This window comes from Bubalus kerabau, chromosome 7 (assembly GCF_029407905.1).
Source record: "Bubalus kerabau isolate K-KA32 ecotype Philippines breed swamp buffalo chromosome 7, PCC_UOA_SB_1v2, whole genome shotgun sequence".
Taxonomy (NCBI): Eukaryota; Metazoa; Chordata; class Mammalia; order Artiodactyla; family Bovidae; genus Bubalus; species Bubalus kerabau.
In genome coordinates, this window is record NC_073630.1 from 32,571,530 (window position 1) to 32,643,618 (window position 72,089).

At 37.5% G+C, this 72,089-nt stretch overlaps 1 long non-coding RNA gene across 5 annotated transcripts; it reads right to left on the reverse strand.

Annotated features, from left to right (window-relative positions):
• Positions 1–7,116: 7,116 nt before the first annotated feature.
• LOC129657620 (uncharacterized) lies at positions 7,117–47,039 on the reverse strand. 5 transcript variants are annotated; one of them, XR_008716908.1, is made up of 7 exons: positions 32,351–32,532; positions 29,208–29,415; positions 28,630–28,680; positions 11,915–12,038; positions 8,918–9,021; positions 7,633–7,704; positions 7,117–7,404 (listed from the first exon to the last, which is right to left on the reverse strand). It is a non-coding gene; the product is annotated as an uncharacterized LOC129657620 (long non-coding RNA). The 5 variants fall into 5 exon arrangements; XR_008716909.1 differs by lacking the exon at positions 29,208–29,415; XR_008716910.1 differs by lacking the exons at positions 28,630–28,680; positions 29,208–29,415; positions 32,351–32,532 and adding an exon at positions 46,836–47,039.
• Positions 47,040–72,089: the final 25,050 nt, after the last annotated feature.

A 72,089-nucleotide genomic window follows, 5' to 3' on the forward strand; every position in this document is an offset into this window, starting at 1 on the left:
ATCCATGTCTTCTGCTTGGCAGGCGAACTCTTTTACCACTGTGCCACTTGGGGCTTTTTGTTAAATAATGTTAAGATATTGGTCCAAGAAATCAATTAAGGAAATAAAGGAATATTTAACCAACTGCTGTTCTCTGACTTTCTATGACTATTTCTTCAGTAACTGATTAAAACAGATTTTATTGTCCTATGTAACTTCTCCACTGTGACCTTCTTTTTCCTATTGTCTAATAGAAGTGTGCTTCAATTGAATATTTGAGCTACCTGAGAAATAAAAATCACATTTTCCCTCTCATTCTTTTTCTAATTAATGTGTGAATCCCATCTACCTCTAAGTCACTAGATGGTACTCAACATTAAACCTGGAAAAAGAGGGTCATAGACGTAAATTCAATTACACATGGGAAGCTAGCTGCTGTTTTTGTTGTTCAGTTGCTTAGTCGTGTTCAACTCTGCAACCCCATGGACTGCAGCACTCCAGGCTTCCCTGTCCTCCACTATCTCCCGGAGTTTGCTCAAACTCACGTCCATTAAGTATTCCATCCAAACAACTCATCCTCTGTCGTCCCCTTCTCCTCCTGCCTTCAATCTTTCTCAGCATCAGTGCTTTTCTAATGAGTCAGCTCTTCACATCGGGTGGCCAAAGGACTGGAGCTTCAGCTTCAGCATCTGTCATTCCAATGAATATTCAGGGTTGATTTCCTTTAGGATTGACTGGTTTGATCTCCTTGCAGTCCAAGGGACTCTCAAGAGTCTTCTCCAACACCACAGTTCAAAAGCATCAATTCTTCAGTGCTCAGCCGTCTTTATGGTCCAACTCTCACATCTGTACGTGCCTACTGGAGAAACCATAGCTTTGATGATACGGACCTTGGTCAGCATAAGTAATGTCTCTGCTTTTTATACGCTGTCTAGGTTGGTCATAACTTTCCTTCTAAAGAGTAAACGTCTTTTAATCTCATGGCTGCAGTCACCATCTGCAGTGATTTTGGAGCCCAAGAAAATAGTTTCTCACTATTTCCATTGTTTCCCCATCTATTTGCTATGAAGTGATGGGACCAGATGTCATGATCTTTTTTTCTGATTGTTGAGCTTTAAGCCAATTTTTTCACTCTCCTCTTTCACTTTCATCAAAAAGGTCTTTAGTTCTTCTTCTCTTTTTGCCATAAGGGTGGTGTCATCTGCATATCTGAGGTTATTGATATTTGTCCTGGCAATCTTGATTCCAGCTTGTGCTTAATCCAGCCCAGAATTTCATATGATGTACTCTGCATAGAAGTTAAATAAGCAGGGTAATAATATACAGCCTTGACGTACTCCTGTCGCAATTTGGAACCAGTTCATTGTTCCATGTCCGGTTATAACTGTTGCTCTTGACCTGCATACAGGTTTCTCAGGAGGCAGGTAAGGTGGTCTGGTATTCTCATCTCTTTAAGAATTTTCTTCCGTTTGTTGTGACCCACACAGTCAAAGGCTTTAGTGTGCTTATTGAAGCAGATCAGATCAGATCAGATCAGTTGCTCAGTCATGTCCGACTCTTTGCGACCCCATGAATTGCAGCACACCAGGCCTCCCTGTCCATCACCAACTCCCGGAGTTCACTCAGACTCACGTCCATCGAGTCAGTGATGCTATCCAGCCATCTCATCCTCTGTCATCCCCTTCTCCTCCTGCCCCCAATCCCTCCTAGCATCAGAGTCTTTTCCAATGAATCAACTCTTCGCATGAGGTGGCCAAAGTACTGGAGTTTCAGCTTCAGCATCATTCCTTCCAAAGAAATCCCAGGGCTGATCTCCTTCAGAATGGACTGGTTGGATCTCCTTGCAGTCCAAGGGACTCTCAAGAGTCTTCTCCAACACCACAGTTCAAAAGCATCAATTCTTTGGCACTCAGCCTTCTTCACAGTCCAACTCTCACATCCATACATGACCACAGGAAAAACCATAGCCTTGACTAGACGAACAGAAGTAGATGTTTTTTCTGGAATTCTCTTGCTTTTTCTATGATCTAACGGATGTATGCAATTTGATCTCTGGTTCTTCTGCCTTTTCCAAATCCAGCTTCTACATCTGGAAGTTCTCAGTTCACGTATGGCTGAAGCCTAGCTTTAAGGATTTTGAGCATTACCTTACTAGCGTGTGAAATGAGCACAATGGTACAGCAGTTTGAACATTCTTTCTCACTGTCTTTCTTTGGGATTGGAATGAAAACTGACCTTTTCCCAGTCCTGTGGCCACTGCTGAGTTTTCCAAATTTGCTGGCATATTGAGTGCAGCACTTTAGCAGTAGCATCTTTTATGATTTGAAATAGCTTAGCTGGAATTCCATCACCTCCCCTAGCTTTGTTCATAGTGATGCTTCCCAAGGCCCACTTGACTTCATATTCAATTCAAAATTTAAAAGAAAATTTTTTTCTCAAAGAGAGTAGATGTTGGTATTACAGAACCCCGTTTTGACTGTGTCTTTGGCACTAACTATTCAAACAGCATGTTCTTTAACATCTTCCCTTGTTTCCTAATCTGCAGAATATATAGCAATTTCATTGTGTTATTGGGGAGAATAACTGAACAAATGTATATAAAATGCTTGGTACAAAGCAAACCCTAAACAAAAGCTAGTTTTCTACCAAACTAATTCCCCTAAATGATTGACCATTATTGTATTTTTCTTAACAAAAATAGTACCTTAATAATTGTGGTGAAGAACCAGTTTTCCAACTATATAACTAAATTTGACCTCCAAAATTAAGTCTGGTCACAAACATGCATGTGACTTTTTTTTTTCCATAAGAAAAACCAGGTACTTCCCTTGAGGTATGGTGGTTAAGACTTTGATTTTCAATGCAGGGAGTAGGGGTTCAATGCCTGCTCCAGGAGCTAAGATGCCACATGACTCATGGCCAAGAAGTCAAAACATAAAACAGAAGCAATGTTGCAACAAATTCAACAAAGACTTTAAAAATGGTCCTCATCAAAAAAAAAATTCTTTAAAATAAAAATCAAAAGGGATTTTTTTAGATGATCTCTCAGTTCACAGAATTTTAATATTTGTTAGTTATTCTAGATTCTTCAAATATAATGAACATTAACATATAGTTCACAATAATAATATGGTTAAAATTTTAGGATTTTAAATTATTATTTCTCAAAGAGAGAGCAATTAAATGGAAACCGGAATCAGATTATAAAAGTCGGTAAAGTACATTGCAGGAAAATGAGAAGACTACTAATCAAAAGAGGGTTCTTCCTCACAGAAAAGCCAAGCTAAAGGGTCTCAGAGGGCTGGTTGCCCTGTTTGTATCCCATTCATCAAAGTCTTAAGTCACTGGGTTAACAATCTTCTTACATCTCACATTCAATATTTCTCAACTTGATCCCGTTCCTTAAAAAACTATTCTTAAAATAAATCCCAGCTCTTGAGGTGGAATGCCATTCTTTATTTTATTTCATTATTGTTTCTCAGATTTTTTTTCTTCATTGCCATGTTCAAACAGCTCACAAAAGAAGCGCTGTTTTCAACCGATGCAGGAGCCATGGCCCTGATCTCTCTTACCAGTACTCATCTTTTTGCTTCCCATAGAATCCATAATCTTTGACTATGATTTAAGAGTGCTTTGCAAGAATTAAAAATAAATTCAATTTGGAGACAGTTGAGAGATGCAAAACAGAACGATATTTAAAATATGTCATTCAATGCTCTGTTTCTTATCTTCCTGGAAAATACTGAAACTCTAATATCTATGGCATGCGCTTATAAAGTAACCAAGACAAGTATAGTTGGAGTTTTAATTATCTCACATCTCATAACCTCAGTGTGCATGCTTGCTTAGTCACTAAGTCGTGTCCAACTCTTTGTGACCCAATGGCCTATAGCCTTCCAGGCTCCTCTGTCCATGGGATTCTCCAGGTAAGAATACTGGAGTGGGTAGCCATTCCCTTCTCAGGGGATCTTCCCAACTCAGGGATTGAACTTCGGTCTCCTGCATTGCAGGTGGATTTTTTTTTTTTTTTTTTACCATCTGAGCCACTAGGGAAGCCCACTAACCTCACTAACCTCAGAAGTACCTGCAAAGGAAGACCAGAGAGCAGTGCTTTGACAGTATGCATTTCTCCTTAAGGATGCATTCTCTTTTTCATTAGTTTTCAGATTCTCTGGAGAAAGAAGTGGAGAAAGTAAAAAATTTGCTTCAAATTTAAACCTATAAATTTGTCAATTTGAATTGCTGCTTTATTCCCAAAGGCATTTGAAACAATTTACTTTTCATATTTGTCACAAGCTAAGTGTGAGTCTAGCCTACTCTTAAAAAGAGCACTGCTGATACTGAGAGAATACGGTTGTGGCTCCCCCCAGCGCCCAGTGAGAACGTCAGCACAGCCCGGAGAAACTGTAGGAGGAAAAGTGATGCTTTGAATTATCGCCAGCAAAAGCCCACTGTCCAGCCTTCTTCAACACCTGGTAACAGCTGGTGTAAAGACGAGATGAAAAACGAACAGAGGTCAAATCCAGGAGGACTTCGTTTGTACAGCAAATCAATTTAAAGCAACAAAAGTATCGAGATAAAATTTCCAAGAACTTCTGAAGCTTAAAAACCATAGCTAAACTTTAGTAAGAAGAGATGCAAAGAAGTTAGAAGCAAGGCTTCACTTCACATAGCATCTCATTAATAGTTTCAGATTCAGAAAAGTAGAAGAACTTTTCCCCTGTAATACCAGGGGAAAAGCTAATACCAGACTATTCCCAAACCAGCAAGTAATTTGGAATGGAAACTGACACAATACAAAATTTTGAATGTACAGAATATATTCCAGCTGAGAGTCTTCAATATCAGTGCCTCCCAGAGGTTCTGGGCAGCCATTTGGCATTTCATAGTATCAAAACTTCTCGGTCTTGACCCAAATTTCAACCATGTCCCACGGACAACATTGCCTTGGTTCTCTTGAGAGTTCAACCCTCGTAGCAGCCTCTAAATTCAAAGCATAGTTTCTGAGAAGAGAAAATCCCATGGAACAAAGATGGGAAGATATATCTGCCTTCCAAATTTATAAGCCCCTCTATTCACCAGCACCAGTCAGCACACAAGAGCTGGGGGGAGGGGGGAGGTACTCAGCTAACCCCTCCTATCAACAAGCCTGACTCATCAGTTCTCATGTCATCCCACCTCTTAAGAGTGTCTCCTAAACTAATGCATGAACAAAACCCCTCCTTGCCTTTATCCCTTTTCTGATTCCTTTCTTTTTCTTTTTTTTTTTTTTTTTTTTTTAACATCTCTCTGGCCTCTCCTCCGTCATACAGACAGCTCTACCAGGCCACTTTGCCCTACTGCTCTTTTCCAGGTTTCAAGATCAACTCCACTCTGACTTTTGTTTCCCTTAATCTTCTATCAAATTTCCCTCGGCCTCCTGTTACTACTAACATGGGAAGCAGTCTGTTAAATAAATTACTGAAGAGGCTCTACTACAAAATGCTAGAGAGTCATAGAGCTTAGAGGTCCAAAGAGTCTCAAAAAGTGACAGAGCTTTCAGCTCACAGCCTGTTAAGGTACCTCTCTGAATTTTTCAAATACTGAAATTGAGGCTTAAAGCAAGTAAGTGTCTTGCCAGCTGACAATTACTTGGAATTTTCAGCTTCTTAAGACAGGATATTTCCCATTATAAACACTACTTCCTTATACATAATATGGAAAAAGTTATGAGGAAAGGGTTAGGTTTTTCCTATTTGAGCATTGTCACTTATATAAAAAGCCACCTGACAATACTTATACTTGAATCCCAGTATCAGAAACAATAATTTAACAGAAACTTTTTAATTTAAAAATATTTTGTCTTTTAAATTCTTTTTTTTCTTTCACTTCAATATGAATACTTTGCGCTTTTTTCAATAAATGCTTCTTCCCTGGTTATTGTGTATGAATACAAATATGTTCTCATTTTAAGGTATATTGTTTCTGCCTGCCAGCTGTCATGAACTGCAACTGCAGGAAAACTCAACCTTTCTTGTATGTTCTTTATGTTTTGTTTTGCCATAAGAGTTAATTGCAGATCTGCTCCCATAGCTTCCTTACTGCTGCGGAGTTAACCATGGGTTTGCGGCACTGAGGAAGGTTTATCAAAGGTCTGGAATCCAAAACAAGGGCAACAATAAACACCAATTAGACGCAGGCCCTCTGCTCCCACTGCCTTCACAGGTTAAGGCAGCAACCTAGCTTTTGAGTTCATTAAGACTGGACTCTCCTAAAGCCCCTGACGAGTGTGGCTGAGGGGACATGCGTGGCTGAGGGGCCTGTTTCCAATGTGACTTTTGGATCATAGTTTTCCATCTTGACTGACATGATAATAAGGAGGTGCTGGCAAGCAGCATTCCTGCTCTCTACTTTTTTGAAACAGCTTCTCATGGGACTTTGCAATTATATCAAGCCCTAACACATCTATTAGGAGTAAGTGACCTGTGAGTCTGTCACCTGCAGTTTATTTTGTCACAGACTAATAACTTGAGAAAATAAAATTGGGACTTGATTGTGAGACAAAGAATATCCAGTGCAAATTAAAAATTACATACACTTTCCAATTTTGAAAAAAGCATGCATTTCTCAGCTGTCTTGCATAATTTTCCTTTTAAAAATTACTTTCTAAAATAGAAAAATATAAGTATAGCTCTCTAAAAACACAAAGATAAAGAGATATATAAACTGTTCTATCACATCAAGAAAATGGAATTGCCTTTAAAACATTCGGTTTTATTAAGTAAACAGAAAACTGCTAGTAATTGAATAAAAACTTTGAAACATTAACACAAATATTGGCTATAGTGACCTCTAGTGTTCTTAAGGCTGAACAATCAACAGTTAAAAAACCAGCTACTTAACATATTCAACGTGGTTAGCAAATATAAAATCAAATTATAATTTCTGAAAATGAAAACGATCTCACTAGTAAGTATGGCTTTACAAATTATCATCTCCATGAAAAGAAGACAAAACAATAAAATGAAGGATTTTATTATTAACATCTTATCTTCCTAATGATTATCTTTTTCATTTTTTGTCTTTAACTTTTTTACATGGATACATATTAATACAGTCAACACTATATATATTTATCCCATACAGTATGGGAATCTATTTTTTTAATTTTAGAAAAAAATATTTTATTTCTTTGACTCAACCTGAAATCAGAAGTACAGACAGATACCAAAGGGTTTATCACTGGAAAAGTGTTAGGTGCTGACTTTATATTTTAGTGCTTTTTGTGATATGACTATACTTCCATCTCCCAAAATACAAGTTCTATTTTCAAGGAGGAGCTGACTAAATATTAAAATCAGATAATTAGAATATAAAGAACAAATGTATAATAGGACATTTTTAAGGTACAGGATGCCTGGATTTCTGTTGTTCAGCTTCTCTTTCCTGCAGGAATGACAAATCAATTAATTTATAGAATTTTTCTCTAAGAGGAAAATATATGAAAACAGGACTTGTTTAACTATGAGATGCATTATTATTTTTAGCTCTAACAACCTGGTAAAAACTCTTGCAGTCTATGCTTTTTCAGGAAAAGAAATTCTACCTATGCAGGTCCTACAAATTGATAAGCAATAGTTCAAACTGTGGAAATATGGGGTTTGTGTTTCTTACCTAACAAATCTCATCCTTCAGAAGAAACAGTGAGAAAGACAAATGTCATACAATATTGCATACATGTGGAAACTAAAAAAAAAAAAAAAAAGATACAAATGAATTTATTCACAAAACAGAAACAGACTCACAGACTTACAGAACAAACTTAACGATTACTAGGGGAGAAGGGAGGGGGACAGGTTGGGAATTTGGGATGGACATGTAAACACTGCTATATTTAAAATGGATAACCAACAAGGACCTACTGTGCAGGACAGGGAATGCTGCTCAATATTCTGCAATAACCTAAAAGAATTTTTTTTCATATAGATACATCTATATATATAATTGAATCACTTTGCTGTATACCTGAAAGTAACACAACATTGTTAATCAACTAAGCTTCAATATAAAATAAATGAGAAAAAGTTGTAACTATGTGAGGTGATTGGTGTTAACTAAACTTACTGTGGTAATCATTTCCCAATGCATACATATGTGAAATTATTATGCTGTACACCTAGGACTAATGTCATAAGTCAGTTAATCTCAATAGAGCTAAAAAAAAACTCTTGCATTTTGTTAAAAAAAAAAATAAGAAAAAGGAACAGTGACTGAAAACAAACATTTCTACAATGTCCTCATTTGTGTTTCTCATTTGCTCTGATGTTAGGGGAGTCCTCTTGTCTCGTCTATACAGTAAAGCAGCAGCCACGGTGATCTCAGAATAAAATAGTTAAGTGACAATGATATATGAACTGGGCTCTTGGAAACTATGGAAAGGCAATAGCTCATCCTTTTAAGAAAACCTCAAATCACTAGCTCATATTTCATGAAATATTGCATTTTCATCTTATCCTTTTCATTTCTGCTATTGTTATAAACGGAGACCTATAGGCAAGAAAAATGAAAGATGCGAAATAATTAACCTTAAAGTTAGGACTGCTTTTTATGGATGACTGCTTCTAACCATGTGTGTCATTCAATCACCAAGTCACCAAATTAAGTTTGATTTTTATTATTTAAGTTATTTTTATTATTAGGTTATAGGATTTTTTTTTTAAAGAGGGAATTAATTTGTACGTAGGTATATGGGGAAAGCTTTTAAAGATACATAAACTAAAGGAGACCTCAACACTTTAATAAAGGGACACTGAATCACCAAGAACATTAAGTCAAAAGTTAGAGGAAGATTAGCTTTCCTCTTTCCCTCTTTTAAGTTGACAAGTAAAGATCAGAGTGATGTAAGAGCTAAGAAAAAAAAACAGGATTATATGGGGACAATAAATTTACATGTGCTTACCCAAAGGGGTGATCATGAGGTATGTAGCCCAGGGGAGCAGAACACAGCTCACGATGATGCCAGAAACTCCACAGGGGAAAGCAGATGAAAGACATTTTCTATATCTTCAGCAACCCCAAATGTAAGGAAGAGAAGTCATGTGATATTAAGGTCGATGGGATGTTCCTGCTTCTATATCATTTATTAACCTGATGCTTGTTATATTAAAAAATCTGTTCACCTATGCTCAAGAATGCAGACAAATCTGTGCCAAAAAGATACTTCTGAGCTGAGCTTAGAGATCTTAAGACCTTCGTGGGTCTCACAAAAATGTAATAATTTTTACACAATTTTACTTTCCCCCAAAATAAATAACTCCTTAAATTGTTTGAAGTTAAATTTTAAGTTACTTTGGTAACCTTGAGTTTCCATCTATTGTATATGTAACCATTTTAGTTAATGTAAAAAATATACTGAAACTTGCAAAACATTGATTAAAGAAATTTTAAGACACAAATGAATGGAATCATATCCCCTGTCATGAACTGGAAGACTTAATATTGTTAAGACATTCCTTCTACTGAAAGCAATCTACAGATTCAATGCAGTCCCTATCAAAATACCAATGGCATTTTTAACAAAAATAGACAAAAAGAATTCTACAATTTACATGGAGCAACAAAAGACCATGGATACTAAATCAATCCTGAGCAAAAAGAAGAAAACTGGAGGCATCACAGGGCCTGATTTCAAAATATATTACATAGCCACAATAATCAAAATAGTACAGTACTGGCATAAAAACAGGCCAAACAATAGTATAAAAAGCCCAGAAATAAACCCATGCGTACACAGTCAACTGACCTTTGACAACAGTGTCAAGAATACACAACAGAGAAAGGACAGTGTTTTCAATGAATGGTGTTGGGAAAACTGATATCCATATGCCAAAGAACGAAATTAGTTAGACCTTTATCTTACACCATGTGTGAGCCACTCAGTCATGTCCGACTGTTTGTAACCCTGTGGACTGTAGCCTGCCAGGCTCCACTGTCCATGGAATTCTCCAGCATGAATACTGGAGGCAACAGAAGTAAAATTAGACAACTGGGTCTACATCAAACTAAAAAGTTTCTACACAGCAAAGGAAGCAATCAACAGTTAGATTGAGAAGGCTATCTATAGAATGAAAAAAATACATACCACATATTGGATAAGGAATTAATCTCTAAAACATATGAAAAACTCCTACAAATCAATAAAAAAATTAATAATCCAATTAAAAAATGTGCTAAGGACTTTAACAGAACCTATCCTAACAGAAGCGGAAGATACTAACAAGAGGTGACAAGAACACAGAAGAACTATACAGAAAAAAATCTTCATGACCCAGATAACCATGATGGTGTGGTCACTCATCTAGAGCCAAATATCCTGGAATGCAAAGTCAAGTGGGCCTTAGGAAGCATCACTACAAAGTTAGCAGAGGTGATGGAATTCCAATTGAGCTATTTCAAATCCTAAAAGATGATGCTGTGAAAGTGCTTCACTCAATATGCTAGCAAATCTGGAAAACTCAGCAGTGGCCACAGGACTGGAAAAGGTCAGTTTTCATTCCAATATCAAAGAAAGGCAATGCCAAAGAATGTTCAAACTACTGCACAAATACACTCATCTCACACGCTCGCAAAGTAATGCTCAAAATTCTCCAAGCAAGGCTTCAATGGTACATGAACTGTGAACTTACTGTGGAAAATTCTTAAAGAGATGGGAATACCAGACCACCTTACCTACCTCCTGAGAAATCTGTATGCAGGTCAAGAAGCAACAGTTAGAACTGGATGTGGAACAACAGACTGGTCCCAAATCAGTAAAGGAGTATGTCAGGGCTGTATATTGTCACCCTGCTTATTTAACTTATATGCAGAGTACATCATGTGAATACCAGGCTGGATGAAGCACAAGCTGGAATCAAGATTGCAAGGAGAAATATCAATAACCTAAGACACGCAGATGACACCACCCTTATGGCAGAAAGCAAAGAAGAACTAAAGAACCTCTTGATGAAAGTAAAAGAGGAGAGTGAAAAAGTTGGCTCAAAACTCAACATTCAAAAAACTAGGATCATGGCATCCGGTACCATCACTTCATGGCAAATAAATGGTAAACAATGGAAACAGTGACAGACTTTATTTTCTTAGGCTCCAAAGTCACAGCAGACTGTGACTGCAGCCATGAAATTAAAAGATGCTTGCTCCTTGAAAGAAAAGCTATGACCAACCTATACAGCATATTAAAAAGCAGAGATATTACTTGCGGACAAAGGTCCAGCTAGTCAAAGCTAGTTTTTCCAGTAGTCATGTATGGATGTGAGAGTTGGACTATAAAGAAAGCTGAGTGCTGAAGAATTGATGCTTTTGAACTGTGGTGTTGGAAAAGGCTCTTGAGAGTCCCTTGGACTGCAAGGAGATCCAACCTGTCTATCCTAAAAGAAATCAGTCCTGAATATCAATGGAAGGACTGATGCTGAAGCTCAAGCTCCAATACTTTGGCCACCTGATGTGAAGAACTGACTCATTGGAAAAGACCCTGATGCTGGGAAAGATCAAAGGCAGAAGGAGAAGGGGACGACAGAGGATGAAATATTTAGAAGGCATCACCAACTCAATGGATATGAGTTTGAGCAGTCTCCGGGAGATGGTGATGGACAGGGAAGCCTGGTGTGCTGCAGTCCATGGGGTCACAAAGAGTCAGACACGACTGAGTGACTGAACTGAAGGACTTTAATAGACATTTTTCCAAAGACAACATACAAATGGCCCTCAGACATATGAAAAAAATTCTCAATATCATTAAGCATCAGAGAAATGCAAATCAAAACCACAATAAGATATATCACATCTCAAAACAGAGACAAGGATGACAACAATGTGGACAAATTAGGACCCTTGCACGCGATTAGTGGGAATGAAAAATTACACAGTTGCTATGGAAGTTTCTCAAAAATTAATAAGCTACCATATATTCCAGCCATCCTGCTTCTGAGTATTTATCCAAAAGAAGTGAAGTCAGGATCTCCAAGAGATACAGCACTCCCACGTTCATTGCAGTACTCTTCACGATAGCCAAGATTGGGAACAACCTAAATATCCAACAACAGACGAATGAATAGAGAAAATGGAGTCTACACACACTATGAAATACTGTTCTGCCTTCAAAAAGAAAAAATTCTGCAATATGAGATTATGCTGATGAAGCTTGAGGACATTATGCTAAGCAAAATAAGTTAGTTAGAAAAAGATAAAGACTGCATAATTCCACTTATATAAAGCATCTAAAATAATCAAATTCATAAAATCAAAGAGCAGAATGATGGCTGCCAGGGGCCAAAGGAGAGGAAGATGGGGAGTTACTAACCAATATGCATAAAGTTTCAGTTAAACAAGATGAATAAACTCCGGAGATCTGCTATAGAACATTGCACTAATTGTCAACAGTACTGTACACTTAAAATTTTTAAAGGGAAAATCTCATGTTAATTCTTACCATAATAAAATAAAAATGTTAATGACATCTGAAAAAATATTCAATATAATGAATACACTAAATTTCCACCTTTAAAAAATAATAGCCAAACTAAAGTAAAAACACTTTAAATATTTTTACAATATTTACAATAGTTAATATTGCTCTGATAATCAGATACAAATGATATTACTAAAGAATAAAAATCTTTTTTTCTATTTATAGGAAAAATAGGCGGATATACTTGTTATTATGTGGACGTGCATTAGCAGGTCTTTATGCTCTAATTATATCCTATGCCTAAATAAATCCTTCTCTAAGTATCTGTTCCTCCTCGAAGGTACTACTTTCAATAAGGCTAATAATATCCACTTCACAGGGATATTTTAAATCATCAAATGAGACAAAGGTCACAGACTGCCTTGAATAACTCCTAGAGCAAAATAGGCAAATAAGGAACAATAACGATTCCACTTTTCAAAAACAACATATTTTTGTCACAATACAGCCAAATTTACCGCACATTATCTTATAACATCTTTTGTAAACTGCCCCAAATCCCTACAGCTTCTTAATTTAAAAAAATTTTTGTGTATTCCTTTTTGCCATTAAGTTTCATTTAAATTTTAATCAACTTTACTAAGGTATGATGTACATGAAATAAAACATGTCCATTTTAAGTGCATATTTTGATGAGTTTAAACAAAAATGTACAACCATATAACCATGACCACACTCAAGAAATGAACATTTTAATTTTCCCTAAAAAATTCTCTGGTGCCCTTTGTAATCAGCTCCCCATCCTCTGGTGCCCTGCATCCAGTGATCTACTTTCAATCATTATAGATTAGCCTATTCTGTAATTTCATATAAATGGAAATAAACAATATATCCTGTTTTGTGTATGGTTTCTCTTGCTTAGAATAATGTTTTTACTATTCACTCATATGCTTATATTAATAAGTTTGTTCCTTTTTACTGCCAAGTGATAATATATTGTATGGATTTACTGCAATGTGTTTATTCTTTCCCCTGTAAAGGATGTTTGGTTGGCTTCTAGTTTTAGGTGACTATGACAAAGCTGCTGTAAATATTCTTGTGCAAAACAGTCATACATTTTTCTTTTCCTTGGGTAAATGACTAGGGGTAGAATTGTGGATCCTGTAGTAACTACATATGTAACTATATATTTAACTTTATATGGCACTGCCAGACTGTTTTCCAAACAGTTGCATCATATTATTCTTCCACCAGCAATATATGAAGGCTCTGTTTTCTTTTCATGATTGTTAACACTTGGTCAGTTCAGTTCAGTTCAGTTGCTCAACCATGTCTGACTCTTTGCGACCCCATGGACTGCAGTACGCCAGGCCTCCCTGTCCATCACCAACTCCGGAGTTCACTCAAACTTATGTCCATTGAGTCCGTGATGCCATCCAAACATCTCATCCTCTGTCGTCCCCTTCTCCTCCCGCCTTCAATCTTTCCCAGGATCGGGGTCTTTTCAAATGAGTTAGTTCTTCACATCAGGTGGCAAAGTTTTGGAGATTCAGCTTCAACATCAGTACTTCTAATGAATATTCAGGACTGATTTCCTTTAGGATGGACTGGTTGGATCTCCTTGTAGTCCAAGAGACTCTCAAGAGTCTTCTCTAACACCACAGTTTAAAAGAATCAATTCTTTAACATGTAACACTTGGTACTGTTTGTCTCTTTATTTAGCCATTCTAATAGGTATAGAATAGTACCTTATTGTGGTTTTAATTTTAATTTAATTCTATCTTATTTTAATAACATAGAATAGTATTTTGTTATTATTTAATTTTCCTATTTATTAATGATGCTAGCATCTTTTCCTGTGTATTGGCCATTCATATATCTTCCTTTTTAAAGTGTGTGGTAAAATATTTTGGCAGCTTACACTTAAAGTATTTAAATTACCTGATTTATTCTGAATAGCTAGAACAAGACTCTTGAAAGCATCTCCCCTTGCTGGTGGTTCCAGTGTAAGAAGCCAAATTTAACTAAGATCTAATACCTGAGGTAACCGAGGAAACCGATGAAACTCGGGGAGACGGTGATGGACAGGGAGGCCTGGCGTGCTGCAGTCCACGGGGTCACAAAAAGTCGGACACGACAGAGTGACTGAACTGAACTGAACTGATGAAACACAGTGGGATAGAGAACAAAAAAGCAAAGAATATTGCAAACTGAATCCAAAGAAAAGCTGAGGCTGTAAAAAGAGAAAACACAACATAGCTGGCAGTCAGGAGGACCAGGAGAGAATCAGGCTTTAAAAATTGATTAAGGATAAATTTCAAAACACAGACTGTGAACATAGGATGTAGGGTACAGTCCTTTAATGTACTATTGAGTGTTTTTATGGCATCAGCATGGAAATTTACATAAAAAGATTGGATATCTTGTTGGTTTGAGTTTAGTACTTTAATAGTATACCAAGTTGTCACTGACTTCTTGTCCTAACTGAGAAAGCAGCCTCTAGTAAATAGAGCAAGAGATGGAGTTTAGAAAAGGTGGCTTTTACTGTAATGTTTGTGATTAACATGTTATAATCTTATCAAAAGGTAACTTCCCTGGTGGCCCAGATGGTAAAGAATCTACCTGCAATGCGAGAGACCCAGGTTCGATTCCTGGATTGGGAAGTTCTCCTGGAGAAGCGAATGGCAACCCACTCCAGTATTCTTGCCTGGAGAATCCCATGGACAGAGGAACCTGGTGGGCTACAGTCTATGGGATCTCAAAGAGTTGGACACGACTGAGCGACTAACAGGTAATCTTATCAAAATGCTTCTTCTGTCTGCATCTCAATTTCCTCAACAATCACACATAAACAGCTTGATTTATAGAAGCTGTATCCTTAAACTTTTGCACAAGTAAGAGCAAACAAGCAACAAAATAATCTGTGTTAATACCATGAGTTCCAGTAATCTTCACAGAAACTCAAATGCTAAAGATTGCTTGTAGTCATGCTAGATGTGTGGTCTAACCACAGAGAGGTTGCGCAAAATGCTTTCATTACAAAAATTTAATAATACGTATGTATAAAGTAAAAGGCGCAGTGTTCAAGAATCTCTTCTGACATGCTTGCCTACAGCACTTCCATATCAGGAAAGCAGAGGTGTGATCCCATTCGGCTGACTCCCTGGTATTTTTCCTTTTCTTTCTTCCGCATCTCTGGATCCCAGTCCTGTCAGCCTTCCTCAGTTGGAGAAATCACAGTGACTTAGGGAAGGTGAGGGAGATAGCCTAAGAGCCTCCTTGTACATGTCTCTCAGCTGCCCCAGAGGAGTACATCAACACTCATCCCTGAACCTTTCTGAGGGAAGGGTTATCACAGGACCCCCTATTTCAACAAACACATATGGAATGCCCACTTCGGACACCCTTAGTTTTCTATTACATTATTTTCCTTATAGGACAAAATACTAGTAGCATTGGCTGGCAGAAGAATAAAAAGAGAGCAAAATCTCTACAATGTATCCACCTTGATATTCTCACTGATATTGTTGTATCTGCAGATAATTTTTGTTATACCATAGATATTTTCATTACAGATTAGGGAAAAAGGGAAGACCTAAGTTACTATCATTTCTATATAAACAACAAATATATATGTATGTATATATATATAAACAAGGTTTTTGAAAAAGCATTTACTCGTGCAATAAAAATAAACTGAAATAGACAAGATGAAATAACTTCAAAAAACTAAACAACACAAAGGAATTAATTTTTTCTACAATCTTCAAATGTAATCAAGTCCAACCCACAGAAAAAAGATAAAGAGCTATCATACACAATTCAAAGAAGAGGAACCCAAAAGGATAACAAGAAAATGAAGAGACGTTCTAGTTCATTAATCAGAGAAATTCATAATACTTATTCATTAATAAGTATTAATTAGTAATAAGAATTAATAAGTATTAATCAGAGAAATATAAATCAAAACCACAGTGAAATTTAAGTCTACACCCTATACACTAGCAAAAATCATAAACCAATAGAAAGTCAGGTCTTGATGGGAAGGTGCTGATCCTGAGCATGGTGGGCACTGTTGCGTTAAGTCGACAGGCACCCTGGAGAAGAGTGTACTGGCAGTATCCACTTAAGTATTTTCCTGGGTATGTGTCCCTTGGAATTCCACTGGATCTGTAAGTGTGAAAGCATGACAATGCTCATGATAGTGTTGCTAATGGGGATGTAAAGTAGAAGCAATTTGGACTGTCCTTCCTTGGGCAAGTACATAGATACAAATGGTGAACATTACCAACTAGTTAGAATGAACACACCAGACAGAGGGCTGAGGGAAAAAAATGTGCAAAGAAAAACAATAACGGTAGCACAATGCCATTTAGGTGAGTTTTCTAATCATTAATGCATCCTTAATGTACACAGTAAGAAAAGCACACAGTTAAAAGAATCAATATATTCAAAAGAACAGATCTTATATACATATATTAAAATGATTGTCCTTAAGGAACAGGTATGTAAACGGGAAATAAAAATAAGAGTAACTAAATAAGTAAAACAAGAGACAGTCCCAGTAAGACCAAAGATGGTAGATAACTTAAGACCATAAATGATAATCAAAGTGGGGCGGGGAGCAGAGAGAGATAGAAACAGAGAGACAGCGAGAAAATGCTATTAGGAAAGTACTAAAATAATTAACTATTGCCTCTAGGCTTCTAGAGCACAAATAAGCTAGAAATATCTTTTGTAGGAACAGAAGTTTTCTTTGAAGTATGAAGATAGTGGAGAATGTGAAGAATTTAGATCATATTACTCCTAAATTCATCTTGCCACACTGTGATGACCAAGAGACAGAAACAGAAGCTGTTAGAATAGCAGAGTTAAGCCACCTTTAAAATAAGCCCCTGTATGCCACTGTTAGCAAACCTAGAAAAAGCAGGGCTGGCCTAGAGCACATAGTAAACATAATACATTTATATTAACCCTTGGAAAGGACAGCACCCCCAAAGTCTTCACAATATAGCAACCCTCTGGATTTATCATTAGGAATATATATTTTGAAAATTATGAAGATGTACCCTTACCATTTTCTTTTAAAAAGTAAAAACAATCTCTGGAAATCTTTAAGAAAAATAATACTGATTGAACTCTACTTTAGAGAATGCATAGATGAACTTGGGCTTGGAGGAAGAATCAAAATATTTCAAAATTTCTGTCTTATATAAAGAATAACCTGTCCCCTTTGTTAAATAACCAGCTGATGAATTTCAGCGCTCTATGAAAGACAGAAAGTGGAAACAGCATCCTAGCACCTATATTTCAAGTGGTGATAACAGCTGCTGTGGGGAAAAATGGGATTCCATGACCAAATAGATGGGTAAACTGGAGGCTAAACGAAGTTTCATGGACATAAACCACAGGACTTGTCGAGCCTATTCAATGCCAAAGTGCACTGTGAACATTCCAGATATTTAGGACCCAGAATTTCCTGATCTAACTACAGACACCACACTGAGACTTGCCTGGCAGTTCAGGGGTTAAGACTTCACCTTCCCATGCAGGGGGTGCACGTTCAATCCCTGGTTGTGAAGCTAAGATCCCACGTACATCTTGGTCAAAAAACCAAAACATAAAACAGAAGCAGTATTGTAACAAATTCAATAAAGACTAAAAAAAAATGGTCCACATCTAAATACAGACACTGTTCACTATGGAGAACTCTGGGGGATTAGAACATCAAGAAATGTTACTCTAGGTCAGGTGTTACCAAATCCAGTTGATCATCAAAATCACCCAGAGTTATCTATAGCTGTATGGATATACGGGCTTCCCTTGTGGCTCAGCTGGTAAACAATCTTCCTTCAAATGCGGGAGACTTGAGTTATATAAATATAGACTGTGAGTACCATCCAGACTAACAGGCTCTATTTCTGGGAAGATGAGGAAAAGAGAAGAGGAAGCCCAGAAATTTGCATTTTTAAATAAACTCTCCAGGTAATTTTGTTAATTAACTCAATTTGACTATCCTGCATAGATAAAGATTTAGGTATACAGGATGTTTCAAAAATCTTTGTATAGTTTTAAGCTTTAATAATTTCAGAAGTATAACACTACACACTTAGAAAAAATATTCAAAAGGTCATATAAATTTTTTAAATACTGTTGTTTCTTGTTAAAATTTAACATAACCACTGTCTTATATTACACATTTACTGTAGCTGATTTTCAAACTTTGCAAAAAAAGTTACAAGAATTGTATTTGTAATTCTAACCTTAATGTCACTCAAAGAATGAAGTATTAACCATACACAACAGTTTTGAAGTCACCCCTCAAGAGTCCAAGTGAGAGAGATCAGGTTACTAAAATGGCCAAGAAAAAGTATTTTTTCTATCAGAAACTGTGGCAGGGACACAAACACAGTTAAAAGTTTACTTTGTATTCTTATTTAAGATATTACTTCATGAATCTGTTAATGTATCTGAAGTATAATAGCATTAGATATTCATTATAATTATTTGAGGAATAAGAGGGCTCAAGCTGTTTACTAAATTAACATAGTAAATTTGCAGCCACTGTAACTGCAGTGTGTATTATACTTTTAAGAAAAGTAGCAATCCATGAATTGCATAATTGTCAAGATTTTCATTTAACAAAAAATGCCCATTCCTCAATCATAACAGGTAAATGATAAATTAAAATTCTCATTTAAATAAACTTGCAGAGAATAATATTTGTAGAAAGGTATTTGAATAAAACTGTTTAGTATTAGAAATTGTAAAGATGATTTTTTTCAAAAGACCTCACTAAATCTTTACAATGGAGAAGGAAATGACAACCCACTCCAGTGTTCTTGCCTGGAGAATCCCAGGGACGGGGGAGCCTGGTGGGCTGCCATCTCTGGGGTCGCACGGAGTCGGACACGACTGAAGCAACTTAGCAGCAGCAGCAGCAGCAGGAAATGGCAGCCCACTCCAGTATTCTTGCCTGGAGAATCCTATGGATTGAGGAGCCTGGACAGCTGTAGTCCATGGGGTCACAAAGAGTCAGACATGACTTAGAGACTAAACAACAACAAATAGTTGATTTTCAATGTTGTGTTAATTTCAGGTATATAGCAAAATGATTCATATATATATATATAAAACATATATATTGTATGTATGTATATGCATGCTAAGTTGCTATAGTCATGTCTGACTGACATATATATATGTATGTATGTGTGTATATATATATATACACACATATATACACATATGGCTTCCCAGGTGTTGCTAGTGGTAAGGAACCTGCCTACCAATGCAGGAGACCTAAGAGACACAGGTTTGATTCTTGGGTCAGGAAGATCCCCTGAAAGAGGACATGGCAACCCACTCCAGTATTCTTGCCTGGAGAATCCCTATGGACAGAGGAGCCTGGGGGCTACAGTCTATGGAGTCACAAAGAGTCGGACATGACTGAAGTGACTTAGCACAGCACACAAATCTTTACAATGGAGATGCATGATGCTCTTCTTATAATTGACTAGTAACAAATGCAATGTATCAAAAAGAGGTACTTAAATAAAATATATATTTCAGAGGGACCAATTCAAAGTGTATGGACTAGCATCTACTTAAAAGGAGTAACCTGAGGATTATCAAAATCTGTAGATGATGGAAGATGAAAGAGAAAGAACTTAGAAAGAGCTAGTCTGATTAGGTCTCATGAACTATATTAATATATATAGGTGTGTTTACCTATCAGTGGATAAAGAATGTCATCAACTCACACTAATGAAAGTAATTGAAGATGACAGTTACAGATTCTTGGATTGGAAGAATTAATATTGTTAAAATGACCATACTACCCAAAGCAAGCTATAGATTCAATGAAATCCCTATCAAAATACCAATGGCATTTTTCACAGAACTAGAAGAAACAGTTTTAAAACTTGTATGGAAACACAAAAGACCCTGAATAGCCAAAACAATCTTGAGAAAGAACAGAACTGGAAGAATCACACTCCCTGAATTCAGGGAGTTTATACCTCAAAGCTAAAGTAATCAAAACAGTATTGTACTGGCACAAAAGTAGATACATAGTCAATGGAGCAGAAGACTAGAGAACCCAGAAATAAACACATATACTTAAGGTCAATTATTCCATAACAAAGTAGGCAAGAATACACAATGAAGAAAAGACAGTCTTTAACAATAGGTTGTGCTGAGAAACCTGAACAGCTACATGTAAAATAATTAAAATAGAACATCATATATGAAAAAAACTCAAAATGAATTAAAGACCTAAATGTAGGACCAGAAACTTATTAGAAGAAAACATAGGCAGAACACTCTTTGACATAAATAGTAGTGATTTTTTTTTTTTTGGATTTGTCTCCTAAAGCAAAGGAAATAAAAGCAAAAATAAACAACTGAGAACTAATTAAACCTAAAAGTTTTTGCACAGCAAAGGAAATCATTAACAAAATGAAAAGACAACCTACAGAATGGAAGAAAATATTTGCAAATGATATGACTGATAAGTGATGAATATCCAACATATATAAGCATGTCATACAATTCAACCTCAAAATAATAAACAACCTGATTTAAAAATGGGCAGAAGAACTGAATAAACATTTTTCCAAAGAAGAAATGCAGGTGGCCAACTAGCACATGAAAAGATCTCATCATTAATCATTAGGGAAGTGAAAATCACAACCACAATGAGATAGCACCTTGCACTTGTCAGAATGGCTATCATGAAAAATAGTCTACAAATAACAAATTTTAGAGAGGATGTGGAGAAACAGGAATCCTTGGACACTGTTGGTGGGAATGTAAATTGGTGCAGCCACTGCAGAAAACAATATGGAGGTGACTTCAAAAACTACAAATGGAACTACCATACGACCCAGCAATTCCACAGCTGGGTGTATATCTGAAAAAACAAACGCACTAATTGAAAAAGATACATGAACCTCAATGTTCATAGCAGCACGATTTACAATGGCCCACATATGGAAGCAGCCTAAGTATCCATCAATAGATGGATGGATAAAGAAAATATGGTATACAGATATAATGCAATACTACTGAGTCATAAAAACAATGAAATTTTGCCATTTGCAACAACATGGATGGACTTGGAGGGCAGTATGTATATTGTCACCCTGCTTATTTAACTTCTATGCAGAGTACATCATGAGAAATGCTGGGCTTGAAGAAGCACAAGCTGGAATCAAGATTGCCAGGAGAAATATCAATAACCTCAGATATGCAGATGACACCACCCTTATGGCAGAAAGTGAAGAGGAACTAAAAAGCCTCTTGATGAAAGTGAAAGTGGAGAGTGAAAAAGTTGGCTTAAAGCTCAACATTCAGAAAACGAAGATCATGGCATCTGGTCCCATTACTTCATGGGAAATAGATGGGGAAACAGTGTCAGACTTTGTTTTTTGGGGCTCCAAAATCACTGCAGATAGTGACTGCAGCCATGAAATTAAAAGACGCTTACTCCTTGAAAGAAAAGTTATGACCAACCTAGATAGCATATTCAAAAGCAGAGACATTACTTTGCTAACAAAGGTTCGTCTAGTCAAGGCTATGGTTTTTCCAGTGGTCATGTATGGATGTGAGAGTTGGACTGTGAAGAAGGCTGAGTGCCGAAGAATTGATGCTTTTGAACTGTGGTGTTGGAGAAGACTCTTGAGAGTCCCTTGGACTGCAAGGAGATCCAACCAGTCCATTCTGAAGGAGATGAGCCCTGGGATTTCTTTGGAAGGAATGATGCTAAAGCTGAAACTCCAGTACTTTGGCCACCTCATGTGAAGAGTTGACTCATTGGAAAAGACCCTGATGCTGGGAGGGATTGGGGGCAGGAGGAGAAGGGGACGACAGAGGATGAGATGGCTGGATGGCATCACTGACTCGATGGACGTGAGTCTGAGTGAACTCCGGGAGTTGGTGATGGACAGGGAGGCCTGGTGTGCTGCGATTCATGGGGTCGCAAAGAGTTGGACACAACTGAGCGACTGATCTGATCTGATGCTAAGTTAAACGAGTCAGACAGAAAACAATAAACACTGTATGATATCATTTACATGTGGAATTGAAAAAATACAAATAAATTAGTGAATATAACAAAAAAGAAGCAGACTCACAGACATAGAAAACAAATTAGTTGCTACGAGTGGAGTGAGAGAAGGGAGGAGGAGCAAATAGGAGTAGGGAATTAAGAGGTACAACTATTAGGTACAAAATAAACTACAGTGATATACTATACAGCACAGGGAACAGTTTTAATTAAATATTTTATAATAACTATAAATAAGAGTATAACCTTTAAAAATTGTGAATCACATTGTAAGTGACATAATATTGTACATTAACTATACTTCAGTTTTAAAATTTTAAGGAAAAAAAAGAATGTCAGCAACTCAAAGAGATTTAAGATTGCTCACTACACAAGAAAATTTCACATATCTGAAATTTCACCACTCACAAAAGAAATTTGATTCAGGTTTTCTCAAATTTAACAACTCTAAGCATTTACATCAGATTAATAGATGAATCATCTATTCAGTTCAGTTCAGTTCAGTTGCTCAGTCGTGCCCGACTCTTTGCGACCCCGTGAATCGCAGCACGCCAGGCCTCCCTGTCCATCAACAATTCCCGGAGTTCACGTAGACTCACGTCCATCGAGTCAGTGATGCCATCCAGCCATCTCATCCTCTGTCATCCCCTTCTCCTCCTGCCCCCAATGCCTCCCAGCATCAGAGTCTTTTCCAATGAGTCAACTCTTCGCATGAGGTGGCCAAAGTACTGGAGTTTCAGCTTTAGCATCATTCCTTCCAAAGAACACCCAGGGCTGATCTCCTTCAGAATGGACTGGCTGGATCTCCTTGCAGCCCAAGGGACTCTCAAGCGTCTTCTCCAACACCACAGTTCAAAAGCATCAATTCTTCGGCACTCAGCCTTCTTCACAGTCCAACTCTCACATCCATACATGACCACTGGAAAAACCATAGCCTTGACTAGATGAACCTTTGTTAGCAAAGTAATGTCTCTGCTTTTGAATATGCTATCTAGGTTGGTCATAACTTTCCTTCCAAGGAGTTAGCGTCTTTTAATTTCATGGCTGCAGTCACCATCTGCAGTGATTTTGGAGCCCAGAAAAATAAAATCTGACACTGTTTCCACTGTTTCCCCATCTATTTCCCATGAAGTAATGGGACCAGATGCCATGATCTTCGTTTTCTGAATGTTGAGCTTTAAGCCAACTTTTTCACTCTCCACTTTCACTTTCATCAAGAGGCTTTTTAGTTCCTCTTCACTTTCTGCCATAAGGGTGGTGTCATCTGCATATCTGAGGTTATTGATATTTCTCCAGGCAGTCTTGATTCCAGCTTGTGCTTCTTCCAGTCCAGCGCTTCTCATGATGTACTCTGCATAGAAGGTAAATAAGCAGGGTGACAATATACAGCCTTGATTTACTCCTTTTCCTATTAATTGCTCATATTTTCCAATTCTTTATAATTTAAATGAATTTTATATTTTTTAAAATCAAATTATTTTAAATAAATGTTAACTAGGTTAATAGATTCTGGCAATTACTGGAATGAGTGAAGTTAATTCAGATGACCATTATGTCTACTACTGTGGGCAAGAATCTCTTAGAAGAAATGGAGTAGCCCTCATAGTCAACAAGGGAGTCCGAAATGCAGTACTTGGGTGCAATCTCAAAAACAACAGAAAGACCTTGTTCGTTTCCAAGTCAAACCATTCAACATCACAGTAATCCAAGTCTATCCCTCAACAACTAATGCCAAAGTAGCTGAAGTTGAATGATACTATGATGACCTACGTGACCTTCTATAACTAACACCAAAGAAAAAGATGTCATTTTCATCAAAGGGGACTGGAATGCAAAAATAGGAAGTCAAGAGACACCTTGGAAGTCAAGAGCCAAACAAAGGAAAGTTTGGCTGTGGACTACAAAATGAAGCAGTGCAAAGGTTAACAGAGTTTTCCCAAGAGAACACACTGGTCATAGCAAACACCCTCTTCCAGCAACACAAGAGATGACTCTATACATGGACATCACCAGAAAGGTCAATATTGAAGTCAGATTGATTATATTCTTTGCAACTGAAGATGGAGAAGCTCCATACAGTCAGCAAAAACAAGACTGGGAACTGACTGTGGCTCAGATCATGAAATCCTTATTGCCAATTGAAGAAAGTAGGGAAAACCACTAGACCATTCAGGTATGACCTAAATCAAATTCCTTATGATTATACAGTGGAAGTGACAGATTCAAGGGATTGGATCTGATAGACAAACTGCCTGAAAAACTATGCATGGAGGTTCATAACATACTACCAGAGACAGTGATCAAAACCATTCCCAAGAAAAAGAAATGCAAAAAGGCAAAATGGTTGTCTAAGGAGGTCTCACAAATAGCTGAGAAAAGAATAGAAGTGAATGGCAAAGGAGAAAAGGAAAGATATACCCATATGAACACAGAGTTCCAAAGAAGAGCAAGAAGAGATATGAAAGCCTCCCTAAGTGATCAATGCAAAGAAATAGAGAAAAACAATAGAAGGGAAAGACTAGAGATCTATTCAAGAAAATTAGAGATACCAAGGGAACATTTCATGCAAAGATGGGCACAATAAAGGACAGAAATGGTATGGACCTAACAGAAGCAGAAGATATTAAGAAGAGGTGGCAAGAATATACAGAAGAACTATACCAAAAAAGAGATCTTCATGACCGAGATAACCACAATGGTGTGGTCACTCACCTAGGGCCAGACATCCTGTAATGTGAAGTCTAGTGGACCTTAGAAAGCATCACTATGAACAAAGTTAGTGGAGGTAATGAAATTCTAGCTGAGCTATTTCAAATCCTAAAAGATGATGCCATGAAAGTGCTGTACTCAATATGCCAGCAAATTTGGAAAACTCAGCAGTGGCCACAGGACTGGAAAAGACAGTTTTCATTCCAATCCCAAAGAAAAGCAATGCCAAAGAATGTTCAGACTATCATACAATTGCATTCGTCTCACACACTACCAAAGTAATTCTCAAAATTCTCCAAGCTAGGTTTCAGCAGTACCTGGACTAAGAACTTCCAGATGTTCACACTGGATTTAGAAAAGGCACAGGAACCAGAAATCAAACTGCCAAAATCCACTGGATCACTGAAAAATCAAGAGAGTTCAGTAAAAAACATCTACTTCTGCTTAATTGACTACACTAAGCCTTTGACTCTGTGGATCACAACAAACAGTGGAAAGTTCTTAATGAGATGGGAATACCAGACCACTTTATCTTCCTTCTGAGAAATATGTATGCAGGTCAAGAAGCAACAGTGAGAACATGGAACAATGGACTGGTTCCAAATTGGAAAAGGAATACATCAAGGCTGTATATTGTCACCCTGAATATTTAACTTCTACGCAGAGTACATCATGTGAAATGCTGGGCTGGATGCAGCACAAGCTAGAATCAAGATTGCCCTGAAAAATATCAGTAACCTCAGATATGTAGATGATACCACCTTTATGGCAGAAAGTGAAGAGGACCTGAAGAGCCTTTTAATGAAAGTGAAAGAGAAGAATGAAAAAGTTGGCTTAAAACTCAACATTGAAAAAACCAAAGATCATGACATCCAGTCCCATTACTTCATGGCAAATAGATGGGGAAACAATAGAAACAGTGACAGACTTTATTTTCTTGGGCTCCAAAATCACTGCAGATAGTGATTGAAGCCATGAAATTAAAACACGCTTGCTCATTTGAAGAAAAGCTATAACCAACCTAGACAGCATATTAAAAAGCAGAGACATTACTTTACCAATAAAGGTATGATTTTTCCAATGTCACATATGGATGTGAGAGGTGGACCATAAAGAAAGCTGAGTGCCAAAGAATTGATGCTTTTGAACTGTGGTGTTGGAGAAGACTTTTGAGAGTCCCTTGGACTGCAAGGGGATAAAACCAGTCAATTCCTAAGACAATCAGTCCTGAAGGACTGATGCTGAAAATGAAGCTCCATTATTTGGCCACCCAATGCAAAGAACTGACTCATTGGAAAATACCACGATGCTGGGAAAGATTGAAGGTAGAAAGAGAAGGGGACGACAGAGGATGAGATGATTGAGGTTGGATGGCACCACTGACTCAACTAACATGAGTTTGAGCAACCTCCATGAGTGAGTGAAGAACAGAGAAGCCTGGTGGGTTGCAGTTCATGGGGTCTCAAAGAGTTGGACACGACTGAGCAATTGAACTGAACTGAGGCTAATAGATGTATCTGAGTCTTCAGAAATAAGAGGAAGATAAAATTTGAACTTTGGCAATCAGGAAATCAAGGACAGTAATATATCTATTACTTTGTAAATTGCCCTTGTCCTTACACTTCGAATTAATTTTATCTTTAACTGGACTCTTGAGAGCAATGTTCTATCAAGTTAATGCACCAAAAAACAAACTTCAAACTTTCAAGAGATTTGCCTTCCCCAATCTAAATTAAAACACTGAAAAGGACAGGTTGAAACACAAAAGAGATCATGAAAATTTCAAAATAATTCCGTTCTACATTACCTCCTGTCCCCATTCCTCTATCCCACTCCACCTCCCCAAAAAAACTTAAAAATGATTGCTGCAACAGAGCCCATAGTACATTAGCCTTCTAGGGGTATCACAGCTGTCTGAAAGCTGGGGGGAAAACTCCAGGCAGGATTATGGTTTCCTCCTTTTTTGTTATTGTTGTGTTTCATGCTGTTCATTTGGGGGGTTTTTTGAAACAGAAGAAAGAATAGACAGCTGGATGGACAGACAGACAATTGCTTGAAGCCAGATTATTAGTAGCTTAAGTAGTAATCTTTTAAGTGTATTGCCAAACATACCGCAAAGAGATCTGAAACAGCTCTTGTCTGAAAAAAGTTGAAGAGACATGGTAACAGCTCACCTCAAACTGTTTTTTTGACCCCAAACCTTAAAATGTTACTTTCATCTTGTTAAAAGGTGCTTATAGTAGTGTAAGGTTTTGAGGCTTCCTTTACTGAATGTGTCCCCAACTGCTTTCCTCAGCTGTCATTTGAATTACTTGAATTTTTATCATGGAAAAATATCACCTCCATAATTCATGCTGTGTCAATATAAAATTTTCAGTAATCCACCAGAATTAGAATAAATAAAACCACTTCAACTGTATTTTTCCTTGCTTTACAAATCAGATGACAGACAAAAGTGTGGCTATGTAAACTATCCCAGTTAGACACATTGGCCTGTGCCATTAAGATTTCAAGGGAAGAAACTCTCAACAGAACAATAAATTTCAGATCAAAACTGGACTAATAAAAATTTCTATATGAGTATCCACACACTAGCAGAGAAGAACAAATACCTTTGTCAAAATCTTATTGGGGAAATAGATTGATATAAAAATAGAAGCAACAACAGAAAATGATAATTTAGATTTTTGAAAGTATAAAACATTTTGTGTATTTTTTTCTTGACAGGTAAAAACAAAACCCACAAAACCATTTATATACTGCACTCTCTTCTTATTCGTATCCTTTACATTGCATTTCTTTCTTCATGGATGGGAGGTGAGTGAGGGTAGCATTACAAAAAGGAAGCTGCAAAGTATTTAACTAATAGATATTTATTTTAATCAATTCAGACAATATATTCACTTTCAGACAACATAAAGGATACATTAAAAAAAAATTCACCCCACCCCATTTCCCAAATGTTAATATATATTCTTTATGGTTTTCTATGCTTATATAACATATATGTAATTATATAATGTGTATATAATTAAATATATATACCTTAACTTTCAAGTATTTTGAAACTTACTCAAAAAACTGTTAGAGACTCACAATACCAGAAAGACTAAATATTCTTTGTTTCAAAATAAATTTTTCCAATCCAAGGTATACAGAAGGTATACAACTTTTTTTTCTATGTATTTTATTTTATTTTATTTTTAAACTTTACAATATTTTATTGGTTTTGCCATATATCAAAATGAATCCGCCACAGGTATACATGTGTTCCCCATCCTGAACCCTCCTCCCACCTCCCTCCCCATACCATCCCTCTGGGTCGTCCCAGTGCACCAGCCCCAAGCATCCAGTATACAACTTTAAACCAAGTATACAGTTCTACATTCTTCTAGGCAATTGTTCTGAAAATAAGGTTAGTATACCTTACCAAGTAAAAACAATCATAGTAAGAATCATGGAAGCCACTAACCCAGAAAACCTAAAAAACAAACAAAAAGAAGAAAGATAAAGAATACTAATATATCTATCATTAAGGACTCAGAAAAGCTTACACCATAAGTTTTCAAAAACAATGCCAGAAATACCCTGATTTGCAGCTTGTCACAAAAGAGCATTATCAGTCTCAGCACACATTTTTTTCTTTTTCTTCTTATTTCAAAAATGTCTCTCCTTTAAGATTTCAGCAATGGTTTAATTTGAAACAAGTTCCTTCAGTATTGATGCTGTTATGAACAATGAAGTGTTCTGTTTAATGTTACAAATTCTCAACTATCTGTAGTTTTTCTTTATTTGTACCAAAAACTTGACTGTGATGCAAATTAACAATTGCCATATTCCTGGTTTATGTATCATTGATGTGGCAACTGCTGTAGCTGGTTTCCTGGTGTCTTTAAGTGATTTAAACTGGATTTAGATTGTTTCAGGAGCTAAATGCTAATTGCTGAAACTCATCATTTGTGCGGTTGTACATGGCTAAATGATTCACTTAGATCCTAAAGCTCTTACCGTCAATGGTGTGTTGGTCATGGTTAACAACCAGTTCTGTGGGTAGGGAGAAGCCCAGTCCTGATTTGTAGAATTTTCCAATTTCCGGGTAGTAAATAGTCCCTCTATGGCCAATTTCAAGATACTGAAATAGGTCAATAACTTCAGAGTTGGGAAGGGATGTGAACAACCAGCTCTTGGGAGCATCTACAGGCCACTTCACAGCAATCTTGAACAGATAACTGAAATTCAGTGAGATTCCAACTTTTCACTCCATACAGCCACAATCATAACTACTCCCCTCAAAATGAAAAGCACCCCTGTTATCACCCATTCTCTCCCCTTTCCCATCATTTCTCCTCCTCCTTTAGAAAACCGAGTCTAATTTTCTGCTGAGCTTTTGATCTGAAATTTCTTTCCCTAAACCCATTATTAAGAATGCAAAACCTTCACTTTGCACATCTTGACAATATCATGATCTTATTAAAAAAAAAAAAGAAAAGAGCAGTAGCTGCTTTTATTTCCTTGCATCAGGACTAGAGTCAAGAGGAAGGTAAACAATTATAACCATTCCCTAAGGAACAGATGCTTACATGGCCTCTGTTACATGGAACAGAGGGAATTACATGGGAATTTCAGAACTTCCTATCAAAGTTCTTTTCCATCTCCTCACCCTTAGGGTCACCATGAATGGTTTCACATGGGAAGTGCATAGTCAAGTGCCTGGCACAGGGAAGGGATGGATATGTGTTTGTTGAATAAGTAAACGAATACTCATTCCTCTCCCAATCTTGTGATACCCATAAGGACAGTCCCACAGAAGGAAGTATCTATAATACGAATTTACCTCCATAGTGTATCCTCAGCTATTATACAATATGAGTAATATGAAGGCCATTTATGAAAGGGAAGCCTATGGAAATGTTTCTGTATTTATCAATGGAAGAATTAAGTTGCTAAACTGCAGCAAAGGGAAAATGTCCATGTGTGCTAAGTCGCTTCAGTTGTGTTCAACTTTTTGCAACCCCACGGACTGTAGCCCACCAGGCTCCTCTGTCCATGGGATTCTCCAGGCAAGAACACTAGAGTGGGTTGCCATGCCCTCCTTCAGGGGATCTTCCCAACCCAGGGATCAAACCTGCAGCTTCTGCAGCTCCTACATTGTGGGTAAATTCTTTACCACTGAGCCACCAGGAGAAGCCCAAAGGGAAAATACAGTATTCCTAAAATTTTCCGAAATCATTGCTATCTGTACTGTCACTATTTCTCCAAACTTCCAGGCCCAGATTCACTGGGGAGAACCTGCCTGTACTCCAGGAGGCCATGTAAGCATCTGAAAAATTGTACCAGATGAAAGCAACTGGCTTAGAACGTCACTCAAGTACTGTTCTTCCCTGACCTTCTATTCTCCCAACACTTCCCCTGCCTTCTTTTCTCTTCACCAACACTATAATCACATTACCACTGTAATAAATAATCTTTACTAGGAACCTTGCTCCAATTGAGAAGCCCACAACCAGCCTCATAATTTCATGTGTTTTGATACTTGTTGATCTCTTCTTCCTTGAGCTCTTGCAGAAAATAAGGACATTTCTGAGGGAAAAATCCTATAATTTCATGTGATTTATTAAAAATGTTCAAAAGTATTCCAAATTGTATCATTTTATTTTGTAAGCAGCATTACAATTATTATTCTCCACCTCTTCTTTGGAAATGCACTTAGATTTAATCTACATTACAAACTAACAGTCTCTGATTAGCTAATCTGATCTTTAGCCCAAAGCATGCTAAAGGAACTTAACTGAATTAATGAATAAATGAATGAATGGATAAATGGATATTATAAGATCAAAATCACTATTCTAGAATCTGTATAAATGTACTTCGATATTCAATATAATTGAAAAAATGCTTATTTAGAACACATTTTATCACCATCTTAAAAATCAGCTACATTTGACACAATTTCATTCAACTCTGCATCTTGTTAGGGACCAGAAAATATAAAGCTATTTCTCAACCAAATCTTTGTAAACTTTGTGGTTGCAACTGCTATGATAGTAGGATTAAATTTTGTCTTCCCTGATGAGCTTTTGTAAGTATAAATTTTTGAAGTCTTGATTATATCTGTTTTTATCATTATGCCTTTTTTAAATTCAGTAGCTTCCTTCAGAATCCAGTTTCAAACATATTGGAGAAGGCAGAAACTCCTCCGTTTGTTTCTACAACTCTTGTAAATTTGTCCAAAACCCACATAGCCTGTAGAGGTCCTTCTAATTCCACAACTATAATGCAGGCAACACAGGCAATGGAACCCTCAACAATTTGCAGGGAAAAGGAAAACTACAGCCTCCTAAATGACAGGAGTTGCATTTTAAAACGCTTCCTTCCTTCCAGAGGTTGGAGGGGGGTTCAGGATGGGGGATACATGTGCACCCACGGCTGACTCATGTCAATGTATGGCAAAACCACTACAATATTGAAAAGTAATTAGCCTCCAAATAAAATTAATTAATTAAAAAAATTTTTTTAAACCAAACACCAGTAGTTTTATTAAGATGGAATTAAAAATCAGGTATTAAATATATTTTAATTTTAAAAAAAACTCTTCCTTCCTAATGGTTCAGAAATACCTTCAAGATTCCTTCCTTTCTTCATTAGACACTTACTGACCAACTATTGAAGCTAGCAATTGAAAACTAATATGTAGAAGATACATTTCTATTGACGAATTTAAAATACTGTTTTGTTTTGTCCAAAAAAATAATATTAACCACAAAAACTTGGGTTCTTCAAGTGGGTACCTATTCAATACCCACTACTGAGTTTTGGGGGCTTCCCTTGTGGCTCAGCTGGTGAAGAATCCGCGTGCAATGAGAGAGACCTGGGTTCAATCCCTGGGTTGGGAGGATTCCCCTGGAGAAGAGAAAGGCTACCCACTCCAGTATTCTGGCCTGGAGAATTCCATGGACTATGCAGTCCATGGGGTCGCAAAGAATAGGACACAAACTGAATGACTTTCACTTTCACTGAGTTTTTAGGCTTTGTCTTCAATTTTAGATATATTTGAGTAGTTATCAGTGCTGTCAGAAAACTGCCTGGTTCACAGTTCAACCTGTCTGCAAAATCCTCAGTGGAGAAATAGTAGAGCTTAAGTCACTTACCCCAATTGGTGTCAGCTATTCCTGATGACAAGAGTGCCAGCAGGGTGGGCAAGCTTACAGTCAGATTAATAAGAAGTTTAATCCCCTACTTCCCCAATATTAATATAATACAGCAGTTTTTCTTTCCATATTTCCAATTAATAATCACTTCTCATTCAAGCAGTTGAGACACAACACTACCATTAGGCAGGGTTTCTCCAACAGCTGAGTCATCCCTTTCAATTTGGTGTCAATTAGGCTAATTAGTGGTTAGCGGCTCAGACTGCCCTTCAATCATTTAGAAATAGCTTTTCACACAAATGACAGGCACTCACTCTCCGATTTTCTCACATACTGATAATCTATGTCTTGGCTGCTAAAACAGTTACTATAAGCAGGAAAGACGGCATTTGATTGGCTCAGCACTTGTCTGCCAACTGTCACAAAACAGAGCTTTTGCTGGCCACCCACTAGTTCTATGGTCTCTTGTCAGCCACAGCCATTGAGGCACAATTTGTTGGCCACTGATATAACTCAATCGTGGTATCTTTTCATCTCACCAGCTAGGTGGTCGGGGTGTGCTTCCCCCTGAGGGCATATGTAACTGTTAACACACTATTTCTTTTGGCTCTGGTTCTAAACCCAGGCAAAGGGGATTAGAAACCTGGCTTTTAATTGTGCTTGCCTTTTTCTTTCGTGAATGGCAATCATTCTGTAGCACCTTTTGTGATATGAAAATGAACACTGGATTAAAGCATATTTTTGATTCCTCACCAAGCATTCTAGTCAGTCAGGCACCTTGCTTAAGCCGGTGGGTGTGCTTAGCGGACAGTTCAGCTTTGGCAGCCGGCAAACATTGAGCAATTTCAAAGCAGACCTGGTTTCTATCCTGAAGAAGATCACTGGGAACAACTTTACGGAGATAACACAAAGAATTATTTAGTATTGTTCATTTAGTTATCAGATAAAATCTTGAAAATTTTGACAGATTGATTTCCCTCATGAGATTTTAATAATCATAATACATAAACAAAGAGCCTGCATAAACTGTAGAAAAACATAAAGTTGTTCTACAAATTAAATATTCAGGTAAAGAATATCTTTTCAAAACTAAGGTTGTGTTATGACTTTTGAAAAATGTTATGTATACTGACATATCCTTTAGTAAGCCTCATAATATGAGAGAATTTTCATTTAAATAGGACATAATTATGTCCTGTCTAGAAGTTTAGATGTTTAAGAAAAGTTACCTTATTAAATTAGATATGTTTTCAAAAAATTAAATGTTATCAACATTTTGATTCTCAGAAGTTGAATCCTATGTAATAAGATTATATATATGAATATATTTTTTGAACATGGTTATTCAAAATTTCCAGGAGTCAATATAAAATTAGAAAATTTGCCAATTAAGTATTTATGATGATATAGTAATATATTTGAGTAATGAATCTCATGGAAGATTTTATGTAAAAAATATTCAAAGTACATCACTGACATGAAAAATGTACTTATAGTTTAAGCCTATCTGTGCTACAATTAAATACAGTCTATACTTTTACTATATAAATGATGATATATTTTTATTTTATTTCTATGTTGAGAGTCTATATAATGTGTAAAATATATTTATATATTACATAGAGTCCAGCTATATAAAATTTTAAATATACACTTAAATTTAGATTGTATAAACAAATTAAAAGAAGTTGAAAATACTTAAGTATTTAAAAATGTGGTATCAATTACAGCCATAGAAAAACGTGACCAGCAAAACCTGAAAAACAAAAAGATCCATTCTGACTAAAATTGGCTCAAAAAATTAAATAACAATAATTTGACCCATCATATAAGTTTTTAACATTTTATAAAAGGTACTTTTGATAATTTTCATTTTTAAAATTAATCATCTGAAGATGTAAATATTGGATGATTTTTTTATACTAGCACTACACATATTTTAAAAGTCAAATATTTATGTTCTGTATGTTGAACTCATGTAAAATGGGTATAAATAAAATAGAGGTATAGGTTTGAACAGATAAAGCCAGATGGATATATCTTTGCATAAATAGCAAGTTATAGACCAGAAACATGTAACTTTTCTTTTGATTTGCCTACTTATTGATTATCAGTAAGACTCAATCTTAGATTTTGTTCCTCTTAAATATGAAATGATACTTTGAAAAAATTTTTTCTTAAGCAATAAGGTTTACATTAAACTATAGACAATGCAGTATGTGGAACAAATTTTTTAAATATGTTCTACATATAAAGTAAATTAACTTCTAAAACATGGGAATTGGGGAGGAAAAATAATTTACAGTGTTCTGCTATTTACTCTGCTACAATCTTTTAAGGCTCCAAAATGTTCTCTTTCATACTATTTCAATACTAGGCAATCCATGCCTTCAAACTAAGGACTTCACCTATGAAAACAATCCAAAAACAGTATGGTACAATCTGGAAAACATAATCAGTCTCTTTTCTATACTTGAAAATCTTTTCCACATAACTCATCTCATTACTTGTTAAGTAAATGTTTCAAAATATAAAACAGTGAGAGAAAATGATGAAATAACATCAGGACTGAGAAAAGAGGACAGAATAGAACAGGGAAGTTATAATTTTCAGATCAGACTAGGGATTTCAGTTTCAGAAAGAATAATGCTTAAGATATGTATTACAATAAAGAATATGAATTTTTGCATTTTTTAAAATGTCAACACAGATCAACTTTTCACCATCTATTGATTTTTTTTTTTCATGAAAAGGTGTAATTTGTACTTTCAATAGGGTAACCTCTGGCCACATCTGGCTATTGAGCATTTCAAATGTAGCTATCCCAAAATGAGAGATGTATTTAAGATCAAAATACACACTAGATTTCAAAGATTTAGTACAAAAAATGCAAAATATATCCTTAAATTTCTTATATTGATTACATGTTAAAATGATAATATTTTGGATGTATCAGTTTAAATAATGTATTACTAAAAGTTATTTCACGTTTCTTTTCACTTTATATGGTCACTAGAAAATGTAAAATTATATTTCTTGCATTTATTTCTAAGGAACAGTGCTTGTATAGACTGCATATACATAGAACTAAATGATCATTTCAATCACAATATTAATGTAATTTGTTTTTTTCTGAAGTGCCAAATAGATGCCCTAAGCAAACTAACAATACCAAAATTAGCCAAAAGGTAAACAAAAGTGAAATAAATCCAAAAGCAGCAAAACAAACAAAAAACCCACAAAACGTGGAAAGATATCTAAAAATAGGTAACTGGACAGTTTTCCACTACTGAAGTCATACAAATGGCCAAACCATTTGTGAATATTGATGCAGCTTCAGTTTTTCATCCATGTCCATCAGATTCATCCCACTAGAGAATAGTCTACATTCCTGTTACCCTTCCATATATATTGGCCATGTGTTATTCTAAGCAATCACTAGATGATTAAAATTAAAAGCATAAGATTGATAATGTATACCCTAGCTCATACATACAAATAGCTCTGCTCTACAAAACATACAAGTTTAACTACCAATTAATTGTTTTTTTTAAAAAATTATACATTCACTCCCTCAACAATAAGTAACATGGTTATTTTATTGGCAAGTATGTTTGAGTGTTATTATATCAAAACAGATACTTGAAAGCTGTAAATTTTAATCAATCCATCCGTTATCTTACACAGTATTGTATAAGAAAGTCAACAGAGTGGCCGTATCCAAAGCACAGATTGAAACCAACTTTGATATTAAATAAAATGAGAAAAGAAATGGCAACTGGAACTGAAAAACTTCACAGCTACATCAGAAATAAAATTAAATTATATTGCCTATACTAGCTTTCCATCTCATGGCATGCTTCCTTCTCTCTGACTCTGTTTCCAGTAGATTGGTCACTTAAAGTTCTGTTCACATGGAATTTGATGAAATCCCCAATCAGACCACAAGATGGGTAAACCTGTTCTAACTGCTCTTACAATATCATGGAACAGAGCTTGAATTACCAATCCACCAGAGAATGCTAATGCAATTATGAGTGTTTACTTACACCATGTGTTTCTCACTGAGCCTCCCCCGCTGTGTCAGGATAAACCAAAGGGAGCTAATGTTTTATAGATGGTAAGACTCTGTTTGTTTTCAGTAGGGCTAAGTCTCCCAAAGCACTCAGACACACTAATTAAAGTAAACTGCAGAGGCCCATAATAAAATATATGTGTTTGGAGACTGTGAGATGAACCCTACTGGCTTATTAAAAGTCAAAAGAAAAATATACATTATTTATGACTTCAAAGGGACACATTGTGAGCTCTAGTTTATTTAAAGGATTAACAAAGCAGTGGTTATTGGTGACCATCTGAACGTTTCTTCCTTCACAGTTCATTAGTTCTGTCATATATGTGAGAAGTCATCATTTGGGTTCAAATCAAATATTATTAATCAAATAAATTACAGAGAGCACACCAACATTATTAAACGAAATCTTTGTGAAAATAACTGCTAATAAATCTAGTACTTACTTTTCAACAGTTGCCTAGTTGCAACAGCGTGATTTAGGTTTTCAAAATGTGTTATAAGGATTAAACAATACATTCTTCATAAATTTGGCTATCCCCAAAAATAGGAAGCTGGGGAATATAGTTACTAACCAAGTTGCTTCCTATCTATGTTCACAAAAGTTATTCTGTAGTCCCTTAATGTAGAAACCTGTAAACTTCACAAGGAAGTCCACTTTCTCATTTTCAACACAGACTACAATAGAAGGAAAAGTTATGGCACATGAAAATCAAAGCCTTTTTACATCTTATATTACTTTGAATTAAGAATCTTTGAATTCTAAACCAATCCACATTATTCAATCAAAGGACACTGTCTACACTTAGCTTAATCAAGCCTGAACAGAGGATGATGAGGACAATATTGCTACATCTGTTCATCAGTATATGAATAACTTCAAAGTTAACCATTTTTAATATGCTTCAATCAATGAAAATTTCATATTACTTAACTGATTATCATCATACATCTGAAGATTCCATATAAATGAAATCTTGCAAGCATTTCCGAGTATGATACTAAAAGAATTTATTCTCATATGGCTCTAGTCACCTTGAGATATACCTAAGTTTACACTTTAAAAGGAAATAATGTCCTCCCAAAATAAGATGTCTCTTCTGGACTGTCTTGGAAATAAGAGTTTCCCTAGTTTTCTCAAGACAACAGATGTGATATATAGGATAGATCTGAAATTGTCTCCTGATTGCTTTATTAGGGGTTTTATCTCATTTTGGGCTTCCCTCGTGGCTCAGCTTGTAAAGAATCCACCTGCAATTCAGGAGACCTGGGTTCTATCTCTGGGTTGGGAAGATCCCCTGGAGAAGGGAACCTCTGCCCGCTCCAGTATTCTGGCCTGGAGAATTCCATGGAGTCGCAAAGACACGGACATGACTCATCGACTTTCACTTCACTATCTCATTTTTTTCTTTATTCTCCTTTTCTCTCCTCTGTCCTCCTCCCCTCCTCTCCCTCACCTGCACTCTCTCTCTCTCTCTCTCTCTCTCCATTTGGCACTTGTTTCCATCTGAAATTTGCCCACAGTCATTTATCATCACAAGCTTAAGTAAAGAATATAAAGCCCAGGGTTATGACATTTTTAATTTTATGGGTCACACGTTCAGGCAGTGAGTTAAAATTGCTGAGAATTAAGAACAAATGATATGATATTCATGTTTTATTTTCTTTATAAGTTCACTTTAACACCTCTATATTCTGCCCTTCATTAAGCAGAAAAAGAAAAAACCTAATTTGAATAAACTCAGCCTTACCAAAATAGAATTTAGTCAAAATTAGTGTTATTTCTATAATTTGTATAGCTTAACCTCAACAGGGACTGATATAAACTTAATTTTTAGATTTCTGAAATCTATTGGCAACATATTTATATTTTATTATTTTAATATTCTAGAAAATATTAATGGTGGAAAGATTATATTATTCCCACTTAGTTGTGAGAGATTTCCACAAAATGTGCATTACAGAAGGAAAATAATAAACTAAATTTATTGGACTAAAGGCTAATTATATTATTAGTCTTTTATCTATTTCTCTTTTTTTCTCTTGCCCATATGGTTTCCTCTGCCTATTTTCCTGTAATGCTAGATTTAAAAGTTTCTTCTGGAACTGTGGTACATCTTCTTAAAAAGATGCTCTATAGATATATCCTGTATCATTTCAAGAGCATCACATGATGATCTGGTAAGCAAAATTAAGCAAACAAATGAAAACCTATCATTGAGAAATCCATATCTTCTTTAAATCTTAGGTTCCTTTGAGCAATACAAGTATTTGTGTGTAACTTGACTGTATCGGTATAAACTCAGAACAGGTGCCTTTAATTCTTTGGGCCAAATACTCTTAACTGGTTTTTAATTCTCTCCACTTTATCAAATTAAGGTGTCTTTATTCCAGCATTAGATTGAAAGTATTTTACACACACAATAAAGATCTTCCATTTTCAAATTAAATTTTGGTTGAAATAAGATAAATTATACCTATATTTCTTTAGCACTTACTGTGCTCTATTACCTCCATTTTATAAATAAGAAAACTGAGATTTAGAGAAACATGGTTATTTTTTTACTGTCATACTACTAGAAAGCAGTGAAGCCTTGATTTTAATACTAGCCCAATCCTGTCTGTAGAATTGAGAGTTTAACCACTCTGATAAATTTCCTCTCTAGTAATAGAATACTATTGTTAACCTACAAAGTCAGACTTCTAGGGCTGTGATTACAATAATCAATGGATGGTACCTCCTAAAAATTAAGTTGAATGTATTCAGCTCAAAGTATTTCACTATAAGGTTAACATTCATTTCAGTTCAGTTCAGTTCAGTCGCTCAGTCGTGTCCGACTCTTTGCGACCCCATGAATCGCAGCACGCCAGGCCTCCCTGTCCATCACCAACTCCCGGAGTTCACTCAGACTCAAGTCCACGGAGTCAGTGATGCCATCCAGCCATCTCATCCTCTGTCGTCCCCTTCTCCTCCTGCCCTCAACCCCTCCCAGCATCAGAGTCTTTTCCAATGAGTAAGCTCTTCGCATGAGGTGGCCAAAGTACTGGAGTTTCAGCTTCAGTATCAGAACATTACCTTTACTAAATAAATAATTAAATTATCTTAATAACCAGAGACTTGACACAACAAGATAAATCTCTGGCCACAGGATTCCTTCAAACTTTCATTATCTTCACATTGTGTGGCTCAATTCTATCTATTTTAAAACTTTATTGTTGGAATTTATACAAATTTATAACCACCAATGAAATATCCATGTTTGGAGCCAATAATTTGATATTATCAATATTTGTTTCTGCCTCCTCTCCCAAAGCTGTAACCTTCAAATGGTACAAACTGTGTCTGACATGCTCAAAGCCAAATATCACACTGTGAGATTCAAAAAAAAGTTTATTGAACTAACTGTTAGTACTTTGGACCATTTATAACTCATTCCACAATCCTAAATACATGGATGGTATTTCATATACATACATTAGAAAAATGATGACCTCTTTATAAAATGGAAATGAACATCTTTTTCAAAATATGACAATAAAAAGTTACTTGGAGACCTCAAAACTTAAAAGAGGGTGGACAAAATAAATTTCCAGGTTCAAAACTAAATTTGTTATTGTGTTTAATCTAATCTAACTTCTGTTTAACTTTGAAAACAGCAGGAAAGAGAAAAAAATGCCCAGGTATTCTCTGGAACAATCTTAGAAACCCAGGACAATCTTAGAAACCATTTTTAATTCATAGCCCCAAATCTAAAGGACAAGCATTTCTTTAATTTCTAAATATGTATTTAGAAATGAATTAACATTGTCACAGATTTATAAAAACTATTTTTTTTCAAGTTGACAATTTAGGGGTTGAGATTCAAACAGTAAAAAGGTAAATAAAAGTGAAGTAAAACTTTTTATGTCATCCAATTTATCCCAATTTGTATAATTGTTATTGATAACAATCTCACTCATGAAACTGTAAAGTTCCTTAGGACAGAAGTCAGGCCTACTTCTCCTCTTTATTTTATCCCTATTGCCAAAGACAGTGTCTAGAAAATGTGTACATTAAGTAAACATGTGCTAAATGTTTATCACTGAATCGTAAATATATTAAGTCCTGTAGGATTTCAGAGGGGAAAAGATTGCTTCCAGTTGGGGTAACTGTAGAAGACTGTGTAAAGGAAATAACTCTTGAGTTAACCTTGAAGATTGAGCTATAATTTCAGTAGGCGGGGTTAAAAATATATGCTTGAACATTGGAGAGCAGAGGGTGGCTTTGAGAAAGGAAGGATATCAGGCAGATAGAATAACATAAGTAAAGATGTGGAGGATAAAACATAACCATAGTCTGTTACAGCAGGCAGACTGACTGAAATGTGGTGCTGAAAGGAGATTTTTGAAGAGAATAAAGGGGAAAAGGAAGCTAGGATCAGATCAAGATTCAGGAAGCCTTGAAATTCAGACCTACTCTGGAAGGTTTTGAACATGCAATGAAGTACCATTTTATGAACCTAAATCTAGCAACGAGCTACAAAATAGTTACTGCGTTAAAATAATGGTAGGAGGAAAGCCAGGAAAGAGAACTGCAAAAATCTAAGTGGGAAGTAAATAACACTCTGAAAATGTTTCTGCTATCAATTTCTGAAAATGTTTCCTTGAAATCAGCAAATTGTTTAATTTGGGGGACTTCCCAGGTGGCGCTAGCAATAGAGAACCTGGCTGCCAATGCAGGAGATGTAAGAGACTCGGTTCAGTCCCTGGGTTGGCAAGATCCCCTGGAGGAGGGCATGGCAACCCACTCCAGTATTCCTGCCTGGATAATCCCATGGACAGAGGAGCCTAGTGGGCCTTGGTCCATAGAGTCACAAAGAGTTGGACATGACTGAAGCAACTTGAAATGCACACACCCAAAGAGATTTTACAGATCCTCTTGACCACACATTGCATTTTATAATTTAGGAAACTGAGGATCAAGAGATTCAATGACCTGCCCAAAATTGCAAAGCCAATACTGATTGTGGATCTCCTCACTTCCAGCCCCGTTGTTCTTTCTATTATAAAAGAACTCCCCTCAAGGTGACTTTTTAAATTAAAAGGAATTAACAAAGAAACAAATACAGAATTAGGACCTTTATTGCTATTTCACTAGCCGACAGTAACCTTATTTAATAGATCTTCCTTGCCACACAGATATCCCACTGAAGCATTGTAATAAATGTAATAAAAGGGAAGATTAGGGCAAACATCGGTGGGAAGACATTAATTAGAGGAGGACCTCACCAATTCTCAGTTGACTAATCCTCAAACCCTGTAATTCTCATAAGAAAACTGGCAATCTTGCTTTACTTCTTATCAAAGAGACTTTCCAGCTAAAGAGAGGGGCAGGCTCAAGTAATCAGAATCTCATTAATTTTATTAAATATACTATATAAAGTCCCATAGTAAATAATTAAGCCCTATTAAACAGATATTGATAGTACATTTTATCCCTTCTTATTTATAGACACAAATAAAATGACAGTGCTTACACAGAAAATCATAAAACATAATTGTTGTTATTGATGGCAATAATACCTTATGTTTGTTTTAGAGATTTTAAAGCTTTTCAAGCATGACTGTTGCATCATCATTGCCACACAAAGCATTTATGTCTTAATCTATTTAAGTTTCCACCTGCTAGCTGTTAAAGCATCACTTGAAAATAGTTAGATTTTCAGCAATTTGGGCATATATGTTTGTGATAACCTGACTTAAGAAAGTAATAGTTGTTTGACATGTCCAGTGGGGAGGGCCTGGCCAAGTGTAGCTTCAAACGCTGCCAGCAGTCTCTAGTTGTTCAGTCCCTAGTCTCGTCCAACTCTTTGCATATCCATGGACTGCAGCACGCCAGGATTTCCTGTCCATTGATTCCCAGAGTTTGCTCAAACTCATGTTCATTGAGTTGGTGATGCCATCCAACCATGTCGTTCTCTGTCACCCCCTTCTCCACCCGCCTTCCATTTTTCCCAGCATCAGGGTTTTTTCCAATGAGTTGGCTCTTTGCATCAGGTGGCCTGATGCAAACTGGAGTTTCAGCTTCAGCATCAGTTCTTCCGATGAATATACAGGATTGATTTCCTTTAAGAGTGACTGGTTTGATCTCCTTGCAGTCCAAGTGTCTCTCAGGAGTCTTCTCCAGCACCACAGTTCAAAAGCATCAATTCTTCAGCATTCAGTCTTCTTTATGGTGCAACTCTCACATCTGTACATGACTACTGGAAACACCATAGCTTTAACTATATGGACTTCTGTCAGTAAAGCGATGTCTCTGCTTTTTAATACACTGTCTTGGTGTGTCATAGCTTTTCTTCCAAGGAGCAAGTATCTTTTAGTTTTTTGGCTGCAGTCACTGTGTGCTGTGATTTTGGAGCCCAAGAAAATGAAGTCTGTCACTGTTTCCATTGTTTCTCCATCTATTTGCCATGAAGTGGTGGATGCCATGATCTTCAGTTTTTAAACATTGAGTTTTAAACCAGGCTTTTCACTCTTTTTCTTCATCTTCAGAAAGAGGCTCTTTAGTTCCTTGTTGCTTTCTGACATTAGGGTTGTATCACCTGCATTATCTGAGGTTGCTGGTATTTCACCTGGCAATCTCGATTCCAGCTTATGATTCATCCAGGAAGCCATCATTATTCAGAAACTGCCAGCAGTGTTTGAAGCCATACTAGGTAGTATCAGGGCTTCCCTTATAGCTCAGTCGGTAAAAAATTGCCTGCAATGCAGGAGACCCAGGTTCGATTCCTAGGTCAGGAAGATCCCCTGGAGAAGGCAATGGCAACCCACTCCAGTATTCTTGCCTGGAAAATCCCATGGACAGAGGAGCCTGGTGGGCTACAGTCCATGGTGTCACCAGAGTCAGACACGACTGAGCGACTTTACTACTAGGTAGTATCAACTAAAACACACAAATGTAGTCTCCACTTTCACTAGAGTATAAGCTAGGGCTTTTAAAAAAAAATATTGAAAATGCTAAAAGTTCTAGAAATTGTCTTTTCTTTTGCCTATATTACTCATTTCTACTTGTACAAATATACGCTTCTGACTACTAGTGAAATTCATAGTGGTATCATTTGTCTTAGCTTTGACTGTGCATGGGTTACACATGCAAAACAGAATTTATCATTTTCAACTGAATCACAGTGCTGTGCATATAGTCATTAAGTCAACTGATACAGTAAGCTGAATGGCTCCCCAATACATGTCCACGTTCTAACTCCTAGAATCTGTCAATATGATGATTTGTATGGCAAAAGAAGATTTTCAAATGTAATTAAAATCATGGACCTTAAAAGAGATTATCATGGATCTTCCAGGTGGGCCCAATCTTATCACACGTCATTAAAAGTAGAGAACTTCTCTTGCTACAGTCAGGGAGATACTGCAGAAATCAGAGAGATTTAAAACATAATTGGGAGTCAGCTGGCCATTGTTAAAGGGGACTTCATGGAAGGGATTGGAAAGAGTACAAGAAGTCCCTAGGAGCAAAGACTGGCCCTAGCTGATGGCTAACAAGGAAATGCGGATGTTAGTCATACAACCACAAGGAAATTTGAATTCAGCCAATAACCTGATTGAGCCTGGAGAAGATTCTTCCCCAGAGCCTCCAGTGAGAAATGCAGCCCAGTCAAAGCTTTAATTTCAACCTTGTGAGACCCTAAGCAGAGGACCCAGTCAGGTCCACTAGAACTTCTGACATACAGAAACCAAGGAACGATACATTTGTGTTATTTAAAGCTGCAAAGTGTGGCAGCATGATGTCAGTGTCATGGCAGCATGAGACAATCCCTTTGTCTCTCGTCTTCAATCTACAGCCAGTAATATATCCATAACTCAACAAATGTTCCTCTGCCCGACATACCAGGACATCAGAGAAATCCATACATCCGTACATCTGTAGGTGGGCAGACTGAAACCCACAGGGGAGACTGGAACCAGGGGAAGAGACCACAATCGCAACCTCCAAGCTAAAGTGGTTGAGCCCGAAGCCCCAGGGACCCAGTAGCAGCAGCAGAGATGATACACATGATACCAGCCTCCTCTGGCCACAGCAGCAACCACAACCACAGAGAACCAAGCAGCGGTGTCAGCAGGACCTGCAACCCCAGTCCCTCTAGCCATTCAGAGCCCCCTGCCCGCAGAGGCAGCACTCAAGACCCTGAAAACTCCATACACAGTTGAGGTACAAACTATCCCAGCTCCCCCACTCAACCTCCTTCTCCCCCTGCCAAGGAAGCAATGCTCCTGACCCAGGTACCCCCAATACAGGAGGTACCCTCCATTCCAATGCCCCAGCTGTAATGCCAGCAACAGCAGCATGACAGCAGCAACATCAAGCCACTAGTGAATCGTAGGGACACAAGCAGTGATGATGTGGCTACCAGTGATACCTCTGACAGAGGCAGTAGAGGAGGGAGACTGTGGAGTCTCAAATACAGAGGCAGCGCAGGTAAAAGAAACCAAAAACTTGTGCTATAGCACCACCTACTGAAAATCAAAATAAATGCTTCAAATTACCAATCTGTTGAATTGAACTGAGTCAAGTAAAAAATGCTTTACCTACAAAAGAAAGATGTTTGCTACTTCTAATGCATTGACAGAGGAACAACTCATCAAGCACCATGAAAACCATAGTAACAAAGCATCACAAAAAGAAAATAACAATTCTCCAGAAACCAAACAAAGTCACAAAGAATTGTGATCAAACTGATAGAGAATACAAAGTAGCTATTATGAAGAACCTAGACAGTATATTAAAAAGCAGAGACATCACTTTGCCCACAAAGTTCCATATGGTCAAGGCTATGATGTTTCCAGGAGTCATGTATAGATGTGAGAGTTGGGTCATAAAGAAGGCTGAATGCCGAAGAATTTATGCTTTTGAACTGTGATGCGGAAGAAGACTCTTGAGAGTCCTTTAGATGGCAAGGAGATCAAACCAATCCTAAAGGAAATCAATCCTGAATATTTATTGGCAGGACTGATGCTGAAGCTCCAATACTTTGGCCACTGATGCTGGGAAAGATTGAAGGCAGGAGGAGAAGGGGATGACAGAGGATAAGATGGCTGGACAGCTTCAGTGACTCAATGGACATGAGTTTGAGCCAGCTTCGGGAGTTGGTGAAGTACAGGAAAGCCTGGCATGCTGCAGTCCATAGAGTCACAGAGAGTCGGACATGACTGAGTGAGTGAACAACAATAATTATGATGAAAACTCAATGAGCTTAGAAAAGCAGTTCACTGAGCTCAGAAATGAAATCAATAAGAAGGAAACTCTTCTCCAAAGAGAATGATACTCTTATCACAGAACCAAACAGAAATTCTGGAGCTGAAGAATTCAATAAATGAGGTGAAGAATGCATTAGAAAGCACTGGAAATAGGGCAGGCCATATAGAATAGAGAATTAACAAGTTCAAAGATAGAAATAAAGGATTCAGGTAGAAAACAACAGAAAACTATTTTTTTAATGAAAAAACTCTATAATAACTATCTGACTCCATTAAAAGGACAACATAAGGATAATGGTTAATCAAGGGAGAAGGAAGCTGGGAGCTTACTTAAGAAATAATAGCTGAGAACTTTCCAAACCTGGGGAAGGAATGGATATACAAGTCCATGAAGCTAATCAGTTAATTTTCTCAATGCAAAAAGATCTTCTCCAAGACACATTAAGTTAAAAACTGTCAAAAGTTAGTGATAGAGGAAGAATTTTAAAGGTAGCCAAGGGAAAAAAAAAATACAAGTTCTCTGAAAGGAGCCCTCGTTAAGCTATAAGCCATCAGCAGAAACTCTATAAGCCAGGAGAGAGCAAAATAACAAATTTCAAATGTTGAAAGATAAAAACTTGCAGCCAAGAATATTCTATCCAGCAAACTTTTTTTCAGATAAGGAGAAATAAAGGCTTTCCCAGACATATAGAAGCTTCAAGAGTACATCACCACTAGACCTACTTTACAAGAAATACTGAAAGAAGCTCTTCTAAAGAGATAAATAGAAAGAATCAGAAAATTGTAATGCTATATCAGAATATGTTACTAAGGACTTAATCATTAGCATAAAGTCAAAGGAGGAAGCAAGAATGAAAATAACTATATCTGCTTCAATCTGGTAACAAACTCACAACATGAAAAAAGTGAAAACCCACAGCTATCATTCTAAACTTAGGAGCAAGATAAGGATGCCTGCCGGGGACCAGCCCCGGCTGATCCAGGGTATTCGAAGGAGAGACGGCTAGGCGAGGGTCGGGGAACAACTGCTTAATTAAACGTTAATTAAGGAATAGAATAAGGATAGCTCAGTAGGAAAATTCAGTGGAGAAAAGAGGCTGAGTAGCTTGGTTTACGCGGGGGACCAATAAAACTTCAAGACAAGAAGCTTGCACCACTTACGTAGGCCGCAGGCGTCCTTCCGTTCTCCCGAAGGAGAGGAGACACTGAGGCCTCCCCGGTCGGATCTTAGAAGCCCAGGCATAATTAGTAAGCATGGTGGGTTCCGCGCTCCAGATGGAGACTCAACCAGAGTGAGAGAGAGAGAGACATGGGGAGACCAGTCTTTCGAGGAACTGATCCCAATTCTTTATTTTCCATGGTCTACTTTTATACACTGAGGTGTTATGCAAAAGTCACGCGGGGTCAGCAGTCCTGACTTTTATCAAAGTCAGGTGCTTCATACAAATGTATACAGAGGTCTTAGGGGTGTTACATCATCTTCTGGCCAGGGGGCCTGCTGACAATTTACGACCCTCTCCTTGTGACAGCGGTCAGTCAACCAGGACACTTATTTCTCCAGGGGTGATTATTCTTAAAACAGACGCCACCCAAATAAAGTTACATTCCTATAGGGTGAGGGTGTAGTGGGTTTTAGTTAAGGAAAGAATTTACTTAGCCTAAGGTCTAAGTGATTTATATCAAAGGTTAATACTTATTTCTTTTATATATTCATTAATGTGTGTAAGGGCAGGGGATGTGGAGACTTAGCAGTAAACATTGGCTCAACAAATGAAAAACCCTTCACCAATACAATTTCTAATCAGCCCATTACACTTATACTAATAATTTTCTAACTTTTCTAAAGAACCTGTTTTTAGAAGGTTTAAAGCATCTTGTGCCTCTCATGGTTGGGAGGCTGTGAGCAATCACATGTGGCCGGACAAGCCTGTCAGGCAGGCTAGAGAACCTTCAGAGGAGTTTGTAGGTTAAAACACTCTTGTCACGCCCAGGGATTATTAACTGGAGCTGTAAGCTAACTCTTTTTTCAGAGAGAGGTAGTGGGAGACAGCCCCCCGTAAAGTCAGAGGTGTAGGTGAAAGCACAAAGCAGAAAGTAGGCAGACTCTGGTTTTGGGGGTAGATGCTCGAGAATTTCCAGGGGGACTCCTGAGGCTCGATCCCACCTTTGCGTATGCCGAGCCTCCTTCCTCATGACCTTTGTCATGGGCGGAGTGCCTCACGCTGGCTCCAGGCAGTGATAGAATTCCAGTTGAGCTATTACAGATCCTCACTCAATATGCAATATGCCGGCTCCCGGCAGATGCCCACTTTAACCTCTCTTATTCAACACAGTATTGGAAGTACCAGAGCAATTAGGCAAGAAAAAAAGGAATAAAAGGCATCCAAGTTGGAAAGAAAGAAGCAAAACTGTCACTATTTGTGGGTGACATGATTTTATATATTTAAAACACTAAAGACTCCACCAAAATAACTATTAGAAATAATACATACAGAAAAGTCAGGGTACAAAATTAACATTAAAAAATCTTGTTCTTCTATACACTAACAATAAACTAGCAGAAAGTGAAATTAGGAAAACAATCACACTTACAATCACATCAAAAATAATAAGGTACCAGGAATAAAATTAACCAAGTGGATAGAAGACCTGTACACTGAAAACCAGAAGACACTATTGAAAGGAATTTGAAGACACAAATAAATAGAAAAATATTCTATGTTTATGGATTGCAAGAAATTAACATTGTTAAAATGTCCGTATTACCTAAAAGCATTCTACAGATTTAATGCAATCCCTATCAAAATCCCAATGACATCAACACAGAAATAAAACAAAAAGTCCTAAAATTTGCATGGAACCTCAAAAAAGCCCAAAGATCCCATAGAAGAATCTGGAGCAGGGATAAAGGCTGGAGGTATCACACTCCCTGATTTCAAATTATAGTACAAAGCTACAGTACTCAAAACAGTAAGGCAGTGGCAGAAGAGCAAGCACATAAATCAATGGAACAGAACTGGGAGCTCAGAAAGTAGACTGCAGCCCAAGGGGTCGCTAGGAGTCGGACACGACTGAGCGACTTCACTTTCACTTTTCACTTTCATGCATTGGAGAAGGAAATGGCAACCCACTCCAGTGTTCTTGCCTGGAGAATCCCAGGGATGGGGGAGCCTGGTGGGCTGCCGTCTATGGGGTCACACAGGGTCAGACATGACTGAAGTGACTTAGCAGCTTAGCAAATCACCACAAAGGCGCCAAGAATATACAATAAAGGAAAAAAAGTCTCTTTGGTAAATGGTGTTGGAAAAACTGGACAGTCAAATACAATAGAATGAAATTAGACCATTATCTTATATCATACACAAAAATCAACTCCAAATGGATTAAAGACTTGAATACAAGACTTAAAACCATAAAACACCTAGAAGAAAACAAAGGCAGCACATTATTTGACATCAATCTTAGCAATATATTTTTTGATGTGGTTCCTCAAGCAAGGGAAACAAAAGCAAAAATAAACAAATGGGACTACTAATTTAAAAGCTTCTGCATAGCAAAGGACACCATCAACAAAAAGAAAAGACTCTTACAAGTGTAAGAAGATACTTGTAAATCATATATATGACAAGGGGTTAATATCCAAAATATATAAAGAACTAATATAACTCAATGACAGGAAAAAAATCTGATTAGAAAATAGAGAATCTGAATAGATATTTCCCCCAAAAAATGATATATAATGTCCACAGGCACATAAAAAATATTCAACATCACTAATTATTGGGTAACTGCAAATCAAAACAATCATGATATATCACCTCACACCTGTTAGAAAGGTTACTATCAAAAAGACAAAAAATAATAAGTATTGGAGAGGATGTAGAGAAAAGGGAACCTTTGTATACTGCTGGCAAGAATGTAAACTGGTACCACTATGGAAAAAGCATGGCAATTTCTCAAGAAGTTAAAAACAGAACTATCATATGATCCAGGTATTCCACTTTTAGAAATGTACCTGAAGAATATAAAGACACTAATTTGAAAAAAATGTATTCACTTCTATGTTCGTTGCAGCATTAGTTACAATAGTCAAGACATGGAAATAACCTAAGTGCCATCAACAGATGAATGAATAAAGATGTGGAATGGAATACTGTGTGTGTGTGTGTGTGTGTGTGTTGCTCAGTTGTTTCCAACTCTTTGCGACCCCATAGACTGTAGCCCACCAGGTTCCTCTGTCCATGGGATTCTCCAAGCAAGAATACTGAAGTGGGTAGCCATTCCCTTCTCCAGAGGATCTTCCCCACCCAGGGATCAAACCCGGGTCTCCCACACTACCTGCGGATTCTTTATCATCTGAGCCACCAGGAAAGCCCAGTGGAATACTACTTAGCCATAGAAAAATAAAATATTTCCAGTTGCAACATGACTGAAACTTGAGGGTATTATGTTAAGTAAAATATGACAAATGCCATATGACTACACTCATGTGTGCAATATTAAATAAACAAACAAGCCAAATTAAAAAACAAACATAGATATAGAGAACAGAGTAGTGGCTATGAAAGGGAAAGGATGGTGGGTGAAATGTGAAATAGATGAAGGGAGTCAAGAGTATGGTGACAGAAACTAAACTTTTGGTGGTGAACATGCTGCATTGTATACATAAGTCAATCTATAATGTTGTACAAATGAAACATATAATGTTATAAACCAATGAGTGTTACCTCAATTTTTAAAATAAAACTGTTAAAATCTGTGGTAATCTGTTACAGCCAAAATGAAAAACATACACCTGCATATTCTGGTTGATTTACATAATGGAGAATATGCCATGTGTAAATAATTGTATTAGGGTATATATGTCCTTATCTTGCCCAACATACAATCCATTAGTAAGATAAGATGTATATATGAAAGACTGATTAGTAAGTCAGTCAAAGCTGTAGTAAATTACATGATAATTCATAAACATATTTTAAAAAGAAGAAAATGCCTATTTAGATCATCTAGTAAAAGCTTAAAAGGTAGATTTTTTTCCCTATACATCAGGGAATATTTCTTAAATTACAGTATCTATAAGGATCAACTGGAATCTCCTGGAGATTTTATTTAAAAGATTTCACTCAGAAATTCCCACTCTCAGAATTCCTGATCCAGTAAATCTGGGATGAAGTTTGGGAGGTTGTTAGCAAGTTTCCAGGTGATGCTGATACTGCTGATGAGGACCAAAATTAAGAACCACCATGCATAAAAAGGAAAGGAAATGGTTTAAACAAACATTTAAAGTTTAAAAGTTCAAGAACTGTTTAGGGACTGTGTTGTTGTTTGAGTTGCTAAGTCATGTCTGACTCTTTTGTGACCCCATTGTAGCCCACCATGCTCCTCTGTCAATGGGATTTCCCAGGCAAGAATATTGGTGTGGGTTGCCATTTATTTCCTCAGGGGATCTTCTCGATCCAGGGATCAAATCCACATCTCCTGCATTGCAGGCAGATTCTTTATCACAGAGCCATCTGGGAAGCTCTAAGTAGCCCAATATGAAAATCATGCTTTGGAAAGATTTTGTTGTTGTTGCATTGCTCAGTTATGTCTGACTCTGTGACCCCATGGACTGTAGCATGCTAGGCTTCCCTGTCCTTCACTGTCTCCCAGAGTTTGCTCAAACTCACATCCATTGAGTTGATATACCATCCAACCATCTCTTCCTGTCACCCCCTTCTCCTCCTGTCCTCAATCTTTCCCAGCATCAGAGTCTTTACAGTGAGTCAGCTCTTCATATCAGGTGGCCAAAGTATTGGAGTTTCAGCTTCAGCATCAGTTCTTCCAATGAATATTTAGGGTTGATTTCCTTTAGGATTGACTGGTTTGATTTCCTTGCAATCCAAGGGGCTCTCAAGAGTCTTCTCCAACACCATGGTTCAAAAGCATTAATACTTCAGTGCTCAGCCTTCTTTATGGTGGAACTCTCACATCCGTACTCAACTACTGGAAAATCCATAACTTTGATTATATAGACCTCTGTCAGTGAAGTGATGTCTCTGTTTTTCAATATGCTGTCTAGGTGTGTCATAGCTTTTGGAAAGATTACTGAAGCCATAAATATTTGGGAAATATTGAGTCAGGAAGAAATCTAAAGTAGAAAAAATTAAATATTAAGGATTTCATTATAAAAATCTGAGGTGAGAAGCCTAAAATCAATGAAGAATGAGCAGATATAGAAAAGGAAAAAAATGCTTGAGGATTAGCAAAAGGCTATACAAAAATAATAAACAATAAAGTTACCTAGCATGCTACACTCAGAGAAGGCAATGGCACCCCACTCCAGTATCCTTGCCTGGCAAATCCCATGGACAGAGGAGCCTCGTAGGCTGCAGTCCATGGGGTTGCTAGGAGTCAGACACGACTGAGCGACTTCACTTTCACTTTTCACCTTTCACTTTTATGCACTGGAGAAGGAAATGGCAACCCACTCCAGTGTTCTTGCCTGGAGAATCCCAGGGACGGGGGAGCCTGGTGGGCTGCCGTCTCTGGGGTCGCACAGAGTCGGACACGACTGAAGTGACATAGCAGCAGCAGCAGCAGCAGCAGCATGCTACACTAAAGGCAATTGACTCATTAAGATTTTAGGCATTTTATATTTTCTTTTTCTTCTGTCAATTTTGGTTGTGTTTTTAGAGGAATTTATCATTTCATGTCATAACAACTATCAAAGTTATTAACACAAAGTTGTTCATAACGTCCTCTTATTACCTTTTTAAGCCTTTAATGTCTGTAACAATATTGCCTTTTTCATTATTAATATTGGTAATTTGTGTTATAGATAATTTGTGTTCTTTTTCTTCATTAGTCATACAAAGAGCTTTTCAACTGTGTTACTATTTTCAAAGCGTTGAATTTTGACTGTTGATTTTAAGTTTACTTTCTCCTTCATTTATTTTGCTTATCTTTATTATTTCTTATATTTCTGGTCAATTATTATAGATAGGTTGTAATTTTTACTGATTGACATGAAAGCATTAGAACACTGGTATTCAGCTTTTCTTATTTTCTACTGTATGTTTTTAATGCTCTAAATTTCTAAGCTATGTTTTAACTGCATTTCATAAATTTTGATGTGCCATGTTTTCATCACTGAATTTGGAATACTTTTTAAAATGTATTATGATTTCTTTCCTGACCCACAAACTTTTATAAGTATTTTAAAGACAACTGTGGGACTTTTTTACCTTTATATTATTAATTTCATTAACTTTGAGAAAATATATTCTGAATTATTTCAATCCTTTGAAATCCTGATCACAGGGACCACAACCTTGTCTAACTCAATGAAACTAAGTCATGCCACGTGGGGCCACCCAAGACGGACGGGTCATGGTGGAGAGGTCTGACAGAATGTGGTCCATTGGAAAAGGGAATGGCAAACCACTTCAGTATTCTTGCCTTGAGAACCCCATGAACAGTATGAAAAGGCAAAATGACAGAATACTGAAAGAGGAACTCCCCAGGTCTGTAGGTGTCCAATATGCTACTGGATATCAGTGAAGAAATAACTCCAGAAAGAATGAAGCGATGGAGCCAAAGCAAAAACAATACCCAGTTGTGGATGTGATTGGTGATATAAACAAGGTCCGATGCTGTAAAGAGCAATATTACATAGGAACCTGGAATGTTAGGTCCATGAATCAAGGCAAACTGGAAGTGGTCAAACAGGAGATGGAAAGAATGAACGTCCAACATTCTAGGAATCAAGGAAATAAAATGGACTGGAATGGGTGAATTTAACTCAGATGACCATTACATCTACTACTGTGGGCAGGAATCCCTTAGAAGAAATGGAGTAGCCATCATGGTCAACAAAAGAGTCCAAAATGCAGTACTTGGATGCAATCTCAAAAACAACAGAATGATCTCTCTTCGTTTCCAAGGCAAACCATTCAATATCACGGTGCTCCAAATCTATGCCCCAACCAGTAACGCTGAAGAAGCCGAAGTTGAACGGTTCTATGAACAGCTACAAGACCTTTTAGAACTAACACCCAAAAAAGATATCCTTTTCATTATAGGTGACTGGAATTCAGAAGCAGGAAGTCAAGAAACACCTGGAGTAACAGGCAAATTTGGCCTTGGAATATGGAATGAAGCAGGGCAAAGATGAATAGAGTTTTGCCAAGAAAATACACTGGTCATAGCAAACACAAGAGAAGACTCTACACATGGACATCACCAGATGGTCAACACCGAAATCAGATCGCTTATATTCTTTGCAGCCAAAGATGGACAAGCTCTATACAGTCAGCAAAAACAAGACCAGGAGCTGACTGTGGCTCAGATCATGAACTCCTTATTGCCAAATTCAGACTGAAATTGAAGAAAGTAGGGAAAACCACTAGACCATTCAGGTATGACCTAAATCAAATCCCTTATGATTATACAGTAGAAGTGAGAAATAGATTTAAGGGACTAGATCTGATAGACAGAGTGCCTGATGAACTATGGATGGAGGTTCATGACATTGTACAAGAGACAGGGATCAAGATCATCCCTATGGAAATGAAATGCAAAAAAGCAAAATGGCTGTCTGAGGAGGCCTTACAAATACCTGTGAAAAGAAGAGAAGTGAAAAGCAAAGGAGAAAAGGAAAGATATAACCATCTGAATGCAAAGTTCCAAAGAATAGCAAGGAGAGATAAGAAAGCCTTCCTCAGTGATCAATGCAAAGAAATAGAGGAAAACAACACAATGGGAAAGACTAGAGATCTCTTCCGGAGAAGGCAATGGCACCCCACTCCAGTACTCTTGCCTGGAAAATCCAATGGACGGAGGAGCCTGGTAGGCTGCAGTCCATGGGGTCACGAAAGTCGGACTCGACTGAGCGACTTCACCTTCAATTTTCACTTTCATGCATTGGAGAAGGAAATGGCAACCCACTCCAGTGTTCTTGCCTGGAGAATCCCAGGGATGGGGGAGCCTGGTGGGCTGCCATCTATGGGGTCACAGAGAGTCAGACATGACTGAAGCAACTTAGCAGCAGCAGCAGCAGCAGAGATCTCTTCAAGAAAATTAGAGATACCAAGGGAACATTTCATGCAAAGTTCGATAAAGCGTTTGATAAAGGACAGAAATGGTATGGACCTAACAGAAGCAGAAGATATTAAGAAGAGGTGGCAAGAATACACAGAAGAACTGTACAAAAGAGATTCATGACCAAGATAATCATGATGGTATGATCACTCACCTACAGCCAGACATTCTGGAATGTGAAGTCAAGTGGGCCTTAGAAAGCATCACTACGAACAAAGCTAGTGGAGGTGATGGAATTCCAGTTGAGCTCTTTTGAAAGAGCTGGATTCAGGATTTGAATCCTGAAAGATGATGCTGTGAAAGTGCTACACTCAATATGCCAGAAAATTTGGAAAACTCATCAGTGCCCACAGGACTGGAAAAGGTCAGTTTTCATTTCAATCCCAAAGAAAGGCAATGCCAAAGAATGCTCAAACTACCGCACAATTGCACTCATCTCACAGGCTAGTAAAGTAATGCTCAAAATTCTCCAAGCCAGGCTTCAGCAATACGTGAACTTCCAGATGTTCAAGCTGGTTTTAGAAAAGGCAGAGGAACCAGAGATCAAATTGCCAACATTCGTTGGATCATGGAAAAAGCAAGAGAGTTCCAGAAAAACATCTATTTCTGCTTTATTGACTATGCCAAAGCCTTTGACTGTGGATCACAATAAACCCTGGAAAATTCTGAAAGAGATGGGAATACCAGACCACCTGACCTGCCTCTTGAGAAACCTATATGCAGGTCAGGAAGCAACAGTTAGAACTGGACATGGAACACCAGACTGGTTCCAAATAGGAAAAGGAGTATGTCAGGGCTGTATATTGTCACCCTGCTTATTTAACTTATCTGCAGAGTACATCATGAGAAACGTTGGGCTGGAAGAAGCACAAGCTGGAATCAAGATTGCCGGGAGAAATATCAATAACCTCAGATATGCAGATGACACCACCCTTATGGCAGAAAGTGAAGAGGAACTCAAAAGCCTCTTGATGACAGTGAAAGTGGAGAGTGAAAAAGCTGGCTTAAAGCTCAACATTCAGAAAACGAAGATCATGGCATCTGGTCCCATCACTTCATGGGAAATAGATGGGGAAACAGTGGAAACAGTGTCAGACTTTATTTTGGGGGGCTCCAAAATCACTGCAGATAGTGACTGCAGCCATGAAATTAACAGATGCTTACACCTTGGAAGGAAAGTTATGACCAACCTAGATAGCATATTAAAAAGCAGAGACATTACTTTGCCAACAAAGGTCCATCTAATCAAGGTTATGGTTTTTCCAGTGGTCATGTATGGATGTGAGATTTGGACTGTGAAGAAAGCTGAGAGCCAAAGAATTGATGCTTTTGAACTGTGGTGTTGGAGAAGACTCTTGAGAGTCCCTTGGACTGCAAGGACATCCAACCAGTCCATCCTAAAGGAGATCAGCCCTGGGATTTCTTTGGAAGGAATGATGCTAAAGCTGAATCCCCAGTACTTTGGCCACCTCATGTGAAGAGTTGACTCATTGGAAAAGACTGATCCTGGGAGGGATTGGGGGCAGGAGGAGAAGGGGACGACAGAGGATGAGATGGATGGATGGCATCACCGATTCGATGGACATGAGTCTGAGTGAACTCTGGGAGTTTGTGATGGACAGGGAGGCCTGGCGTGCTGCGATTCATGGGGTCAAAAAGAGTCAGACACATGAGCGACTCAACCGAACTGAACGGAACTGAATATCATAAAAGTATGTTATATATACAGATGTAAGACTGTGATACTGTTCTGGTGGGCTTCTATTTATCTGTTTTATTTCTGTATTTATCTTCCTCGAGATTTTCTGAGATTTTCAACTCTGTGTGTTTGTGTTTTTTTAATCAGTTCTAGAACATACTCAGAAATTTTCCTTTCAAATATACTTATTTCCAATTTTCTCTTTCTCTTGTTGTCACTAAGAGTTTGCTATCATTTCTGCCCTGCTTTTAAGAAGTCTCAGGGCTAGAAATCCTGGTTCTTTAATCTTTTGCTCTACCTAGGCTTAAATTTTGCTAAATGTTTTGAGAAGAGACTAGTTGTGTGTCTGAGATGACTCAGGTCTCCAGTTTTGCTATTCCAGTCCTATGTAACTGACATGGAGTTGTGAGCATTTAAGTTTAAAGTTCCTTTCGCATCAGCTTGCTATGATGTGAAAACTGTCTGTCTAAACATTGAACCAATAGAAAAGAATTATAAAACAGCAAAAGAAAAAAATATGCAGGAAGACTGAGAATGATGACATTGTTTGAATCCCTGGCCTCAGTGATACTTGAAATTAGTACTATCCCTCATCTTTTCAATTATGTGAGTCAATAAATCTCATTTTTCCTAGTTGAAATTCAGCTTATGATCACTTGAAACTGAAATAATCCTGACAGGTATAATCAGTAGACTGACATTTGCCATATGCCATTTTTCAATATATTTTATCTTTTTACCTTTTCTTCAAGTGACAATCACTATCTTTTTATTCTTCCACCAGTTTGAATTAAAACATATTTAAATATACCTCAGCAATCCCAACAGAAATACATTTATATAAGAGACTTAGAGGACTCTGAAGAAAATACATGTCTACCTAAAAAAAAGATAAAATAGGCATAAGCATAGTTCAGAAACAGAACTTTGGGGTTTTGAGGAAAAAGTAATTCTGGGTAGTTGATTAAATGGTTCAGGATGCTCTTGGGGGACACCATTTGGGAATTTTCAGCAATAACCAATGGTGGAGGAGTTGCTGGTAACTATGATCAAAATTACTAGACAAGAAAAGGAACAAGTGAAATAATTATCAGGGGCTTCCCTGATGTCCAGTGGTTAAGAATCCGCCTTACAATGCAAGGTACACCAGTTCCATCCCTGGTCCAGGAAGATCCCACATGCTGCAGAGCAACTGAGCCTATGGGCCACAACTACTGAGCCCATTCTCCAGAACCTGAGAGCCACAACTACTGAGCCCATGCACTGCAACTACTGAAATCCAAACACCTGCAGTCCGTGCTTCACAACAAGAGAGAAGCCACAGCAAAGAGAAGCCTCTGCACCACAATGATGAGTAGCCCTCTCTCTCTGCAACTAGAGAAAGCCAGCGTGCAGCAACGAAGACTCACCACCGCCAAAAAATAAAAACAAATAAATAAATTAACTTAAAAAAAAATAAAAAGATGATTATTACTAAAAATGATCTCCTTTTGGACTCCAGCCTAGGATGCTGGAGGAACCCTGGTTTACTGCATTCTGTTACTGGCTCTGACTTGTTGCACGATGATGGTGGGCTAACTTGTATCTCTTAGCATCCCCAGAATCTAACATTATTTTGCACATAATAGGTTTATGAATGCTTTCAGAAAGACATCCATGTAAAGGGAAGAGGCATTAGATTGAAAATAAAAAGATAAATATTCTATCCCCAGGGTCACCAAATACATCTTTCATGACTCTGGTTAAGCCACATAACATCTCAAAGTCTCTGTTTTCTATAATATCTGCTGGGCCTGGTTGAGTGATGAGAAAGATGAAATAAAAATGAGTATGGCAAAGTACTCTGTAAACTATAATATGCTTTCCAAATGTAAAGGGTTAATAACATCATTAATGCTAATAATGTTCAAACTTACACATTTATGTTGTGTAATTTCTATTTAAAAAGTCAGAAAGCTGATTAAAGTTGCAAGTGTATTCAAAGGTTTAAAAATCTTATTCAGATCATTTTGAAGAACCTACAAGATACAAATAGGCTTTATAGGGTCATATATTCCTTTGTGGAATTCACTATGAATTTACCAACTCTCCCCATTGAACATAGCAATTCTACCTATTTTCATCTATTTCCCCCCCCTTTTCTTCTTTCTATACTCTCAAATATGGATGTATTCACTAATGCAGAAGCTCCCCAAATCCCATTATTTAGAGATTTGTATGGCGGTTTCATTAGATGGACACAGTTAATTAAATCAATTGGCCATTGGTAACTAAAGTCGATCTCCAACCCCTCTCCTCTCCCTGAAGGTTGGGAGGAAGGACTAATCCTCTAATTCCAAGATTAGTGTTTCTGATGACCGGCCTCCATCCTGAAGCTATCTAGCCCCACCCCCATGTAGCATCTCATTAGCATACAGAGGACAGTAAATTCTAAGGATTTTTCAGAGCTCTGTGCCAGGAACGAGGTACAAAGACCATATGTTTATTTTTTATGATATCACAATAGAAACAAATATTACCTCTGACATGTGCATTATGCAGTTATCCCTTATTTAACCATAAACCATCTAACAGAGAAATTATAATTCACTCTAAAAAGAAAAGTTTGAAATATTATATCATTTAATCCCTAGTAGTAGTCTGGATAAAATTTTAGAACCTGTACCCATGACTAAATGTAATTCATCAGCTATCTGAAGCAGATCAGTATAAGCAAATTTAATGAAGTAACCTTGAGCTGATTTTTTTTAATTTATTTTAATTGGAGGCTAATTACTTTACAATATTGTGGTGGTGTCTGCCAAACATTGACATGAATCAGCCATGGGTATACATATGTCCCACGATACTGACCCCTCCTCCCGCCTCCCTCCCCACCCCATTCCCCTGGGTTGTCCCAGTGCACAAGCTTTGAGTGCCCTGCTTCATGCATCAAACTTGCACTGATCATCTATTTTACATATGGTAATATACATGTTTCCATGATATCCTTTCAAATCGCCCCACCCTCGCCTTCTTCCACATAGTCTAAAAGTCTGTTCTTTACATCTGTGTCTCTTTTGCTGTCTCCCATATAAGGTTGTCCTTACTATCTTTCTAAATTTCATATATATGCATTAATATACTATATTGGTGTTTCTCTTTCTGGCTTACTTCACTCTGTATAATAGGCTCCAGTTTCATCCACCTCATTAGAACTGACTCAAATGTATTCTTTTTTTATAGCTGAGTAATATTCCATTGTGTATATGTACCACAGCTTCCTTATCCATTCATCTACCGATGGACATCTAGGTTGCTTTTATGTCCTAGAGACTGTAAACAGTGCTGTAATGAACATTGGGGTACATGTGTCTCTTTCATTTCTGGTTTCCTCAGTGTGTATGCCCCGTAGTGGGACTGCTAGGTCGTATGGCAGTTCTATTTCCAGTTTTTTCTACTTTATTGACTATGCCAAAGCCTTTGACTGTGTGGATCACAATAAACTGTGGAAAATTCTGAAAGAGATGGGAATACCAGACCACCAGATCTGCCTCTTGAGAAACCTATATGCAGGTCAGGAAGCAACAGTTAGAACTGGACATGGAACAACAGACTGGTTCCAAATAGGAAAAGGACTATGTCAAGGCTGTATATTGTCACCCTTCATCATCTTATGATGATGCAGAGTACATCATGAGAAACGATGGTCTGGAAGAAGAACAAGCTGGAATCAAGATTGCCGGGAGAAATATCAATAACCTCAGATATGTAGATGACACCACCCTTATGGCAGAAAGTGAAGAGGAACTAAAAAGCCTCTTGATGAAGGTGAAAGAGGAGAGTGAAAAAGTTGGCTTAAAGTTCAACATTCAGAAAACGAAGATCATGGCATCTGGTCCCATCACTTCATGGGAAATCTATGGGGAAACAGTGGAAACAGTGTCAGACTTTATTTTTGGGGGCTCTAAAATCACTGCAGATGGTGATTGCAGCCATGAAATTAAAAGACGCTTACTCCTTGGAAGGAAAGTTATGACCAACCTAGATAGCATATTGAAAAGCAAAGACATTACTTTGCCAACAAAGGTTTGTCTAGTCAAGGCTATGGTTTTTCCAGTGGTCATATATGGATGTGAGAGTTGGACTGTGAAGAAGGCTGAGTGCCAAAGAATTGATGCTTTTGAACTGTGGTGTTGGAGAAGACTCTTGAGAGTCCCTTGGACTGCAAGGAGATCCAACCAGTCCATTCTGAAGGAGATCAGTCCTGGGATTTCTTTGGAAGGAATAATGCTAAAGCTGAAACTTCAGTACTTTGGCCATCTCATGCGAAGAGTTGACTCGTTGGAAAAGACTCTGATGCTGGGAGGGATTGGGGGCAGGAGGAGAAGGGGACGACAGAGGATGAGATGGCTGGATGGCATCACTGACTCGATGGACGTGAGTCTGAGTGAACTCCGGGAGTTGGTGATGGACAAGGAGGCCTGGCGTGCTGTGATTCATGGGGTCGCAAAGAGTCGGACACGACTGAGCGACTGAACTGAACTGAACTGAACTGAAGGAATCTCCACAGTGTTCTCCATAGTGGCTGTACTAGTTTGTACTCCCACCAACAGTGTAAGAGGGTTTCCTTTTCTCCACACCCTCTCCAGCATTTATTGTTTGTAGACTTTTTGATGGCAGCCATTCTGACCAGCATGAGATGGTACCTCAGTGTGGTTTTGATTTGCATTTCTCTGATAATGAGTGATGTTGAGCATCTTTTCATGTGTTTGTTAGCCATCTGTATGTCTTCTTTAGAGAAATGACTTAAATATATTGATTGGAAGGCCAGGTTAAAGATAAATAACATAGGCAAGATGTATTTATTTGATCATTTCTCAACAAACATTCAGCAACTAAATCATGCGTGCATATGAGTGCTCAGTCATGTCCAACTCTTTGTGACCCCATAGACTGTAGCCCACCAGGCTCCTCTGTCCATGGAATTTTCCAGGCAAGAATACTGGAGAGGTTCCTATTTTCTACTTCAGGTGATCTTCCTGACCCAGGGATCAAACCCTCATCTCCTGTGTCTCCTACTCTGGCAGGCAGATTCTTTACCACTGAGCCACTTGGGAAGCCTAACTAAACCATGTGAATATATAATTTTTACCCATCACATTGATAAAAGTTTAATTCAATGTTAGTGAAGGTGTGGGAAAATAAATACTCATATATCTTAATGCTGTAGGGTAAAACAGTAAAGAATTTGAGGAATTCAATTTGGCAGTACTTAAAATGTTTAAGGGCTCCCTTGGTGGATTAGTGATAAAGAACCCATCTGCCAATGCAGGTTCGGTCCCTGGGTTGAGAAGATCCCCTGCAAAAGGAAATAGCAACCCACTCCAGTCTTGCCTGGGAAATCCCATGGATAGAGGAGCCTGGCAGGTTACAGTCCATGGGGCCACAAAGAAGTAGAACACGACTTAGCGGCTACACAACAATAAAATTTAATGTGCAAACACATTTTAACCCAGCCATTCCTTCTAAATACATATTCTTCAGATATATTTCCTCGTGTGCAAATTTCTGTAATAATATTATTTTTATTAATTACAGGGGTGAAAATGTGAAAACACTCTAAGCATCTAGCTATAAGGGAATAGTTCAGATGATTGTTAGTACCCATTCGGTACATACTTAGCACTTAAAAAGAATATGATAGATAAAGTCTTGTCACTATCTCAATGAGAGACTGCCAAATGGAAAATCAAGCTGAAAACACTGTTTAGAATAAGACCCTTATAATATTAACAAAAAAGTAATAACTATACATGACATGGAGAAGGCAATGGCACCCCACTCCAGTACTCTTGCCTGGAAAATCCCATGGACGGGGGAGCCTGGTAGGCTGAAGTCCATGGGGTCGCTGGGAGTTGGACATGACTGAGCGACTTCACTTTCACTTTTCACTTTCATGCATTGGAGGAGGAAATGGCAACCCACTCCAGTGTACTTGCCTGGAGAATCCCAGGGATGGCGGGGCCTGGTGGGCTGCCGTCTATGGGGTCGCACAGAGTCGGACACGACTGAAGCGACTTAGCAGCAGCATGCATGACATATGCTCACAAGTTAATTATATTATATATCTCACATAATATTGTTAAAAATAATTACCCCTCTCTGAGGGAGCAAATAACAAAAACTCACTTTTATTCTATGTTAGTTTTTTGGTTTAAATTTGTATAATGAAATTGTTTTCATGTGTTATTTTTGTGAGTCATTTATATCTGAATATTCCTGTAAGACAAAATAATCCTCAGATTCATCCAACCTATTCACATGCAGGCAATGCCCCCTAAAGTCCTGTGAGCATGGCTTTCCAGGTGGCAGCAGGGTCCATCTGCACTCTACCATACACGTGCTCCTGCAGGTCCTGGAGTACCAATAAATTTGAGACACCTGATTTCCTGCCATTAGCCTTTGAGACTACCCTGCCACTGTCAACCTGCGCAGTTAATTCATTTATCATCCGGATTTGTCATTCACATCACAGTATCTCTTCTCCTACTCACTCTTCTTCACGTTCTCATTCTACCTGAACATTTTCCCACCTCTGCTTGTACCACGGAGTCAAACCTGCATTTGAATCTTAGCTCTGCCACTATTTGTGTAGAATAGGGCAAGTCACTAGAATTCCATGAAGTCGTTTCTTCAAATATGAAATTATGAAGATAACGTCTGCCTTCCACTATTACTGTTAGCGTATTGCGTGTGCAGTATAGTGCTGGATTCCTATTTAGGGTGAAAAACTAACAGCGCCTATTATTGTCTTTCTCTGGCTCAGCCATCTCCTTCCTTGGTTCAGGGACCCCATAACACATCAATTCCAAAGTTCCTGAGCACTCTATGCCTGCTCTGCTGACCCTAACTTCATTCAACAGGGAAGCATGACAGAAAATTTCTACAGGAGCCACGTTACTCGGTCTTAACTGCTCAAATTCTATGGCAACAGTGCCATTACATCCATTGTGTTCCAGAGGCTGAAAGATTAAAAAATACTAACACTTCCTTATAATCAAAGCAACATGGGATCATGAGTGCATCCTGTTTTTCTCCTGAGTGCCAGGAAAGAGACATACAGAAGAGTGAGCAGAAAGGTAAACAAAATGTTTTTCTTATGCGTATAAGACAAGAAATGATAGGAGGATATAGAATGAGCAAGTATTAAGAAAAACAACTACCAAGATGAATCAAGCTTCCTCTGGGTCACCTCATATGAAGGCATATACAAGTCTTCTTTCTGAAACACTATTTACCTAAAGCCACATTGCAGGTATGGTTACCACTTTCCATGACATGCAGAAACACATCTGCATTTGATTCTGTAAAGCATGTAATTTAAACACTGGCACAACACTGTCAGTCAGTCCATAACATCTGAGTTGTAGGGTCTAATGCATAGGTGAAATCACATGATGATGAAATTGTTTCAACTAATCAGGTAACTTTATCCCAAACCACGCTATGGTTACTATCATATTCAAGTGCTATTTTCCAGTGAAGTACTGCTTCTCGCTGCTTTTTTGTTATTCTCATTGTAAATAAATTCAAGAGCACTACAACCACATATGAAACTGTACATTTTAAGGCTTTATTTACAAATTCATGCTTAAAATAATGTTGATTTGTTGCTACCACTGTGAAAAACTTTTAAATTACATATAAGTGGTCACATCTTTTAACAAGAAAGGCATGGCTCAAAAATACTTTAAAGACACCCAACAGCACTAAACTGAACGTGAATCCTGTGCACTAAGTGTATGGGTTACCAGTCAAAACAGATGCCATCCTCCATGGTAACGGGTGTCTTTGCTGGTATTCTTCACATTGCTATTATGAGAGCTCTTTATTAAGACATCTTCATCTGAAGCTTTCTTCTAGACAACATATCCTATTTAATAAACTAGGTGCAAAGCTCTTTTAAACTGTTTTGGATTTTCTTTACCTTAAATAAATTCTGCATAAAAATCTATATCAGAACAATTTCACCCAGGCGAAAATATATGAAGAAAATAAAAATGGTCTTTCTCTCATTCCTTCATATTTCCCCCTGCCCCTCCTAGATATAATAACCTATTTCCGAGGTAATACATATAATTCTGTGACAAATCCACTTCAGCCTTGGTAATGCCCTTCGTTTTGACTTCAAAACATTCACTGGCTCTCGTGGATTTGTACTATTTAACACCCAGATAAAGGTAAGCTGCCTTTTTTAATAACAATGGATTACATTTTCTCGTTACATTCTCTTATTCAATTGGATTTTTTCAATTTCAGCACATCTATTCTAGGGGAGAAATGTAATGTCAGTTCTGAGAATAATTGTAGTTATTAGAAAAGTAAACATGAGGGAACACAAAGTAACATAAACTGAAATTATCTAATTAAATTACTATAAAAGGCTAGTATTTCCACGGAAAAGCAAAGCATCAATGTGCTCTATATTTTACCTCTCCTTTTGCTGTTATAGGACTATGTTACAGCTTGTATCTTCGCATAATCAAATATATAGGGAGAGGATGTGGGGATATTTTAAATAGAAATAAAAATGTGGAGCATGTACAATGAAAGAGATACTGTGGCATTTTATGTTTAGAGCCTGGTCTGATAGTTCCTAGACTAAAAACTGTCTTACTTTTAAGGATGTTCTTCCTGAATACTAATTCCAGATTACACCTCAGGGTTTTCAGATGCACTAGTCCTTATATTCTGATAACATGGCTAAGTCCATTAAAACTTACTTTGTGCAGTGCTCACACACATGCAAATAAAACTACTTTATTAAGACCTGTTCTACTCAATTTGAGCCATTAAAAATGCCATCCATTCACTGATATTTCAAGTTGCTTACTTAAATTACTTAAATACTACCATAATAATAAGATTAACTAAGAGGTTTCCAGGATCTATATGACATACACAGTACCATTTTTGTGTATATACACATTTTTTTGTGTATATACACATTTTTTTGTGTATATACACACCATTTGTGTGTATATGACATACACACAACCATTTTACCTAAAGTTTTGCGTAAAACTCCATGCATTCTACAGGATAGGTTTGCTGACCTCTTTTCCAGGTAACAAAACTAAGACCCACAGAGGTGAAGTGTCTTATTCCAAACAGCTCAGCTAACTAGCTTAAGTAGTTCTTGAACCTAGTCAACCCAGTTCCAAAGCGTATGATCACTCCAGTGCACCTCTCACATTCCTGCTTTCAATCCTGAGACCTGAACCCAAGCATTGCGCTACCTCAGCACCCAGCACTGTGCCCAACATCCAGTGATTGCTTAGTAAGTGGTCAAGGAAAGAATGAATGAATATATAAATGAACAAAATATTAGTCTTGGTATAATACAGACTATGGCCCACAACTTTGAAATGTACTATCATAGTTTCTTAAAGTCAGCGTGCAAAATCATGGAAGTACAAATCAATTAAAAATAAATCTCATTAAAATCACATTTATAGCAGCATATTTCTACTTGAAAAAGATACTTCTACTTAAAGTATGTTACCCATACTTTAAGGTAATAAGCATATGTGATCTAATATATGTACATACATTACAGTCTGAGAAACTGGGCATATTGATGTCTTTGTTTTCACTCAAGTTCAAAGTTAATTATGATTTGTTACTGGAACACTCCCTTTTTGCTGTGTCAGAATTAAAGTAGTGTATTTCACCTTCATCCCTTTTTCAAAGAAGGCAATGTTTAAATCTGATATTTGGGTTTAAATCATGTTTTCCGACCAACATTCCTTTGGAGAGCAGAATGCAATATTCAGTATTTCCAGGCATGCTGTTGTTGGACAGATCCCATAGCAATGAACCTGAAAGACTGGCAGGATGAAAGAGGAAGAGTTCAGAAGGGACAAAGCCAAGATGCCAAGATGGAAGGAGAGGAGAGAAGAAGGTGGTGGCGGCTGGGGAAGTGGGGAGAGACAGAGAGATTTGTATTAGTCTTAATACCTTGTGACAGCCATGTAGAATGACATAATCCTGTTTTGTAGGACTATTTTGTTAAAATAATAAGAATATTGTGTTTGCCTTCTTTAAAACATTTCATAACAGTGTACCAACAAAAGATATGGAGACCCTCCTGTTTCATTTCCTGCCTTCATAGAATGTTGTGTTACTAAAATATTTTTATTACGGCAAAACCTGAAGCAATATAAAATGTTTGCTTGAGGATTTATTTGAGTCCCTTTAAGCTGAACTTCTGTAATGAAATCTATTTACAGACATTCCACAGTGGCCTATGGTTACTAGCTTATGCAAATGAAGTGTGACCCTGGGAATAAACCTCTTGCCCCCTCATCATCCTCCCTGGCTTCAAAGGTCTCCAGGCAATCACTTTTTTAAGTGAAGAGATTTTTAAGCTGAATTGAAATAGAAAGAGAGGGAACATAACTTGATGCCCAATACTCACATAACCCAACCATTTACCATCTACTATTTTCCCATAAATATTTAGACACTAATTTATAAATCCATTTGGGATAAATGTGTTTGTGTGTAACGATTTTTTTTCAGCCTCTTCTTCTACTTTGAATCCTAGAAACTAGAGACCAATATCAATCAATAGTCATTTTCTCTAACTTCATTTCTTACTTCTTAAACTAAGGGTCACTAGATTGGGACAGAATTGGTTTAGTGATAATAAAATCTTTTCAGCTGATTCTATTATCACTGAAAATATATTTGTGCTGAGCACAAGAATAATCAAAGTAATTAGAAAGACTGCACAACTCCATGAGTATAATAACTGTAATTTGGATATATCAGTGTTAGGAATATAGGAATATATTGATTTTTATAAGCAATTTTTTAATGGATCAAATATTTAGAGAAGGGTAATGGAAGTGGATAATTCATTGCATTTTCAGATGTATTAGTGGGAAAGAGCAGTCCAAAATTTTTGAATGGCAATCACCATACCAAAGTACATAATTTTAGGGGGTTCCTTCCTACTGGACGATACCTTGAAAAAAAAGTTATTTTTTGTGGAGAAAATGTTTAAACTCCAGATGGCTAGTGGATTCAAATCAGTTCCTAGAGGGCCCGAGACCTCAAGGTCAAAGCGTCATCACAAGATATTGTCAGAATTTAGAAACAAGTCCAGGATACTCTGGAAACTGTAGGCCAAGAGGTCTCCTCTGCAATATTTCAAGGGATGGCAAACCACAGATTACTAACTTTTTGACCTGGCTAAATGACATGATGAAGTTAGAGTGCAAGAAAATGTTGGCAATTCCCTGTGAATCTACTTATATATATTTATATAAATACATTTATATATATTTATACACATATATATTATTTATATATTTTATATATTAAATTTATATCTTTTTATTTATAAACATAAATTTACAGGAAATTATATATACATATATATTTTAAAATATATAATAACATTAATTATATATGTACATATAAATTCTCTACTTAAGTCTTCTGAATCCTTGCTATTTTTAATGAAATATAGAGCTTTATTAACTAGTGATTCAGTGGTAAAGAATCTACCTGCCAATGCAGGAGACACAGGTTCGATCCCTGGGTCAGGAAGATCCCCTGGAGCGGGAAATGGCAAACCACTCCAATATTCTTACCAGGGAAGTCTCATGGACAGAGGAACCTGGCAGGCTACAGTACATGGGGTCACAAAAGAGTCAGACATGATTTAGTGACTAAACGACTACAACAAATTGTTATTTAAACTAGCTTATCGTTATTCATGTTCTGAATTGTGCAAAAATCATTAAATTTATATCATGGGATTTTATTTTAAATATTTTATGTTGAATAGTCACTATTTGGCATAGGTGACTAGTTATGCCTTGAAATGTGTAAGTCTCTGCAAAATCCTTGCTTTTAAAGGGGTCAAGGACCTCAAGACCATAACCATCTATGCCTGGAAAAATTTGAATAGGCTCTAGAATGGGGCTAACAATCCTGAATGCCTGGCCAGCAACGAATGAATGAAAGGTGGGGACGTAATAAATTATGTCCCCAAAATAGACGCCAGAAATCAGTGCTACAACTCTGAAAGTCACAATAAGTAATGTCTTAAAGTTTTGTTGTGCTTGTGAATATTATTAAGTTGAAGAGGAAACATGCATGAGACCAGAAAAATGGGAAATGATATAACAGAACTATGGTCAGTAATTAAGAAGAAACTGTAGTGGGTTTCCCCAGTGGTCCAATGTTAAGCCATCACCTTCCAATGAAGGGGATGTAGGTCCAATCCCTGGTGGGGGAGCTAAAATCCCACATACCTCAGGGCCAAAAACAAAACAACAAAACAAAATATAAAATAGATACAATATTGTAAGAAATTCAATAGAGACTTTAAAAAATGGTTCACATCAAAAAATCTTAAAAAAAAAAACAAAACAAAACTGTAGCATACCAAGCTAAAATCAACTAAAAATTTTAATACTAGGTAAGACACTAAAAACCCAATGGAGAAAAAAAATCAAAGAACTCAACCTGTGGAAAGTAGGAAATCCAGTAGAAAACATGCAAACATTAAAAGAAAACATTCCTTTAAAAAATAACTCAGCATTCATACACACCAAAGATTCCTTTTGGAAGCATTTCCTCAGATACCTACCTGTCAAATTTTTAAATTTCAAGAAATAAGAAAGATTGGAATATAATCTCAACTGTGGATATTGGTCCTCAGACTGAGAAGCCGGTAGGAGGGTCGTCAAAGATAAAGAGGTACTCTTAACAAGAGCCACAAAAAAAAAAAAAGATAACAGAATTTAAAATGGCAATATCCTTTGGAAAGACAATAGAAAATCCAAGTTCAAGTTCCATGGAATGGTCACGGTCTCCCACTTTTTTAAAACCCTGGCCACTATGGCAGAAGACACATCTTGTGTCTCACACAGTTTCAGAAATCCCTGTTCTGAACCACATTTACACAATAAGTAGTAAGACAGCATCCCTACCAGCAAAACCCTGGGATGTGTCAACCTTACCAGTTCTGCGTACAACTCATCACCACACAACATTCCCTAAAGAATAATAACCCAGGCTATTTTTCCACAGTGGGTTAAAAATCTCAAGGAACAAAGGCAGAGAGAAAGCTCTAAAAATTCACAGAAATGTACCATCAGTGCAGATGGCCAGAAAATAATGGCAGACCACAGAGGACAGTATTTGAGGAAAGGATTTACCTCTTTGGGCCAAACCACATATGGAGAGGGCAGTGTGCTTGGGGCCTAAGCATTTCAGCCCACGCCCCTTCAGCAAGTCAAGAGCATTCTGATACTGTTAGGTCATTAGGCACCACTTCAGGGGCCACAAGAACCTAATGTTTTCTTCTTGACCAATAGAAAGATGCAAAATACAGTTGCCTTCTTGGTAGATGAATTCCAGCTAGGGGGCACTGAGGTCCTGGAAGACTGATATGAAAAGTAGCTTGTGCTTTTTGACTATATCTGTGAAAGATGCTCCGTTCCTTTGTAAGTAAAGTTGTTCCTTAGGAGAGGATAGAGCAACTTCATGTAAAGTCCAGGACCATAGTAGCTCCAACCAGGCTCTTACAGGAGTAAAGAGCTATGAATCCCAAAGTGAAGGGAAAGTCTAGGTTATTAGCTCAAGGTTGAACAAGGACTGGAGGCATTTCTGGGAGATGCAATAGGTGGCACTAGTGGTAAAGAACCCGCTTACCAATGCAGGAGACTTAAAAGATGTGGGTTAGATCCCTGCAACGGAAAGATCCCCTGGATGAGAGCACCTCAACCCACTCCAGTGTTCTTGCCTGGAGAACCCATGGACAGAGGAGCCTGGTGGGCTATGGTCCATAGGGTCGCAAAGAGTCAGACATGACTAAAGTGACTTCACATGTATGTATGTGTCATTGAAGCCTTTCAAAGCAGTGCCTAGGCTGGAGTGACTGGTAATTAAGCATATGCATAGGGACTCTCTCCTGCAGAATGAGTAGGCATCCAGGAAAAAGTGCAGACAAATCTAAGAGTGAAACCATTTGGACAAGGGAGGCAAAGTGAGCTGAACAAATTTTCCTGTACCGTGTATGCCTCGTTTGAGAAGTAAAACTAGCTTGCCCTTTAGCCTTAAGAATTTACGGGGCTTCTTGGGCAATTAAGGAGGTGGTATACTAAGAAGGCAGATAGGTAGTAAAGTGATTAGAATATGTTCTAAGTTTATGAAGCAGGACATACTGCTTATAAAACAATTATCAGTCTCTCTTCAAGGCTTCTATCCTATTCATCATAATTGCATATTTATTCTCACAACAACAAATAATACATTATTTGAAATATCTTTCCTTAACTGTGTGTTTTGATTCTCTCCACAAATACATGAACAGTGAGAGTGAAAATCACTCAGTCATGTCCAACTGTTTGCAACAACATGGCCTATACAGTCCATGGAATTCTCCAGGCCACAAATACATATCTAGTTTCTAATAAGAAACTACTGATACAAACTTCCAATAACAGTCACCTTCCCTATTCATTACAGCACCTATCTTCAACTAATAAATTATGCTTTACTTCCTGTGGTTACATTGAATTCCAAAATATAAAATACAAATTCCAATTTCCTTTCAATAATGTCTTTCAAGATTAAATTTACCCATGGTTCAGTGGTAAAGAATACGCAGGTTCCATCCCTGAGTGGGGATGATCCCCTAGAGTAGGAAATGGCAACCCACTGCAGTATTTTTGCCTGGAAAATTCCATGGACAAAGGATCCTGGAAGGCTACAGTTCATAGGGTCACAAAGAGCTACGCACACAGACACATAATGTTTTTCAAAGTGTTGTTAACCTCCCTACAAAATTAGTTTTACTTCAGCTTGAAACAAACTGCATTTTCAGGGGATACTGAAACACAACAGAGATCCTACTGGGTTGTACAATCTTTTTTTGAAACAATCGTGTTTTAAATTAACTTTAAAATTTATATATATATATATGTATGTATGTATGTATGTACATGGGCTTCCCAAGTGCCACTGGTGGTACAGAACCCTCCTGCCAATGCAGGGGACATAAGAGACATGGGTTAGATCCCTGGGTTGGCAAGATGCCCTGGAGGTGGGCATAGCGACCCACTCCAGTATTCTTAACTGGAGAATCCCATGGACAGAGGAGCCTGGTGGGCTACAGTCCACGGGGTCGCAGAGAGTTGGACACAATTGCAGAGACTAAACGAGCACACATGTATGTATATCTGTATGTATACATACATATGTATGTATATCTGTATGTATACGTACATATGTATGTATATCTGTATGTATACATACATATGTATGTATGGTTTTTTTAACTGAACTTGCAACGATCCCTAGGAAGAGATGAACAATTGGACACTAGGCACAAGATATGCCTGACACCAAGCAGCAGAGGCTGCAGGATCCCCGATGTCTCAGAAGGAATTTCAACCTTGTCTTTTTTTTTTTAATTTTATTTTATTTTTAAACTTTACAATATTGTATTAGTTTTGCCAAATATCAAAATGAATCCACCACAGGTATACCTGTGTTCCCCATCCTGAACCCTCTTCCCTCCTCCCTCCCCATACCCTCCCTCTGGGTCATCCCAGTGCACCAGCCCC